General features: G+C 43.1%; 1 pseudogene across 1 annotated transcript; it reads right to left on the bottom strand.

Moving 5' to 3' along the window:
* Positions 1–15735: 15735 nt before the first annotated feature.
* Positions 15736–28733, bottom strand: LOC309548043 (small ribosomal subunit protein eS4-like; annotated as a pseudogene). Its single transcript has 2 exons — positions 28649–28733; positions 15736–16557 (listed from the first exon to the last, which is right to left on the bottom strand). The product of its transcript is annotated as a small ribosomal subunit protein eS4-like (transcript).
* Positions 28734–72089: the final 43356 nt, after the last annotated feature.

Below are 72089 nucleotides of genomic sequence, written 5' to 3'. Positions count from 1 at the left end.
TTGCAACACAAATGTTACATTGGCAATTTAGTTCATTCTATTATATATTGTAATAGATTTTTTGTACGCTACAGTTGGTAGACACCCACATGTGTTATTAAAACATTTATTTTATTACCCAAGTTTTCTTTTTGGTGTACACATCGAATGTCTTTTGTGTTGTATTTGTTTAGTCGAGTGGTGTGGTCTGTAATTGTTAGTATGTTGGCTTTGGTTTATGTTAGCCTTGAGACTTGTTTTGAAGCTACATTTGAAGGGAGACCTTTTCTTGGGTCGTTATGTGAACATTGAGTTATCTAAATTTACATGAAATCATATGTTTGGAGATCGAGAAGCACGTGTGTATAAATGCCTACATTAACCAGGGCCATTACTTGGCCACCAACACTCCTAAAAAACCAAAGAGCAAACACAAACTAATCATTTTGCATAAAATTTTATTTCATCCCCAAAAAAGCACTATAATAAATCATATTGTGCCACCCTCAAATTAAACAAAAAAATGGCCCAACAAATTGGCCAATGTAACAATCATTAACAAAACTAAACCAAATTAAACAAAAAAACAAAAAATTAAGTTGGTGGTGGTGCCTGAAGCAGTGTGGTGAGCACTGTTAAGGTTCCTGCCATCAAATGGTGGGCCAATAGTTCCATCTGGTCTGGGGTTAGCTGTAGAGTTGTGGTCAAGTGGCCCATTAGGATCATATCTTGTGTCTGAGGCTGCTGATGATGCAGGGTGTTGAACCTTGGAAATGTCCCAGACAGAAGATGTTGTGCCAATAGTCTCATCTGCTCTGGGGTCAGCCTAAGAATTTGGGCAACGTGTGCCATTAACATGAGATGGGATAGTTGCTGCTCCGAGGCTATTTGATGCTGCTGGTGGTGCAAGGGTTGTGAAGATGTGTGGGGAGTGGTGGTTGATTGGTTGTTGTGGTCCACGGTGCGGGGGCAAACGACATGTCGCATTGGTGACAAAAAAGAAGAACGGCCTGGGGAGGAGTGAAGTGATAAAGGTGTGGAGGGAATGTAGTCAGGTGGAAGGGGTACTGTGGAACCAGTGCGCATTGAGGTTGTGCAGGAGGATTGCTCATTGAGGGGTGTGGGAGTACGAACGGAGTGTGAAGTGCTAGGAGTGGCTACAGGAGGAATTGTCCCATCCCCAGCTGCCTGACAAGTGGCCAACACTGGCATTACCCTCCCACTACCACAACCTGCAGTGGCAGGTGAGTGAGATGTTTGGGAGGGCTCTGCCAATGGGGCATCTTCAGATCCAAACAGGCATTGGCGTGTGGCCAGCACCTGAGTGTCAACACTTTGCCGATCCCATTGATGCTGGTCTGCTAAACTTACCAAGCTGTTACGCATATCCTGTTGAACCTGTAACATATCCTGGTGAACCTGTACCATTGTTGCTACAGATTCCTGTATGAGCCCGAGCAGACGTACTGCCTCAGTAGATTGCTGAGTACGCCTCCTTAACTCATTTTGGACCTGATACTCATCAAGCAGCCTCTCGGCTACATCCAGCATAGATGGACGAAGTTGGGTAGGTGACAATCCCTCTGCATCTAAGGCTACCTGAAAGCAGAATAAATAGACCAAATCATTATCAAACATCATGACTAAATATTTCAGATTAGTTTGACAACTTAACACCCCAAGCAGAACGTTGAAAAGTTTGATGTGCTTCTAATGAGTACTTGTTCATTGTAAGATTATCCAAGCTAGCAACACTTCTGATAATGGGTACATATTATATTGGTAGGACTAATATGACAAAGGCAAAAAAGATTCAACATGAAGGTGTTCCCAATTAACCCTGGTGTGGTAGGTTGTTTATGCTTTTGGTAAATCTGTTACTACACCAATGACTTTATACATCTACGTATGTTGTCTAAAATCTTGCCATCAATCGGCTAGAGGACAACCCAACCAAACGATACCCATGAATTTGGACCTGGAAAATCAAAGACGGGCCGGACTTTAAAGATCCTGGATGTTTTTGGAACATTAGTGGCACACCAAATTATAACATAATTCCCTGATGTTCAAGATAGAACTCTTGTTGTGCTGGTGCATCGTCAGAATGTCATAGCACTAATTTAACACACACAATGTAAGCCACATCTAGTCCAAAATCAATGCTACCATTGAAATGTTACATGTGCACCTTGTTCCCTTATATCACATACCACAGCACTGGATGCAGAATTGTCGCCAGCTCCTGATCCAACTCCAGCTGCAACGTCAAGAGGGGCCTGATGTTCTTTTAAAAACAAAAAAAAAAAACATGTTTAGTACATAACCTTAGTCAGTAATGATTATGGCCAGATTGCCCTCCTAGCTTCATGAATGAAGCATTGAGGCCAAACATTCAAAAGTGCTTTCCTGGGCTCATAGGACACTTGCTAAACCCTCACAAAGGTTAAGAAGGCTTGGTCTGCCTACTAATGACGGCACCCATTAATGCTGTCAACTGTGTTTTGCAGGGTAAACATCTAAAAGGCAACACTCTTTCATAAGAAAAAACATGTGTGTTAATGGGGTTAATAAGATTCCAAAAAACATTATTTGGCTAGACATACCAACACCTTCCTCCAGGCCTAGCTGCACTGGGTGTGTTCCCTGCTGCGGATCTTCTGTAAAGGACATAGCAATATGAGCTATCTTGGAAAAAAAAAACATCTACATTGTTTGGCACAGTATGATATTGGACCTACCAGGAGGAGGGTCAGCACTGATGTCAACACCTGTGAGTCCGTCTGGTTCGCCAAGCTGCATGGGCTGTGGAGGGGCTGAGATCCGTGCTACAGATGAACAAATTGCAGGTTGGGGAAAACAAAAAAAGGACAATTGGAAGGGCAAGTATCACATTCTATTAATGTCACACATAGGATAGTAGTTAATCTTTTCCAAACAACTCACACAATTGACATCCAAGATAATATCCTACCTCGGTGCAAAGCATCCGAATCTAAGTCCTCTCTGGTAAAGATGGTATCAGGTCCTATGATGTTCAAGAAAGGTAATTGATAATCCCAGAGAGAATTTCGTGCACGTTCATCCAGCCGACCTTGTCGGTCATAAAGACCCTCCGCAGCCCATGCAATTAGCTTCTTCCGAACGGACCCACAGATGTCGTTGACCTTCTTCCGCACACTGTCACGGTGGCGAGGTGCTTCACCCAGTGCATTTACAGCATCCCGGATTTCATCCCACAATCTGTTCTTCTCTGTTACTGAGTAAGACGCGGCCCTGGTCCCATGTATCGCCTGATATCTGGCCATATAGGCGTGGACCAGGGCACAGCACTGATTGTGGGTGAAACGGGGAAGCCGGGGTAATGTGGACAAGCTGACTCTGGTGGACGGACCCGCTCCAGGACTACTGTCAGAAGAGCCAGCTTGTCCACTTGGTGTGTTAACACCTCCCCCGGCTTCCTCCTCCGGGATGGGGATGGTGGACTCCCTCATGGATACAGCTGGAGCCTCCCTCACACCAGAGCCAGACGATCTGCCCACCCTGCCCCCCCTGCCCCCCCTGCCCCCCCTGCCCCCCCTGGCCCCCCTGGCCACCCTGCCCCTTCTCATCCTTCCAGTGGGTGGGGCCATGGGAGCACGAGGTGGGCAGAGAATCTGGCTGTCCAGCAGCAGCAAAGAGCCCCAAACTCCTAAATCTGAAATGACAAAAGAGAAAACAGAAAAAACAGGATTTGCAGATTGCTCTTCATATACAGTATAATTAGTGAACAGTTACAGAACACACTTACCTAATGGCACAAACAGACTTGGTGGTGGTGGTGGTGGTGGTGGTAGTAGTGGGCAAAGAGCAGAAGAGGCTGCAAAGAAATGGAAAAAAAAAAACACATAAGAAAACGCATATGGGTACAAATCACACGAGGCCCTCCAAACACTTACCTAATGGCACAAACACGGTGGTGGTGGTGGTGGTGGTGGCAAAAAAAGCAGAAGAGGCTGCAAAGAAATGGAAAAAAAAACACATAAGAAAACGCATATGGGTACAAATCACACGAGGCCCTCCAAACACTTACCTAATGGCACAAACACGGTGGTGGTGGTGGTGGCAAAAAAAGCAGAAGAGGTTGCAAAGAAATGGAAAAAAAAAAACACATAAGAAAACGCATATGGGTACAAATCACACGAGGCCCTCCAAACACTTACCTAATGGCACAAACACGGTGGTGGTGGTGGTGGTGGCAAAAAAAGCAGAAGAGGCTGCAAAGAAATGGAAAAAAAAAACACATAAGAAAACGCATATGGGTACAAATCACACGAGGCCCTCCAAACACTTACCTAATGGCACAAACACGGTGGTGGTGGTGGTGGTGGCAAAGAGCAGAAGAGGCTGCAAAGAAATGGAAAAAATACACATAAGAAAACGCATATGGGTACAAATCACACAAGGCCCTCCAAACACTTACCTAATGGCACAAACAGACTTGGTGGAGGGGGGGTGGTGTAATCCTTTATAGGCAAAAGGAGGCTGCAAACATTAAACATACATGAGAAATCGCATGACCTACATACGTGCACATAATAAATTACAGTTATCAGGAAAGCAAAAATGGTGTCTTTGGAAGCTGGGAAGGTAAGGGGGCAGGTTTAGATGCCAAATCTAGACTGCACACCTTTAACAAACATGAGAAAACACATGTCCAAACCACATGTACATGGGGCCAACTGCCAATGATTAAAAGACACTTGAGGGGTTCCCAAGCTATTGTGGGTTGGAGGGGATTCACCATAGACAACTTAAGCACACCCAAGATAAGTACAAATTCTCTCCTTCCTTTTTTTTGGGAGAGAGAGATACAATTGTCTTACCTCCAGATAATGTAGGTTGTGGGTCACAGGGTCTTGCTAGCACATAAGAAACATCGATCTATAACATCCAGCAGCCATATTGGCCATGTGCTCCTTTTATAGCTGGCTCACAGGTGTGATAATTAGCGGCCGTTTCTATATATATCTGCGCATTCGCGAATTTGCGCGTTCAAAATGGAGGACGATATCCCAGACGCATTAGATGGTGCAATGCTGGCATTTATCGGTGCCTTGTTTGAGGAGGCCCTAGCACAGGAGGCAGCAGAAGGTGGGGAAGCTGCAGCAGAAGGTGGGGAAGCTGCAGCAGCAGCAGCAGCACCTCCAGCAGCAGCACCTCCAGTCCGTGTGCCCTTACCTCGCCAGCCACGCATTTTTGCTCCAAGGATCTATTTGGACAAGCTGCGGGATTCTGATGTCAGGAGGAAGTTCCGGCTCGAGCGAGGAACTATTCTACACCTCTACCAGCTCATAGCAGACAAAATTGACCCGGACACACAGCGCGGCCATGCGGTGCCCGGCATGGCCAGATTGCTGGCCACTTTGTATATTTTAGGGCGTGGCAGCTTCCAAGCCACTTCGGGAAGTATCATGGGCATTAGCCAGCCCACAGTTTCAAGGGTGTTCATGTTGGTCATTAATGCCATAGTGGATATAGTGCCCAATTTTATCCACTGGCCACAGAATGAAAATGAGTGGAATGAAGTCAAGTTGGGTTTCTACCTGCGGGCACACATGCCGCAAATCCTAGGGGCAATCGATGGCACCCTCCTATCTAAGTGGATGCCCTATCGGGAGAAACGCGTCAGAGAGGAGGCGCCGCGTCATCACATCTAGACCAGGCAGCGGTCCGCACTGCAGGCGGACCCCGCCATACAGCTCCTCCGTGAGGGAACTCGCTATTATTGTCTTCACAACTGTAAGTGCAACCATTTGTTTTAATAAAAATCTACTGTTGGTAATGCACCATTGCGGTCCCCTCTGTTGTGTCCCCTATTATTGAGGTCGACCAGACTAAGGAGTTACAGCAGCCAATCAGAGTCTAGCCACCTTTGGCAGGATCTTCTTTCGTCAGGCTTTCTGACTGGGTCTGTTCCTCTTGGACACAAGCAACTACATCAGCCATCCTAGAGTCCAGTAACCCCCGGCAGGACCACTCATCACCATAGAACCAGGCTTCTTGTTTGGCTTTTGTCCGGTAAGAGTCTAGGGAGCACGAGTGCGTCAGAGTGCCTTCTGTATTTCTGGGAACTTTTCTACCTGGCTGCATGACCTTTGGAGCGGTCATATTCATATATGCCCTTAACGTTTAACTTCTGGTAAGAGGCCAAGCTGGTGGTGGGACTTTGCACCTTCCAATCACAGTTCACCTTTCCCCAAGCTGGAAGTTTTTGTCACCATTTTTTGCACTTTATTTATGGACTTACAATATGGACGTTTATTGCACATTGGTGTATCACTAGTCACCTTCTGGACATTTTTTGTTTTACACGATTTGCATACGTTTTCATTTTTTGAATTATTAATGCATTTTTGGTTTATTTGTTTACATCATTTTGTATGTTGCACATATGCACTAGGGCAGCGCACCTGATTTCTTTACCTAATCGATGGCACCCACATAGCCATTAGGCCACCAAGGAGCCACGAAAGTGAGTACCGGAACCGCAAGCAGTACCACTCTGTGAACGTCCAATTAGTGTGTGACGCCAAACAGCGCATCATGAGTGTCAACACTGGTCACCCAGGGTCGTGCCATGATTCCAGTATGTTAAGAACCAGTACTCTGTACGAGGTGTTTGAAAGTGGACAAATGCCCGAAGGGTGGCTTATTGGTAAAGTATTTTGTCTTAACAACATAAACTGTAAGATTACATAGACATAGGAATAAGCTACATCGGTGTACACCCTAATTTAAGCAAAGCCTACCTAAAATGGATGTGTTAGGAGTTGTCAGGCTGTTCACACACAACCAGATCAGCAGCTTAGCAGCTCACAAAAGAAAGATTTGCAAAGTTGTCTTTGAGTCCAATGAAGGTGGTTAACCAATGTGTAAATGGTGTCCTCTAGCCACCCAAAGAAAACCTACAAATGATTCCAATGGTATTGCCATATCCCCAAAGTACTTTGCATAAGTGAGTCAATATTGGTTTCCTCACTCTAGTTGCAGATATATTCCAGAAGTAAGACCTAGGCTAATGTAATAGGAACAAAATAGGGGCCAAGTTGGAACTTGCAAGAGAAACCCACCACTTTGTGTGTCCTTTTTCCCATTTGTATTAGTGATTTAGGCAGTTAGACAGAGTTGAGATGTTTCATATGATTTTTTGCAAACAGACGAGCAGGTTGTTTAGTAAAATGCCTAATTGTCTCCCATTTTGAGGAGTCATCTAAAGTCACATGATAGGAAGAACTAATGTATATTTTTCTTATTTTTCAGGGGATGCTGGTTACCCGCAGCTGACGTGGCTGATGGCTCCAATCAGGTACCCCCAGGGCCCAGCAGAGAGGAATTACAACAGGGCCTTGCGGAGAAGCCGGAGTATCATTGAGTTGACCATAGGTCTTCTCAAATCCCAGTTTCTCTGCTTGGCCCGGCCTGGGGGTGAACTCCTGTACTCTCCTACAAAGGCTTCCAAGATCATCCTGGCGTGCTGCGTGTTGCACAACATGTGCGTTGCCCGGGATGAATCTTGGGAGCTGACGGAGGAGAGGGAGCCAGAGGTCCGTCAGCCGGCGGCCCCCAGGCGGCGGAGCACCGCTGCCGGTATGGCCACCCGGAATACCCTGGTTGCTAGCCACTTTACATGTAAGTACTGTAACCGGTCAAGATAGGGCATGTGTATTAATTAGCTAGTTAGCAGAGGTGCCACTCACAGGGAGACAGAGGGTCATTATCATCTGCCAATGACACTTGCCATTGTAGATAAAGTGTAGTCAACATTGGTAAAATTGTGTTACTTGAGCAAAAACATGCACCTCTAACCATAAACATGTTGGTATTGTGAATAGTGTAAAGGGCTGAGAAGAGCTGGCAGGTGTTTATTTGTGTCTATGCCACCTGTGTAGTTATTGATAACATGAACGGCTGCTTGGTATCTTATGGTGTTGTAATTTTCCAGAACATCAACATCTTGGAATCATGGCACGTACCATGGGAAGCCTGTGGTGATGGGCTGTCTGGCGTCACAGGTGTGTATTCAAATGTTTACATTAATGATTTCTGGTTTGTGTAAGTTGGCATAAAATGTGTTATTTCACTCGTGATGTCGAAATTAAATGAAGTTCAGAATGAAGCAAACAGGCATTAAGATGTGATTTTCATAATGAAATGTCTTATCCTTTGTTTTATTTTTCCAGGAGTGGTACTGCTTGCGGGTGTAGGTGGTAGAAACCCACCTTGATGGACTCCACTCATCTTCTTTTGTGGTCAGTGGATATTTGGTAAGGCACATGGCCAATGACCAACATGAACACCCTGGAACTTCGAAAGTGGCTTGGAAGCTGACCAGCAACCTTGCCATGCCTGTCCCCTATGAGCTGGTAGAGGTGCAGAATGGATTCTGAACTCTGCCTGAAGTTGTGGAAGACATCAGAATCCCGTAGCCATGGAGCAAAGATCGTGGTCTGGCGCTGTAAAGGCACACGGACTGGAGAGTGACAATATTATTTTGCTGCATCCCTCCTTCTGCTGTCATTCTCAAATAAATAAAGACTTTAGAATTGAACATGTGTTTTTTTGTTTTGTGTGGGTGCCTACAGACAAAAGGGCCATCCACACTGTAAGATTTAGAGAAGACTTTATCCTTCAGATTGACATTTTCTATGTAGTGCAAGGGCCTGCCTGATTGCATCCAAATTGAAAGTGTTGAGGTTTGAGCTTATATTATATGGTTTGGTTAAGTCTACAGGAAAAAGTCTAGACAAATTGTTAGTGTATGGCCCATTAAGCTGCCAAGGCCGGAGTTTTGCACTTTGCATGCTGCTTGTACTGGTGATGTGAGGGGTTGTAATGTAGAGTAGGGATGTGACAGTGTTGTGTTGAGGTGTGAGGCAAATGTAGTGTTGGACTATGAGGGTCTGTGTTGTTGAAATATGGAGAGAGTCCAATATCAGACACCTATGTTTATTGGTCAAGAAATTGTAAGAACCATGGTAAATATGTAAAGAATTGCATCTCGATAAAACTAGGACCACACTCATAAAATCAAAATTGTGTTGTTTCCATTGATGTGCTTGAAATTTGGGTAGGACACCCCCCCCCCCCCCAAATTCAAGATAGTTAAAAAAAACTGTTAAAAAAAATGAGAGTGAAAAGAGATCCCAAGTGTAGTGATGTGATTTGAACCCATGACGTTGTTAACTGCAGTGAAGTTGCAAAGCACTTAGCTATTGTGCAGAATAAAGCTGTATGGTGGAAAAAAAGGAGTGTGTTAAGGCTAAAAAGCACATATAGCTAAAGAACTAAACATTGTATGGAATGTGGGAAGAAGACCTTGGTAAAATTGTGAGGTTTCATCTTGCCCTGAAGTAGGGTAGGGGTTTGGTCACTTGCCTTTGGTACTTTCAATCATAAGATCGATTTGACACACAGACAAGATCAAAAAAACACTTAAAATGGTGTAAGCTTGCAAGCGCTTCTGAGTGTAACATTATTTAGCAATATATATGATGTAATCCGTTACATTTTAGCAATATAAACAAAAAAAGAAAATAAAAAAAGTAGGTGGAGATGGTAAGCCTCGAACCTACAGCAGAGGGAGATGAATTACAGACGTGTGATGTGTGCACTAATCCACTACCCCACATCGCTATGTGAAACTGCTATAAGCACGAAGACATAAGTTTGCGAATTGGCGAAGCCGCGATCGTAAGTGAATCCCGCTGACGGCGGAATTCATTATTGCTGTTTCACTAGCCAATTCGCCGCAGCGCCAGTTAATTGATTTGAACGCGGCGAAACTGAAACACGTCATAGATGTTTGAAGCTGCAGTTTCTTTAAATCCGGCCCCCCATGACACTTTTTGGGAACCAGTGACAATAATACAGTGATCAGTGCTAAATAATATGCACTGTTAATGTATAAATGACACTGGCAGGGAAGGGCTTAACACTGGGGGTGATCAAGGGGTTAAATTTGTTCCCTAGATGTGCTTACCAACTGGGGGGGGGGGTGTATTGAACAGAGGCAGAGAGAGAGATCAGTGATTCAGCTTAGCTTAGCTGAATCACACAATCTTTCCCTGCCTCTCTGACAGGAGAGCCATCTTGCTTTCTTTACATTCCAGACGGCTCTCCTGTCAGTTTTGCGGAAGATCGCGGGACGCCGGCTGCGATTGAGCCCGCTACTCCCACAGTGTGCCTCCTGGTGTGTCTAATCACAGCAGGAGCGTGACTCTGGCACGTGCCAGTTAAACTGCGTGCATTTAATCCCATATATCTATGTGATTATGCGCAGCTGAGCCACCCTGCCACAGGTAAATCTTCATGGGGCGGTCGGCAAGTGGTTAAAGAACTTGAACTTGAACTAGAATGTTTCTGATCCCACCAATTGCTTTCTAAAGAATCACCTTCAGAAAAAAAGGTAATGATTTAAACTAACACAGGAGTAAGAGCAAAATGCATCCATATTCCCCTTTTCAATTAATATCTAGCCAAAGTTAGATTATTTGTGTTTCTTTTTCTCCCAGTGCACATCTCCATGGATTATTGTAATAAATAAATGAGCAAACCTCTCCCATCTTATCAAAGAATACGAACCAGAAATTACAAACATGTCCCTAAAGGACTATTAATCATTTTTTTGAAATAGTAAAGGGTACATATCACACAATGTCAGGCCTAGCATTGCTTTATGTTCAAATTAATCTGTTAAACTTTTCTGCTTTTTATGATTTAATAGACTTCAGCACTGGACAGCTCCATCTATTGTCAGTCACTTTAAGTATAATTTTCTTCCAGCTTGAAACCATTTTATTTGTTTGCTTAAACCAGATGATTTATGCAGATCATGCAACCCTTTTGTGTCACTCAATTCTTTGGAAAAACATCAGTATTCCAAATTAAAAAGTTTTTATTTTTTGTTTTATATAAATTGCTTATTTTGGACACTAAGAAAGTGAAGTAAATTTTCTGGTGTTTTTTGCAGTAGAAGTTAACTCATTCTGATATGATAATCCAGTTCTATACTGTATACCCCAAGCATGCATTATTTATAACAGATATAAACATATAGTAGGTGTTATAAATATAACTTCTAGTCATTTAATTGGCTTATCTAATGCTGCTATGTAATTCCTGAAATGGTTTCGCCTTATGCTGTGAAGTAATTTGTTTCCTCTCTCTGGGGCTACATTCAGAGTCACAATTTGAACATCATGTCAATTTCAAATTAACTTTTTTTTACTTTTACTTTCAGAGCATTGCAATATTTCTATATTTATTATCCTTGTGTCTAGACAAATATCTTTGAAAATCTTATCTAATATCAGATATTGTAAAATTGCAGGCAATCAAACTTCAAAGGAGAAAAAAAAAAAAGAGAAGGAAAGATGATGTATGCATTATATACTTCCTCTTTGAGTAGAATAGAAATATATGACAGATGTTTATATACATTCTATACCATATTGTTACCATTGTTTTGATTATACATCATTTTAGCGTGTTAAAGATTCTCAAAAACTGTTCAGTACCTATGTATATGTTTAATGCAATACAAAGGTGATGAACAACAAATCTCAGGTACCCCAACCTTGAGTAAAAGTACACTTGAGTCAAAATTCAGATCTACACTTAAAGATACACATCATACCTGCTAAGTCCTTCAATTTTTGATCTAGGCATTGTTAATTGCACCATTTTTTACCATTCCATTTTTGTCAATAATGTCGGTACCTGAGAACTCTTGCTTGCCATGGAGGACAGCTATTGTTAAACACGCCTACCCAACAACATTGTACAAAAAAGTTGTCATTAGAAGTCTTTCTCAGTGACTATTCAGATTCAAAATTGCTCTTTGAAATTATCATAAGATTGATGATACATGAATTGGTAATTTCAAATTATTAATCAAACTAGTTGACATAGCTGCCAACTCTCAGTGTTTTCCAAGAACAATCCCAGAATTTTGGTCCTTGAAATTGCCAAATTGCCACTGGTTTTTAATTATATATACTGTATTTACTATAAACAATATAGAGTTGTGCTCATAAGTTTACATACCCTTGCAGAATTTATGATTTCTTGGCCATTTTTCCGAGAATATGAATGATAACACAAAATCTTTTCTTTCACTCATGGTTAGTGATTAGCTGAAACCATGTATTATCAATCAACTCTGTTTACTTTTTTTAAATCATAATGACAACAGAAACTACCCAAATGACCCTGATCAAAAATGTACATACCCTGGTGATTTTGGCCTGATAACATGCACACAATTTCACACAAAGGGGTTTGAATGGCTATTAAAGGTAACCATCCTCACCTGTGATCTGTTTGCTTGTAATTAGTGTGTGTGTGTGTGTGTATAAAAGGTCAATGAGTTTCTGGACTCCTGACAGACTCTTGCATCTTTCATCCAGTGCTGTACTGAAGTTTCTGGATTCTGAGTCATAGGGAAAGCAAAAGAATTGTCAAAGGATCTGCGGGAAAAGGTAGAAGTTGAACTGTATAAAACAGGAAAGGGATATAAAAAGATATCCAATACATTGAGAATGACAATCAGCAGTGTTCAAACTCTAATCAAGAAGTGGAAAATGAGAGGTTCTGTTGAAACCAAACCACAGTCAGGTAGACCAACTAAAATTTCAGCCACAGTCGCCAGGAAAATTGTTCAGGATGCAAAGAAAAACCCACAAATAACTTAACTTAATTAGGTAAAATACAGGACTCTCTGAAAACATGTGGTGTGGTTGTTTCAAGATGCACAATAAGGAGGCACTTGAAGAAAGATGGACTGCATGGTCGAGTTGCCAGAAGAAAGCCATTACTACGCAAATGGCACAAAGTATCCCGCTTACAATACGCCAAACAGCACAGAGACAAGCCTCAAACCTTCTGGTACAAAGTCATTTGGAGTCATGAGACCGAAATTTAGTTGTTTGGACTCAATCTTAAACGCTACATTTGGAGATGAGTCAACAAGGCCTATGATGAAACCATTCCTACTGTGAAACACGGAGGTGGATCGCTGATGTTTTAGAGATGTGTGAGCTACAAAGGCCCAGGAAATGTGGTCAGAATTGATGGCAAGATGAATGCAGTGTGTTATCAAAAAATACTGAAGGAAAATTTGAATTCTTCAGCCCGGAAATTGCGCATGGGACGAACTTGGACATTCCAACATGACAATGATCTTAAACACAAGGCCAAGTTGACCTTTCATTGGCTACAGCAGAATAAAGTTCTAGAGTGGCAATCTCAATCTCTTGACCTCAATATCATTGAGCCACTCTGGGGAGATCTCAAATGTGCAGTTCATGCAAGACAGCCCAAGAATTTACAGGAATTGGAGGTATTTTGCCAGGAAGAATGGGCAGCTTTTGCACTGTAGCACTTTGCAGTGTCTCTTTAATTTGTCATACACCTCAGGACACATTGTCTCACTTGCACTTTTTATTATCAGAGACGAGGTCTCTGCACCATTGTTGCACTTTAATGGTTAAATTGCACTTTATATTAGTATATTTTTTCTTATGATATGTCATTATTTGTTTACTAGTTCTAATATCACTTTTTTAAGCAGTGCTATCCCATTTTTGTTTTTAATATTAAATGGGCAGCTTTACCATCGGAGAAAATAATGAGCCTCATCCACAAATAAAACAAAAGACTTCAAGCTGTCATTGATGTTAAAGGGGGCAATACATGGTATTAAGAACTGGGGTATGTAAACTTTTGCTCAGGGTCATTTGGGTAGTTTCTATTGTCACTAACCATGAGTGAAAGAAAAGTTTTTGTGTTATCATACATATTCTCTGAAAAAAGGCTAAGAAATCATAAACTCTGCCAGGGTATGTAAATATATGAGCACAACTTTATGTACATATATATATATATATATATATATATATATATATATATCAGTTAGTATATCACATATACATGGTTGATATGAAGGATAAATTGGTCAGGAATTCTCTAATTCAGTTATGTGAAAGGCTGGCTAAGTCTGACCTCCTAGGGCATCATCATATACCTTGCAATTATTTGAATTGTTGGCAAATATTGTTTATATGCTGCCTAAGACATGTGAAAAACTGTCATAAAATACAGTACATACAGATGGAATTCATTAAAGTAAAGGGCTGTGGTGGAAAACGTTGTCACATGGTGTGAAGATAAGTATCTGTATTTAAATGTGAGTAAGACAAAGGAGCCGGTTGAAGAAGGAAGGGACCAGTGACACTCATCTCCATCTGTGGAGTGTATGTGGGTGTAGTAGAGAATAACAAGTATCTGGGGGTGCCAATAGATAAAAAAGGTGGACTGGAGAAAGAACACTGAAGTGCTCTACAGGAAGGGCCAAAGCCGCCTCTATTTTTTGAGGAGGCTGATGTCCTTTATTATCTGCCAGACAATGCTGAAGATGTTTTTTGAGTCTGTGGTGACCAGTGCTCTCCTGTATGCAGATGCATATTGGGGAAGCAGATTTATGGTAGCCAAAACCAACAGACTCAATAAATTGATTTGAAAAGGCCAGTGATGTTGTTGGATTGGAGTTTTTAACAACAAGAGGCAAATCTTGTCCAAGGTACATTCAATTTTGGACAATTTCTCCCACCCACTCTACAATACGCTGATCAGTCTGAGGAGTACCTTCAATGATAGATTGTTACAACCACAATGCACTACAGAGTGACACAGGAAATCATTTTTGCCTGGGGCCATCACTTTATATAATTCTTCTCTGTGAGTGCTGGATATAAGGATTTTATCTGGTTTATGATCCAGATATGTATGTACTGTAGTTTTTATATTATAAATAGTATTAGGTTAACTATGTGTAGTGATTTTTGAGTAATGTTAGAGAAAGTGGTTTTAATTGGTTGCTTTAATTTTCTGTTACTTTTTCAAGCGGTGTTATTTATTCTACTGTATGTAGTATTTTAATAGGATTGTATAGTTGATTACAGTACAGTATTAATTTAATTTTACCTGTGCTACTAAGTACAGTATCTTTGTGCTGCCTCCCAGGGGAGTTCTTTCTCATCCCATAGCAGTCCCTTTAGGGCTATGTTAGCTAAAACCAAATGGCCATCTATCACTGTGCCTTTTCCCAGATGTGAGCGGGGAAGTTTTGGTGCGCCTAATTCTGGGAGAGAGTGGTACCCTGCACTTCTAATGTTGGTCTTACACTTAACTATCCAGAGAACCAACACATTTGCTTTATATCGGATATTGTCTGTAAGTAATCAGATTGAATAGAATGACATAGATTAACAAATTAAGACATGGGGTACACCCCACATTTCATACCAAACCCTTCAAATATTGTATAGATTTTAAAGGGAAACTCTATGGAAAAAAAAACAAGAAAAAGTGTGTGGGCACTAGATGCAGGACAATCATAGAATATAAACATTTTATACGCAATAGGGTGGTGATTATTCATGATGGCTGTGGCAATTACTCAGCCAATTTTTTTGATAACCCTTAATCAATTTTGCCATTGAAAAGCTTGTGGAAAGTGGCTGAAACAGATTATGGCTGTGTGAATGCTAAACTATTAGCACAACAAAATATATTTTAAGAGTGATTTACTTTCTCTTGAGTTCCTGAAAGTCCCTTCTTTTTTTTGGTTTGTTCTGTCGACCTACAGTATATGCTTTGGCATGTTGATATCTTTTGATGGTGTTTTGTTTTTTTTTCTCCAGGACAGATTTTTATTTAATAAAGATAGAGAATGTTGGCAGAGTTTCACAGCTGGTCGGCTTGGCTGTGAGTTTCTTGTCTATCTCCTCAGCGATGGTGAGACGGATACCTTTTCCACATTACAAGGAAATCCATGGCTTGTTACCCTTGGCAATGATGAAAATATTGGAGAGCCTGGTGGGAAAGCTGTTGCCATTGGCATCCGTCATGTGGACCACATTGAATGAGCCTGGGGATCTCTCCCTGTTGGTGATGACAACAATTCAACCCAAGTTGGCACTGTTGTCACCATGCAAACATTACCAGTATCAAACTTGATAAAGTCTCTAATCTCGCCAGTTTCTAAGTCAATCTGAACTGTGTCATTGACCTTGATCAATGGATCTAGATAGCGGATGGTATGGGCGGCATGGGTCACCAGATGGGGGATTCCTTTTGTTCGTACTCAAGTTTTCCTCACTTTGTACAGTTTGTACTTGAACTCCTCAGCTGTGATCCTGTGCACTGCGAATCAACCCTTTGTGTTGAAAACCAGACAGAAGTATTCTTTGATTTTGTCAATGCTGATGACATCCATGAACCTGGCTGGGTATGTAATGTCAGTGCGGACCCTGCCATCAATCACAATGAAATGCTGCATGTTTTTCACCTATTCCCTGGTCAGAGTGTACTTTAGCCTGTTCCTCAGAAAGATAATCAGAGGCAGACACTCTCTAAGCTTGTGGGGACCAGTGGATGGACATGGAGCAAAGACACTCATCAGCTTATCCAGCATCCAGTGCTTGGGAGCAGCAATGCACTTCAAGTGCTTCTTGGGTCCACAACTCACAGCTGCGTCTGAATAGAAAGCCTTTGATGGTGTTTTAAAATAATTTATCTATACAATATATATTTCGGGTTATTTATTTTTTTGCTATACAGATTTTTTTTCTGTGGCCCTTAAGAAAGTAAGCCTATTATTTTATATTATTCTTTGGTTTATTTGTGGCTTTACTTTAAACGAATGCTATTTTAATAAACAGCAGCCTAATTTTGATTGTGTTATCTAATAATATAGTATTTTTAATTTATACTATTTTGTACATGTTCTACAGATTTATAAACTGTGTCTTGCAAGTGTACTATAAGAAACTGAATTCATAGATTTTCATTATATTTATTGTGTCCAAGCCACACCTAATAAACCACTGTTTTGCAATGCCTAACTCTGTTAAGCCACACCAAAATGTTGCCATGACGTGTTATGTAAAGTGGGTTTCTGAGCAGTCTGGGTGAATATACTGTATTTATAGCCCTACTCCCATAGGAGCAGCTGAGTGTGGGTCCCCCTGGGTTACCGCTAGCAACAACAGTACTTTCAGACATGTTTTTAAGTGTGAGCACCTCAGACAAGAACCAGTCCAGTTTCTTTGGTTTTTAGGGTTTATTTGAGAACTTGGATGGGAGAAGGGAGACGTGGGATACTCCAACAACTGAACTATGCACAATTAGGCAGGGACGCTGAATGGAATGATACTACTAGGCGCTATTTAGCGCTTTTCTGACACTTGTTAACACTCTACTGATGCTGGTTAACGCTGACTGCCTGGACCACCTTCACTTTACAGGAGGAGAGACAGCCATCACCTCCTCTTGGGACTGATGCTCCCGCCAAAAGACCCTCTGTCACATGCTCCCCACAGAATTATTTCCGATTGCAGGGTGCACTGCAGCAAACCCCGCCCACTGTGACAGTCATAAACCCTGGTGATCTATTGGCTAGGTTTCCTCCACTGCCCAACAAGATCCCTCATTGGATACAGTGGGGAGACTCCCCAGACTCAACAGGTCACACCTGGAGGCATGTGACAGATAAGCTAACAGATCAGGCCCCCCTGATAAGCAGACAGGGCCACAATTATGCTTTTCCTAGTACCTACCTAGGAGGGTGCTACATATTTATTACATGTTACATAATATACCTTAAAGCTGTGTGAACTTATAGGTCGAATTCAGGAAGTAAGAAGCAGTATTTGTCTATGGTGGATGGGTTGAGTTTCATGCTTAACACCTGCATGTTATATGGAAGCACTATCTACGCCACAGTGGCTTTCATATTTAATCTCCAGCTGTGTATGGACTGATTTAACTGAGTTTGTTTTTTATGCTGCATCATTCAATAAGGTGTCCCATTTTACTATTACGCTGCATTTATTCTCATTGCGCTGCACTTTATTTCATTAAATGATACATAATATATTAGTGGTATATTTGAAACCCATTCCTTGAGCTCCAATCAATTGACTTTGCCTAGGCTGAAATGCTGTCATCAGTCAGCTATAAGCATGAGGAAGTATTTCTCTTCATTGATCACTCAAACTGCAACATTGTAACTTTGTAATAAAGATGGGGAAGCTGAAGTAGGGGGATGAAATTGGTGAATATAACTAAGAGCTACATAGACACCAGGATTTAAATGACGTGTCATCTTTGAGTCTACACCAAAAAGAGTACTTAAAGTAGCATTAAAGGTTTGCTTTTTTTTTCTTTAAAACAATTAATATGTCATACCTACCTGCTCTGTGGTTTTTCCTCTTCTTCTGGGTCCCAGCGCTCCTTAATTTGCCTCTTCAGCGAGTGCTCCCATTGGAAGCTGCTTCCTAGGGGGCACTCATACAGGCTCACTCCTGAGCTGCCTCAATAGACGCAGACAGGGCAGCTTGGCCCTACCCCCACTCCCTTGTCACAGAATTTGATTGACATTAGCGGGAGCCAAGGGCTCTGTGCAGTGAGGAGGGACAGAGCAAGAAGAGTTGTTGCTCTAATGCACCTTGCTGGATCAGGCTCAGGTAAGTATAAGGGGGGTGAGGGGGAACACATGCAACCCTGGCTTTTTACCCTAACGCATACAATGCATTATAGAAGAAGTAAATCTTCCTCTGTAACTTGTACCTAAAGGTAAGCATATGATAAAGCTTACCTATAGGTACTGTAAATATCTCTAAAACATGCACTGTTTAGAAGATATTTACCTTGCATGCAGCCAGTGACATCACTGAAGGAACAGCCGACCGTGCCATTCTTTCAGAGCCCTGTGCCGTAAATTGCGGTTCCTGTGCGCATGAGTGGGAGTGACAGTCATTGCGGCTCTGGCCAATCAGATGGCCGGATGATGCAAACCCGGAAGGAAGATGGATGAACATGTCATCCATGTCAGCGGTGAGCGGGCGCCACTGCAGGGGCTTCGTTCTAAGATAAGTATTTCATTATGATGCATACTAGCTCATTATGCCTTTGTCTTTCAGGTTTTTATTTTTTAACTTTTTTTTCCCAAAAAAAAATCCTAAGGCTTTACAGCCACGTTAAAGAAAAAATATAAGGATAAATACTGTGATCTCTGATCATTATTTGTTTCCCGTAAGTGGTACACTTACCATTACCAGTATTTGCTTACCAATATTTGCTAGGTCCGCTTTAAGTTTTCTTATTCGGAACAATTACCTGCTTCTTTAAGATCAGTAAAAGTTGTGAAGCCATAAGACAAAAATGAAAACCAAAAAGCAATACCTCCCAGCATTTTGAGAAGACAAAACGTTTGCAATAAATGCCAGACGAAGGTTTCAGCAACTAATATATAAGCCAATATGTTAAGCCCTCAGAGAAAATGACAGAACTTACTTGTTGCTCAGAAAGGGGGGAGGCTGTGTTCTTTATCTGTATTGTCTGTGGATCCAGGTGGAAAGCATCCCAGATCACGGTCCCAGACAAGTAGCGAGACCTGTGCCACAAGTCCAGTCTCTTTTTATTGCCTTCTATATTAGTTGCTGAAACCCGCACCTGGCATGTACATTCCTCCCTGTTAAATTTTATATTTCTGTGCCCAGATCCATGTCATTTTTTTGGCTTATGTTCTCAACTCAAATTTGGTGCTATAATTTTGCCATACCCAAGTTAGTATTAGTTTTGAACCAGTGCCAGATTACATTTTTTATGAGATGACAAAAAGGGACAGTTATGAGCTATGGGTAACTAAGTTGCAGCACCCTGAGAAGGCTCCTTTAAATGAACAATTTATCAGTTAATAGAAAGAATAAATGTACATGCAGTATAGCAGCAAACGTGTTCTTTTTACATTTCTTCCCCAATTCTTTGCAGCACGTCTTCATGTTTTGTTTTAAGGAGGAAAGAAAGTTGTACCTTATAATTGAAAACTTTTCTTCCTATACCTTGCGCAAGAAAGCCATGCGAGAATTTACCAGCTACAAAGACAAATAACTTTACCCTTTATAAACAGTACTAGTGGTCTTACCAGGTGAAGATATGCAACTCATTTATTTTTATACATTCTCCATTATACCACTGAGGCCTAGCTGTGATTAGCTCAGCAAGGAGTTGTGATTGGGCCTGGTCAGTGATTGCCAAAAGTGCTGAATCATGGTAGAAATAAATATGTTTTCAATCAAAATGTGTTATTTTTTTGTTCCGCAGTGCAACATGTGTCTACGTCTAGCTAATTCATACTGAAAAACTGCAATTCACAATTGTCATTTTGTTCTCATTTTTCCACATATTTTACAGCTTTTAAACTCCCTAAAGGAATGGCTGAAAGAAGCGTGATAGTATTGTTTTTGATCATTGCGCTGTTTCTGTACTTGAAAAAGTACAAAGCCTTTGATTTTTTGGAGAATTACTTGAATATATTTAAAATTAATTTACTGTATAAAGGTCGTTTTTTGGGGCTTTTTTGACATCTGAGGGGGTCACTATGTTTTAATTAACAACTCACTTAATATATTATATATATATATATATATATATATATATATATATATATATATATATATATATATATATAATATATTTGATTGCTTGAATGTTTCAAGTGCCTATTATAATTGATTTTATTTTAGTTACCAATAATACATAGCTTATTTTTCTGTGCCGATAATTTTATGAGAATATTTTTGTTTAGTTTTCATAGTCGTTTGCTAAAAATGACTAACAGCATTATGATTGATCCAAAGATCCATTATGACTGATCTTATATTTACTGCATATGTATTGGAATATTTCTATTTACATGACTTATTGGCTAAAAGGGTACAGCAGTGATGCTTATTGGCTGTGTGAAGCCATTCATATACAAACCAAATAATATGTACCAGATATTTTCTTTAATATTTCAGAAGAAGCCTGTACTAAGAGAAAAAGGAAGGTAATTAAACGTTAAGGAAGGCAACTAAAAGTAACTGATTGCTGACTTCTTCTGGAAATGCTACTTGCCTAGCTGCCTCAGGCTTTAATATTTGAAATGCTGGCTAAGTATATAGCAGATTAAGTCAAAGTGTGGTTAAGACTCCTGGTCTGCATTTTTTGTTGAAGTTTTAAAACTATTGAACTAGCATGACAAGCAGACAAGGAGTATTTTCTGAAGAAAAAAAATTAGCAATAGGGGTCTAAAATTCCCCAAATTCACTCATTACTTGTTCCCCCTAAGTGGATTAAAAAATGGCAGCCACAATATACTGTAGTTGCTATAGTCACTATAGCCTAAGGCCCCTTTACACGGGCGGTGCGCCCAACGGATTCTGTTTTGCTCAGCGGGGATCGATCCGCCGATCCCCGCTGAGCAGGCGGATGACAGCTCCATCTCTGCTTACTTTGCAGAGACAGAGCTGTCAGAGCCCCACACTCCTCTATGGGAGATCAGATGAAAACAGACTGCCTGTCCGTTTTCATCCGGTCTTATCCGATCCTCCAGACTGACATCCGCTGCTCCATAGGGCTGTATGGAGCATCCGATCAGGTCTGCCTGAAAAACTGACAGGCGGACCGGATCAGAAAGCCCATGTGAAAGGGGCCTAAAGCTCAGGTCCAGATTGGTTTAAAAAAAAAGTATTCTACCCATGCATATGTAGGATATAATGTTTATTTTGTTTTGTCATTTATAGGGCTATAGATTACATCATATCAGTGAGAGTATTGTTAATCGGTCACTTGAGTACATCCTATGAGCAGCACAGCTCATCTATAGGACTATTGATTACATAATTTCAGTGAGAGTATTGTTAATCGGTCACTTGCGTACATCCTATAAGCAGTACATCTCATGTATTGGGCTATTGATTATATCATATCAGGTCATTGTGTATCTTTTGGTCAGTTGCGTATACCCTATTTTGATCTGTATCAACATCATGTCTGAAAGACCGACAAGGAGAGGCAGATGCTCACAGGCAATGAAAAGAGGGCAAGCAGCCTCTGTGTCCATTGTGAAAAGTGGTGGTCACAGTCGACAGTTGCATTTTCTGCAAGCGGGGCACGCCCATCCTTTATTTCCGGTGCTGCCCATGTTATTCAACCACAACATGTGAAAGAGTTGGTGGAGTGGATCAATAAGCCGTCCTCATTCTCTTTGTCCTCTGACACCCACACTCCCAGTAGTTTGCCTTCCACCACAGCTGCCAAAGTAGCCTGTTCCACAGGCTCCTTCTCCACAGCTACTCCTTCTTTCGCCCCACCATTCTGCACAGAGGAGTCACCTGAACTATTCGATCATAGTGTCAGTGACATGCTGCTGGAGGATGAGCAGCAATTTGAAAGCTGTGATTTTGGTTCCCAAGTTGATGAAGGAAATAATGTGAGCCTAGAGAGAGGGGGTGGCAATGACGGATAAGAAACCAGCAGTCATGTTGCCACAGCTGAAGCATATTGCCAAGTTTGCTCCAGTGACGAAGAGAGAGGGGAGGATGAGGTCACTGACTGTAGTTGGGTGCCTGACAGGATAGAGGAGGAGGAGGAGGAAGAGGGGGGAGGATGAGGAGGATGCAAAACTCCAACGAGGCAGGATGTGCTCCAGGGGCCGTGATAGCAGTAGCCAACCTATTGCGTCACAGCACAGAGCTCCACAGGTGCAGGGTGCTGCAAACTCCCTGCGGACTCACAAAAGTTCATTAGTCTGGGCTTTTTTCAGCACATGTGCAGTAGACCGCAGCATTGCTGTTTGCAACATCTGTCTAAAGCGGGTCAAGCGTGGCCAGAACACTAGCCGCTTGGGCACCACATGCATGACAAGGCATATGACGACCTGGCATGCCACCACCTACAGCAAAGGCCCAATTTGGCACCTTTATAGCACATGCAATTTCAAACTTGTATAGAATTCTTACCAGCAGGTCTCATTCCAGTGTTCAGGCACCACCAACAGCAAAGGCCCAATTTTTGGCACCTGTATAGTACATGCAATTTCTAATTTGTATTGAATTTTTAACAGCAGGGCCTGTCCCTGTGCCCAGTAAGAGTAACTGTGAGGGGTTGGGGTTTTCAGGCACCACCAACCACCAAGGCTCAATATTTCTGCACCTGTATGACAAGTACATGCAATTTCAAAATTTGTATGGAATTTTTAGCAGCAGGGCCTGTTCCTGTGCCCAACAAGAGTAACTGCGAGGGATTACGGTGTTTAGGCACCACCAACAACCAAGGCCCAATTTTTCTTCACCTGTATGACAAGTACATTGTATTGTGTATGTATATTTGTATATGACATTTTTTTCTTTAGAAATGTCAGTATTGCTGCAGCAGGCTACATACATCGTAGAGATGCACTACTTTACAGGCTCATTCAGGGGACCCCACAGGCACGATATTTGAAGGAATTTTTCATTTTTATAGTTTCACTTTAAGCCTCATTAAAATCAGTAAATCACTGCTCCTTTAAAAACGATTGTTTTTAAAAACTTTTTTTTCATTGTTACACATTTCCCAGGTCAGTACCCGGACCCCTATACACATTTTTGGGGCAATAACTTGCATTTAAGCCTTCAAAATGAGGCTGTTTGATTTTTGAGGTTTCACTCCCATAGACTTCAATGGGGTTTGTTTATCCAAACAAACTTTTCCTCTGTTCGCGGTGTTCTGGTGCGAACCGAACCGAGAGGTGTTCGGCTCATCACTACTGCAGAGGTTGAAGGGGTGGGGGATCAGCTTATCAGTGCTCAGACCATACCCCAAACACTGCATCAAATTGGTCTGCATGGCTGTCATCCCAGAAGGAAGCCTCTTCTAAAGATGATGCAGAAGAAAGCCTGCAACGAAGTTAGGAGTTCAAAGGCAAGTGTGTCTTGCCTACAGTAAAGCACGGTGTTGGAAGTGTTATGGTCTGGGGCTGCATGAGTGCTGCTGGCACTGGGGAGCCACAGTTCATTGAGGCACCATGAATGCCAACATGTATTGTGACATACTGAAGCAGAGCATGATCCTCTCCCTTTGGACACTGGGCTGCAGGGCAGTATTCCAACATGATAATGACCCCAAAGACACCTCCAAGACGATCACTTTCTTGCTAAAGAAGCTGAGGGTAAAGATGATGGACTGGCCAAGCATGTCTCCAGACCTAAACCCTACTGAGCATCTGTGGGGCATCCTTAAATGGAAGGTGAAGAAGCGCAAGGTCTCTAACATCCACCAGCTCATCATGGAGCAGTGGCAACCTGTGAAGCTCTGGTGAACTCCATGCCTAAGAGGGTTAAGGCAGTGCTGGAAAATAATAGGTGGCCACACAAAATATTGAAACTTTGGGCCCAGTTTGGACATTTTGATTTAGGGGTGTATTCACTTTTGTTGCCAGTGATTTAGACATTATTTGTCATAAAATAAATAATAAAATCAATGCATCCTAAATATTTTGAAAAAGTGTATTCCCCCAAGGACAGGGGAGGACTGGGCCAGGGGGCAGGGGGGCAATTGCCCCCTGGGCCACTTTGATGCCCTGTAAAAAGGCTGCACCGCTTCTGCCACAGACATGCCTAAAGGTTTCCCGGTGAAGAGAAGTAAAACATCCCCAACGCTGATCTACTGAGAGCGGGATGAAGACAAGGAAAGAGCGCAGGCCTCCCCCCCAGCATGGATGGTGTAAACTGTGTCTGATCAGAGGTCATTTCCATGCCCCACTGGAGACTCTCCCCCCCTGGCCAGCCCCAACCGAGCTGTCCTAGCTCCCCCCAACCTTCCCCTGCTGGCCAGGTCAGGAACCTGGATTAAGCCAGTAAGTAGAGAGTATCTGGAGCAGGGCTTCAGCTTGGAATGGGGATCAGGAGGGGGGCCGAGTCTCTGCACCATGGGCCTCTTGTTTTTACTTGCCCCCTGGGCCGAAAGTTGCCAGTCTGCCCCTGCCCAAGGAAGAACCAATCTAATGATATAGGCAGAGAGAGCTCTCTCTGCATTTGTATTGGTTATAAGTAAGTATGATTGAGGTATTTAAATATCAGCATAGTTATACAAGTTGCCATCCCAGTGGGTGCTGCCTCTCTGTGTTGCCATCTGCTTGCTACTAATGCACCCCTGCATCTGCTCTGGGATCATTGCCCCTGCCAGCACCAGTGCTTCTGCTCAACTTTGACTACATTTGCACAATTATATATATATATATATATATATATATATATATATGTGTGTATATATATATATATATATATATATATATATATATATATATATATATATATATTGTTTCGTTGTGAGAAATGTTACTATTGCTTAACAATACAAATGTATTAAATATGTACTGTATATATCTCTCTTATTAATATTAAGAGATACACTATAAGCTCTTGAAGAAGCAACTTTGTTGCAAACATGTATAGCTGCAATTTTTGGAATTTGTAACCCCCATTTCTTGAAGAATTTAAGAGTATTACTCTATTGTGATAAGTGATTGTATAATCAGATTAATCCCCCTTGGGGGGAATACACACATTCCAAATATGTAGATTGCACTGCTTTTATCACTTATTTTATGACTAAATGGTTGATGGATAATTTTATAACCATAATAAAGATTATTTAATTTCATGATTTGTTGGGGTTTCTGTGCCTGAAAAGTCCAAAAGTGTCTGCACAATAATAGTTTGTTCTCATTTCTGGGATGTGGCGCTTGCTATTTTCTTTGCACCCACAGTACCACCCTGTGGACACAACTCATTTCTACTTGTTCAAGCTTGTCAGCTGCATCAAAGTGTTTTAAAAAAATAAATGTGTATATACAGTATCTCCCAGAAGTGAGTACGCTCCTTACATTTTTGTAAATATTTTATTATATCTTATAATGTGACAACACTGAGGAAATGACACTTTGCTACAATGTAAAGTAGTGAGTGTAAAGCTTGTATAACAGTGTAAATTTGCTGTCCCCTAAAAATAACTCAACACACAGCCATTAATGTCTAAAACGCTGGCAACAAAAGTGAGTACACCCCTAAGTGAACATGTCCAAATTGGGCCCAACGTGTCAATATTTTGTGTGGCCACCATTATTTTTCAGCACTGCCTTAACCCTCTTGGGCATGGAGTTCACCAGAGCTTCACAGGTTGCCACTGGAGTCCTCTTCCACTCCTCCATGATGAGCTGGTGGAGGTTAGAGACATTGCGCTCCTTCACCTTCCGTTTGAGGATCCCCAACAGATGCTCAATAGGTTTTAGGTCTGGAGACATGCTTGTCCAGTCCATTACTTTTACCCTCAGCTTCTTCTTTTTTTTTTTGTTCTTTTTATTTCAATATGTGCATGAAAACGAACATTCCAAACGTTCCTTTCAACAAAAGGACAAAACAATATTAAATAATAAAAATTATACAATATCCAAATAATTATCTGATTACTTTATATTCATAATCTCTTTATGCTAATGTATATCCATTTAAGTTAATTGATCGCTGTTGTCCTGGTGTGCCCCGACCCCTTGCTCCATTGCATTCATAGATTTATTTCCTCATCATACTATGTGCATCCCTCTATATCCTCTTGGTTATCTCCTTATATTCAACCATTGGTTAATGTTGATTGACACCAATTATCCCAAATTTTAAAATATTTTATTGAGCATCCTCTTTGCATATACAATACTTTTTCAAATGGTAAAATCTGATTTACCGCTCTTATCCAGTTCTTAACAGCAGGGGGCTTCACTTGAATCCACTTAACTGTGATTGTTTTCCTTGCCATAAACAGCGTTTCTCTAAGCATTATCTTATGATATCTAGACCATGTTATTTAGTCTAGTATACCCAGCAAACAGGTTTCTGGGGTCAAAGGTACAGGCATATTCAGGACAGAGGATAATATTTGAATTATTTCCTGCCAGAATCTTGATATCACTGGACAAAACCACATAATATGTATAAAGTCTGCCCGCTTAGCACTGCATCTCAAGCATTTAGGAGATGCAATGCTATGCATTGCATAAAGTCTATTTGGAGAGAGAAATGATTGATGTAGCATATATAATTGTATTAACCTATTGTTTGCTGCTGGCGATGCATATAAATGGGAAGAGCAAGCTTCTTCCCAATCTTCGTCAGTTAAATTGGGAATCATTTCCTGCCATTTTGTTCTTATTGCCAAGGGATTCATTCCTGAATTGACCCTGGTTAAATGTGCATATATTGTAGAGATTAATCATTTTGGGCCCTGGGACCTAAGAATAGCAATCATTGGATATCTAGAGATCCCAGGTCCTAAGACTCCAAATTGCGCTTGTAACGCATGTCGCAACTGTAAGTATCTATATAATGAGTTATGTGGTATATCATATTTCATTTGTATATCTGAAAAAGAGTACATATGTGTTGTGTCATATACGTCTGTAAGGACTGATATCCCTTTTTGTTCCCAAAACTGATACTCTACCAATTGTTTCAGTTGATTAAACATTGGGTTTTGCCATAATGGGAGATCCATGTTTATTTGTGAGTTTCCCTCTATACATTTTGCCTCTCTCCATATTGTACGAGCTAACATTGGTTAACTGTTAACATTGGTATTTGCTTACATTTTAATTTATTCAAAGGTGCTTCTAGGGCTATAAGTAAATTATCGATTTGTAAAACATGAGCCAGGTGTGATTCTACCATCTGTGATGTTACTGGTACTATCCATCCTATAAGATGTTTAAGTTGTCCAGCAAGATAGTATCTGTATATATTAGGAAGTGCCATACCTGCTTCTGTTTTGGCTCTCTGAAGGGTGGTTAACTTTATTCTATTTCTACCCTTTCACCAAATAAATGTGGTAAATAGGGCATCTATTTTTTTAAAAATAGTTTTAGGGACTATAACTGACATATGTGAAAAAATGTATAAAGATTTTCCTCTAATAATTTAACCTGCTCGGTCATTAAGGTTGGAAAGTGTATTTTACTCCTTTCAAGCAAAGCCATTCTTGTACACTCTCCGGAGTATTGAAGAAATATATTTTCCCATCTTCCTCCACCCTCATCCTCGCAGGGTATGCCATGGAGTAGATAATGTGTCGTTCTCTTATTTTTTTTTTAACTTCAAAGAAGGTAGCTTTCAATTTTTGTAGATCTATTGAAAAATCCGTAGTATAGGATCCTGATCTTTACAATTCAAAAATGGTGCAAGTAAAGGTCTTGCAGGGGCTCCAGGGGCTGGTGGTTTTGCAGGAATTCTATGGGCTCTTTCTACTGCAAAGGTTGTGGAGAAAGTAGTATCAGGAAATAGGGTTTTAATCCATGTCTCCACAAATTCTCCAGGATTCTTCCCCTCAGCCCTCTCCGGTAAGCCCACAAATCTGATATGATTGCGTCTTTATCTGTTTTCTAGGTCATCAACTTTTTGATTAAGGTATGTTACTTGCTTTTCAGCTGCTAATATACGATTTGGCAATGGAGTGTAATTATCCTCTATTGAGGATATCCTTTTTTCAGCCTCTGCCATCCGCTCTCTCACAGCCTGCAGATCATGGTGTATTAAACCAATATCCATTCTAATTTCCTCCATTTTACCAGTCAACATAGTATTACTTGCAGTTATAGCAGCCATAAGTTGAGAATGTACCTGTTCAAGTGAGAGTTTTGCTGGTTTCTCCACTGGCATGTTGCTCTGTCTATTGCTGCTGCTTCCTCCACTCCGTGTGTTTGGTGGGCTCTGACCTACTTCCTGCTTCTCGGTCTGCACAAACTCGTTCAAACATTCTGTTGCCGTAGCGGGACGTTCCCTACTTGTCTCCTTACTCATATTGCCCAGGCTGTATCGCAAGCTGCCGCAATACTCGCATGGAGGTCCGGATCAAGGTGGGTATCAAGATGCTCCGCATGGAGCTCGAGCGAAAACATGCAGAGTTCCGATCACATGCAGCCAGCCATCTTGCTGGCTAGCCACGCCCTGTGTCCACCAAGGTTACCCTCAGCTTCTTTAGCAAGAAAGTGGTCGTCTTGGAGGTGTGTTTGGGGTCATTATCATGTTGGAATACTGCCCTGCAGCCCAGTGTCAAAAGGGAGAGGATCACACTCTGCTTCAGTATGTCACAGTACATGATGGCATTCATGGTTGCCTCAATGAACTGTAGCTCCCCAGTGCCGACAGCACTCATGCAGCCCCAGACCATGACACTTCCAACCCCACTGTAGGCAAGACACACTTGTCTTTGAACTACAATGGGACGTAACAAGCAATGACAGGGAGGGGAAAAAAAAACCTAAATGAACAAGTCAGGAAAACCCCAATCCAATGCTACAAAATAATTTAATGGCTGGCAGCCGCTGCTATAACAGTGGATCCGAAGGTTTCTGCAGACGGTAGGGAAACATTCACTCTGTAGTGTCGAATGAAGGTGTTATGTGCACTCCAGCTTGCTGCTCTGCACACAACCTCCGCCGACACTTTAGCATATTCCACACAGGAAGCCGCCATGCCCCTCGTAGAATGCGGCCTGACCTCCAAGGGTGGTGGAAGATCCAAAGTCCTGTACCCTATCTGAATTGTCTTGATGATCCAGGAGGACACAACTCTAGGAGGGACTGTCATGTCTTTTTTGGACCACTAGGAAAGACAAAAAGTTGATCTTGCTGCTGAACTTTTCTGGATCAGTCAAGGTAGGTTGACAGATAATGGACCAGGTCCAATCTTCTCCATTCAACTTCCCACTCATCTTTAGGGAATGATGGAAGAACTGATTCCCAATTTATGCTAAAAGAAGTCGCCACCTCGGGGAGGAAACTCAGAACGGGCCTGAGCACCACTCTCTCTTGATAAACCAAACAAAATGGTTCCTTGGAAGAAAATGCACATAACTCAGACAATCTTCTTAACAAGGCAATAGCAGTCAAACATATAGCTGTTAATGTCAAATGAAACAGAGAACACAAGGAGGCAGGATCAAATGGAGAAGCCAATAAGGCCTTCAAAACCAGCGTCAAATTCCACTTTGGAAAAAGGATTTTACAGGAGGTCTAATCTTTATTGCCTTCAAAAAACAAAGCACCAGAGGAGAGGAAGCCCATCTAACTCCTGAAATAGCTGAGAGGGCAGAGACGTGACCTTTTTAGGAATTAAAGGGAAATCCTTTTTCCAGCCCCTCTTGCAGAAACTCCAGTATGTTACAGACCGAAGGAGACTCGAAATTCTAATATTTTTCTGTAGACAGGCGTGCAAAGGCTTTTCAAACCCGGTGATAGGTACTATTGTCTTTGTTCAAGCCAGCAGCAAGGTATCCAGATCCAGAACTCGATCTTGAAGATCCAGGTGTCTTAAAGATCTTCTCTTAATCTCCATAATGCTAACATCAGTCTCCTGGGGTTGGGATGATGCATGCCATTCTGTAGTAGAAGATCTGGACAGGGTGGAAGAAGGACTAGCTGACACATCTTCATCCTCCATGCCAACGGAAACCACAGCCTTGTGGGCCAGAAGGTTAATACCACTATGGCCGCTGCTTTTTCCCATCAGATCTACAAGAGAACCTTGAGGATTAACGGGAGAGGAAGAAACACATAAACCAGAGGAAAATTCCAAGGTTTGGAGAAAACATCCTGACCCCGGGCTTGCAGATGCCAGTTCCGGAAGAAGTAGCGCAGAAGTTGGAAATTCCTCTCCGATGCCATTAGGCCTACTTTCAGAGTTCCCCAAGCTTTGAAGATCCTGTGTAAATATTTGGGATTGAGGCCCCATTCGTTGTGATCTAGGAATTTTTCGACTCAGACGATCCACTAAAAGATTCTTGGACCCCGGGAATTCTCCGCCCACAGGAAGATCTGACAAGCCCCTCTGAGAAGCTGCAAACCTATGATGCCCCCCTGACGAGCCACGTAAGCTACTGTTGTTTTTTTGTCTGAAAGAACTTTGACTGCTTGTTTCTTTAAAACAGGTTAGAAAAAAAAAAGAGAGCGCGCCAAACGGCTTCCAATTCTAGGAGATTTGAACCTTGTGCTGGAGAAACTCTATTTTTCTTGAACATGTTGGCCCAAACAGTGAGCTCCCCAGCCCAACAGACTGGCATGCGTCGCCACGATTACCGGTTCCAGGGGTTCAAGTTGCATTCCCTGGACAGATTGCGAGGTACCATCCACCATGCTAGGGAATGTAATATCGGCCGTGGTATAAAGATCTTCTGCGTCAGAGAGCAACAATCCCATGGGGGGGGGGGGAAACTGTAATGAAATGTCCTTCTCCGCCATCTGGCCCAGGGCACTACCAAAATTGTTGAAGACAGAAGGCCCAAGTACTGCATGCACTGCCTCACAAGCAGAAACGATTTGGACATCACCACTCTCGTTTTGTTCTGAATATCCTGAATCTTCCTTTGAGGAAGAAAAACCCAGCCTTTCAGTATTATGAAAAAGGTAAAAAGGGGGGAGAAGCTGCGCTAAGTGACACAAACGAAAATCAAGAATCTAAAGAGTCCCAATGTTTGATAAAGTGATAAATTGAATTAAAAAGTCCAAAATGATATTTTCATCCAAATATCCATGCAGGAAAATAGGTGAATTCACTGCTTACCAGAAGTAGCAGTAAAATATGCCTTGAATAAGGGTTAGCCGAGCCAGATGAGAATCTGCGACGGGTTCCTCCTCAACAATGGCCGTCCCAAGATTATGATATTTTGGGTGTGGGAATAAAAAAACAAATAGAACATAGCGTGATACTGTATAATCAAGTGAATCACTCCCAAGTGTGTGAAAGAAAAAAGGGGAAGGTGATAATGCAGCCCACCACCAACACAAGCAGCTTAACAAATGCTGATGTGTGTAGGCAAATATGTGCAATCAAAAAGACGATGAAGGCTATAGATGAACCACCACCTTAACGTATTGCAATTACCAGATATATGATGAGTAAAAGCGAAACACTGTGTACCACATAGAGACCGTAGGATAAGCCACCGCCTTAATATTAATGCAATTACCAGATATTGGAGGTAAATAAGCATAGAGGGTAACTTCAAATGAGCTGAGAACCCGCTGAAAAGCTTCACCAAAACAATCTGCTTACCAGAAATACACCAAGTAAATGACAAATCTCAGATCCAGATGTCCTCGGGGGATACAAATCTCCTATGAGTGAGCGGTCCCTGGTGGTGTAGAGGCGTACCCACAGATATGGCTCCTTTCCCTCCTGTTGGCAGCCATCCGCTCACTCATAGGAGATTTGTATCCCCAGAGGACATCTGACATCAAAGCCATACCAATCACCTTTTTTTTTTACTACAGAAATTACTCCATCTTGAAAGTCAGGACTTTTATAAAGGAATTCAGGAATTTTAGGAAGACTTTGTGACTAGGAATAAGGGGGAAATACACCCCCTGACCCCATTCCTCTCTGGTAACTGGCAGTATGGATTGCGCCATTAGCAATTCCTTTACATATGCTTGCAAACAAAGCCTCCTCTTTTGACCGAGTGGAACACGAGTTTGCACAAAACGGGCTTGGGGTGGTCTTCTTTTGAACTCCAGGAAATACCCCCTTGAGATGATAACTAGGGATGATCGAATGGTTCGGGTCGACCATCGGTTCGACCCGAACATTGACTGTTCGAGGTTCGGCCGAATTCCGAACTTTTTGCTGAAAAAGTTTGGAATTCGGCAACCAGAACCGACCAAAATGCAATAAGACAGGAACTGGGCTTTAAAAGCCTGTGATTGGACCAGAACCATCAGTAAAAGCCAATTGAGGGGGCAGGAGAATGCTAGGAATGTGATTGGAGTGACTAGGGGGTCCAGAGGCCAATCATTAGTGAATACGCACCCAGTATATAAGATAGCCCCCGCCAAATCTCTACCATTTTAATACAGGGCTGTGGAAGAGAGTGGAAGCAGTTCTGTTACTTCTGCTTCAAAGTGTCATTTAGCAATTATTAGTGTGAGGAAAGGGATATCTAGTGTAGTTAGGGTACTATTTTCCACTATAGTTAGATTTAATAATCTAGTTTCTGTAGGGAAAGTGTTAAGTGTAAGGGGACCGTAGTGTAGTGTAGGGTTTATTGACTCTGACTGCTATGGCAGGGTGACAAAACCCTTCCATGTCAGGGTGACCGCTGTAGAGAAAAGATCGTTTCTCTTAGAACACTTATAGAACCGGATAGTGGCTTCACCCCTGTTACCCGGCTTTTTGCTGCAGGCATTTATAGGGCTTTTTTGAGGACATGTTTGGAGTCAGGCATGACATCTGAACTTCTGTGTAGGGGTATATATACACACACACACACATGTATGTATATATACACATACACATATATAGGTGTGAAAGTAGCAGAAACCTATGCTTGCGCTAATGAAATAATTAACACCCATATGGCTTCTCTGCTATAACACCTATATGTGTGTATGTGTATAAATACATATAAGTGTGTGTGTATATATACCCCTATACAGAATTTCAGATGTTTTGCCTGCCTCCAAAGACCCCCAAAAAATGCCCAAAAAAAACGCCTGCAACAACACACCTGGGCGTTTTTTTGTTGGCGCAGGCGTTTTTTTGGGCATTTTTTGGGGGTCTTTGGAGGCAGGCAAAACATCTGAAATTCTGTATAGGGGTACATATACACACACACTTATATGTATTTATACACATACACACATATAGGTGTTATAGCAGAGAAGCCATATGGGTGTTAATTATTTCATTAGTGCAAGCATAGGTTTCTGCTACTTTCACACCTATATATGTGTATGTATATATATACATACATGTGTGTGTGTATATATACCCCTACACAGAAGTTCTGATGTTATGCCTGCCTCCAAAGACCCCCAAAAAAACGCCTGCTACAAAACCGGCAAGGTGTGAAAATAGAAGAGCCACTATCCTGTTCTATAGTAATTCTAATACAAACAAACTTTTTTTCTGGTTCTGGACATGCTACAGAGCTGAAACTTCACAGGTACACTCTTTAGACCCCCCAGACACTAAATCCAAAGAAATCTCTTTTTTTTTTTTTTCCAATAATTTTTTCAATAATTGGCTCTCTATCAAAAATGACAATTTTTAAGAACTTTTTTTGTGTGATTAATAGTCCCTGGGGCATGACCCAGAACCCTAGGCACTTTTTAGGGGCATTTATTGGGTTTTAGGGCTTCAAAATGGTGTTTTTTTGTTTACCGAAGTTCGGGGTCCCATTGATTTCAATGGGATTCTGAAATCCGGGCCGAACTTTCGGGAAGTTCGGGTGTTCTGGTCGAACCGAACTTTTGAAAAGTTCGATCATCCCTAATGATAACCAGAATCCAGGAATCCTCTACCTCTTTCACCCAGACCTCCCTGAAACAAGCTAATCTTGCGCCTGCCTGCGAAGACTGGGCAGGGACACCTTTAGAAGGACTTGTCCACCATTTTTGTAGACTGATTGGCCTTAGCTTTGGCACCCTTTGGGAAGGAAGGATCATTCCCCTTCCATTGTCTAAAAAATGGCCTGCCAGGTCTGTATTCAGCAGCATCTTTGAAACCGTCTTTGGGTCTTTTGGAAGAACGAAAGGGCTAGCATGGACTCTTTTCCTGGGGGATTAACCTAATTTGCCACCCGAAACGCGTTGAATAGCTGACTCCAGAGTTTTGCCAAACAAATGTTTCCCATTGAATGGGACCGAGCAAAGACTGTGCTTGGTGGAATTGTCAGCTGCCCAGTGTTTCAACCATAAGGCCCTGCGGGCCGTCACTGAATGAGCCATGAGTTTTGCCGTCATTATGACTTGGTCTACAGCTGCCTCCGCTAAAAAAACTACTGCTTTAAGGTCCGTGACGCAAACTCTGAGATCCACTGCTACAAATATCAGACCTATAGTCGGCCTGCAGGCTACTGTGCAAAATCCTCTTCAAATCCGTATCGATCCTCCGATCCATGGGGTCTTTAAAGGAAAGCGCATCCTCCAAAGGCAGAGTAATATAACAAGCCAGTCTTTGCAAGGAAGTGTCAACTTTGAGACTAGAATCTCATAGATCCGCATCTTTGGACAGAAAAGGATATAACTTTTTGACTCTATTGTGAACATTCAGCCTTTTATCTGGCTTCACCCACTCATCTTCCACAATTTCTTGGATCTCGAAAATTAGAGGGAAAGAAGAAATACATTTCTTCAGAGCTGGATAGTATTTGCCCTGTTTTCTAGGTGGAAAATTTTTCTCCCGCCATCTCATGGCCTCCTTCACAGCCTCAACAAAGGAAGGGATAAAAGAGAAGTGGAAGGCATGCGACTATGGCTAATTCTCCAAGTCCGAAGAAATCAACTCTAGCTCCTCAACTGAATTGTGACGGAATCTTCTGAAGATGAGGACATCATGGGTCGTGCCGACTTCTTGGAGGTGCTTTTCAATCCCTTGGACTTCACTTGTCGCACATTCACCGCATTATCTCGTGCCGAGGGCATCAGCTGAGCATGCCCAGCAGGCTTTTTCTTTTGCTTGCACAGGCAAAGGAGCTCTGGAAGATGACGAGATCCTTTGCTTGTGCCTGTGACCTGACTTGCGCTTTGAGGCTTTGCGATGCTGCAACATCTCTTGGCTTGGGAGCGACCGACTGCAGTGAGGTACAGATGAGGGCGATCTGTAGTGCCGATCTGACGGAAGTTTATTCTGCTGAGGGATACTTTGACGCTGAGAATTTCTCTCTTTTTTTGGCAGGAGAGTTGCCGGATCTGACCCTCTTCACGGGCATTTATCCCCCCTGGGGTCTTCTCTCTGCAAATTGAGAGAAGGATGCACTCTTTTAAAAAAATTACAAAAAAGAAAAGTTATAAATGCACCTTTCCATGAGTGGTTTCAGTGCTACAGACAGGACAGGAGGACTAGCAGGACCTAAAAGAGAAGTGTAGTCAGCCAAATAGCAGTTTCACCAGGGCTACTGCATAGAGGAATGAGTTAAACAGGCTTACCAAAGGGGAGCAGCAAGGAACACAGGTTGGAGCAATCACACAGTGTAGAGCTGCTCTCTATACAGAGGCCAGCTGCCAATCCCAGAACAGCATTGCTCGGTTGCTAGGATACCCTCCCCTGCTCTGGCCATGGAGAGTTCCCAGCACATGTCAGCAGTGCAAATCCCCACCCAGCAGACAGTCTGCAGAGAAGCCAGACAGTGCTGTGGGACTACAAGGACCAGCCTGGAAAAGAAAGTAAGCCATCCACCTCTTGCACACCCCAGGCAGGCAGTATATTTATACTACCACATAAAACAAGCCTGGGGAGGAAAAGCAGTATATAATAATGCTGTAATGAGAACTTTTTAGCACTACAAACACACAGTAACATATACTGTTATACTGCAATGATATCTGACTGCCAGACAAGTACAGTAATTTATACTGCAATGATAAATGTCAGAAAGTATAGTACAATAATTTATACTGCCATAACAAATTCCAGCAACAGTGATGCAGTAATTTATACTGCAAAGATCCATCCCTGCACCAAGGGAACCCACCTCCAAAGGAGATTTACAACTTATTAGGGGGGTCTTTTGACTCAAGAGAGGCTGAACCGGAGCAGGCCAAAAACAGACACTCTTCTTCTTTCTTTCTTTTTTTTTTTTTTTAAAATGGGCTAAGAAAGAGGTTGTCCTGGAGGGGTCAGAGGGGCGGAGCTGACCCATTGTAGGCTGACATGAGGAGGTCCAGGAAATATATATATATATATATATATATATATATATATATATATATATATATATTTATTAGGTGCATCTATTAGAAATTAAATTTGACTATCATTAACAAGTTAATTTATTTCAGTAATTCAATTAACCACTTAAGCTCCGGAAGATTTTACCCCCTTCCTGACCAGGATTCGATTCGGCACTGTGTGATTTTAACGGACAATTGCGCGCTCATGCGACGCTGTACCTAAACGAATTTGTCGTCCTTTTTTTCCCACAAACAGAGCTTTCTTTTGGTGGTATTTGATCAGCTGTGCGATTTTTTGATCATGCACTATAAACAAAAAAAGAGCGTCAATTTTGCAAAAATAACAATATTTTTCACATTGTTTTTACTTGCAATAATTTTTATTGTGTTTACATAAGAACAAACAATGAAATAAGGAGAAGAACAATAACATAGTCCATGTAACTGAATGACAAGCAGCATAAGGTTTGAGGTACGCATACATCAGCTAACAGTCACACAGTAGAATTGAAGCATCCGTAATGAAATACAATTTGATCGTAGTAGCGATGCCCATCCTATCCAGGCACCCCATCTGGGAGCAAACTGTGCCACGGGGAGGATGACAGCATAGCCAGCATCTAATTAGCATGCATCAAAATGTTATTAAAGCATAGAGGTACATCAATGGGGGTTTAGAAAGTAGAACAAGATAAATAGGACAGAAGGGGTGAAAGGTGGGTAAAAGGTAAAAGGAACCTCCATAATAGTAGGAGGCAATGGGGGAAAAGAGAAAGAGAAGAACGACAAGAAGGTCACGTCAGAGGTTCCCATCAGCAGGTGTCAAGTGGCCCGGGTAAAGGGGAATGCTAGAATATATCGCCCACGGCTCCCAAACTGCTGCAAAAATGTGTTCCCTGTCAAGCAAAATGCCCGCTAATTTCTCCTGAGACATAATCCAGGAGATTTTTCGTTTTGCCGCAGTGAGGGAAATAGTGTCTCGCTTCCAGGATCTAGCAAGTGTCATCTTGGCACCAAGAAGGATAAAGATGCGCAATCTGGACATGTGTTTGGGGGCGTGAGCAATAGGATAATTAAGTAAAGCTATCTTGGGGTCCTGTGGAATAGCCAGACCAGAAATCTTCCTCAAAAGGTGGAAGATCTTATTCCAGAAGGACCTGATATGTGGACAGGACCACCAGGTATGATACATAGAGCCCGTCATCCCACAATTACGGAAGCACAATGGGGAGGTATTAGGAAACATCGCAGCCAATCTGGCCGGGACTCTATACCATCTGGTAAGAACTTTTACATTGGCTTCTATCAGGGAGATATTCAAGACGCCTTTAAATGAGCGGCAAAAACATTGTGTCCAAGTATCCAATGGGAGCGACTCGCCTAGGTCAGATTCCCAGGAAATTGCATATGAGTGTTTGGCCCTAGTCGATGCCAGGGAGGCGTAGATGATGGAAATGCCACCTCTCTGATCCAGTATATTAGAGCACCAATTCTCATACGGGGTGAGTGTGGGGGATTCCGGTTTGGTCAGCCAAATGGAGTGTAGAAAGTGAAGAATCTGTGAGTGTCGGAATAATTCTGAAGGGGGCATCTTCAATATCTTCTTACAGTGCCCTAAATTGAGGGGACCTAATCTGTTGAAGAAATGTCCGATTCTGAATAAACCCTTGTTGAGCCACCATTTAAAGGCCTTTATATCCATCCCAGGAGGGAAGTCGGGGTTGTTAAAACAAATGAGTTAGAGGTTTCAAATCTGATGTGATCATGGGGAGCTTATATAACGCGTCGCAAAGAGATACAGAGTGAGATAACGTCGGGCAAGAATAGGAGGCCTGTTTTTAGGTTTACACCATAGAAGATAGTCGATTGTGTGGCGAGGGACTGCCTGCCGCTCAATATGGACCCAATCAGGTTTAGGACCCCTAGAATAAACCATAGATATTTGTGAAAGCTGTGAGGCCTGGTAGTACCACCACAGACAGGGAAGGCCCAACCCGCTGTCCTCTTTCCTGCGAAACAAGATGGATTTAGGGCAACAATGCCCTTTGTTGCCCCAAACATAGCGAACAATTTTAGACTGTAATTTAGATAGTTGCGATTTAGTAAGAGGGATGGGAAGTGATCTAAAGAGATATAAGATGCGTGGTAACAGGGTCATTTTGACCGTATTAATTCTCCCTATCCATGAGTGCTCTAGTTTAGACCAGTTGTTAAGGTTCTCCAGGTTTTTGAAGGTGCCCGGATAATTGACCGAGTAAAGTTTATCAATGGAATTCGGAAGTTTAACGCCAAGGTAAGGAATGAAATGAGGGTTCCATTGGAAGGGGAAGTAAGACCGAAGGTTATCTAGGAGAAGGGGGGGGGCAGAGATGTTCAGTGCGGTAGATTTGGGAATATTGACCTGGAGGCCCGAAATCTGACCAAATTCCTGAAGAAGTTTCAGAATGTTAGGAGTGGAGATAAGTGGAGAGGTAACAAACAATAAAAAGTCATCGGCAAATAAGGCACATTTATGTTCAAGGGACCCACAAGAAACCCCTTTAATGTCTGGATGATTCCGTATGGAAATAGCCAGAGTCTCAATAGCGATAGCAAAGATTATTGGGGAAAGCGGACAGCCTTGTCTAGTACCTTTGCAAATAGGGAACTGCGACGAGTATTGGCCTGCTATCCTTATCTGGGCTGAGGGAGTGGAGTATAGGGAGCGGAGCAATCCCTGAAAATTGGGGCCGAAACCCCATCTCTTCAGAACTTCAAATATATAGGGCCACAAGACTGAGTCGAAGGCTTTACAAAGGTCAATTGAAAGGAGATAACCTTCCTGTTTGGTATTTCCAGACCATTGAGAATTCAGTAAGGAGATAATATCTATCACCCGTCGTATCTGATCCGTGCCTTGGCGACCAGGTATAAAGCCCGCCTGATCCATATGGATATAGTTGGCAATAAAGGAGGACATTCTGTTGGCCAATACTTTGGTAAGGATCTTGAGGTCGTTGTTAATTAAGGAGATGGGGCGATAGTTAGCAACATCGCTCAAGTCTTTGCCTGGTTTTGGGATAAGCAAAATGGTGGCTGAGTTCAGATCGGGGCCTAAGTTGTAGCCATCACGGAGTGAATTGAAAAAACGCGCCATGTATGGGGCGAGGATGGTGCCACATTTTTTATAATATAGGTTGGGGAAGCCGTCAGGTCCAGGGGCTGAGGTAAGTTTCAGGGATTTAAAGACTGTCTGTATTTCGTCCACAGAGATAGGTTTCTCCATGAAGTTGGAATGTTCCACGGTTAAGGAAGGAAGATCAACATTGTTCAAAAAGCCATCTAGGTTTGTGGGAGTCGTCTCAGGGGCCGAGTAGAGTCTGGAATAGAAGTCTTGGAAAGTTGCCATCACTTTCTGAGGATGTTGGGATAGGTTGCCTTGTGTGGTCCGAATTTTAGGTATGGATGTGGCGTGGAATCTTGGGGTCAGTTTGGAGGCTAATCTAGGGCCTATCTTGTCTTTGTGTAAGTATAAGCGGGTACCCGTCCACCGAAGATACTTTTCAGCTTCAGTCGTGAGCGCTAAGTTTAGAGCTAGGCTGGACGAGTCCAATCTAGTAAGAGAGTCTGTGTAACGCTCCTGCGTTTTTGTAGTAGGCTGGATTTGCAGCTGCAGAATCTCCACTCAGTAGTCATGTAGAGATGTGTTGAATAACCAGATCCAACTCTCCAGACTCATCACTGTGGGCCTGTCAGCTTCAGCATACAGATATACACACTCAATAAGATGTTCCTGGAGTGATAGGATGTATATGATAGTATGAAGATGATGTGCTGAAGGGACAGGTGTGAACAGTGGCAGAGATGGTAAGCACTTGATAGAAATGTTCAGGAGAGTATTAGATGGTATTAGGTAGAATGCAGATAGGTTAGTAATCGAGTATGGTAACAGGTGGTAAGGACAGCAGATGACAAATACAGGATAGACTAACCCAGTGCAAGGATAGATGGTAGTAGACTCAAGAGCTAGCAATCTATGTAACAGTGCAGATGATAGAATTAGTATGCATAGATAGTAACAGTCCTTAATGCGCAGAGGTAGATAGTGTAAGTAAGGTTATGGAGGATTCCCCTGTGGGGTACTTATCACTAGTAAGGTTAGTAGTAGAAGGGTCCAGTAGTGAGGGAGTGATCCAGTAGTGAGATACAGGGATCAGTAGTGAGGTTCCGGTCTGTTCCAAGTAAAAGAGAATAGCTGGAGGTTCCGGCAGCAAGACAAGCTTGTAAGCATGTGGACACACAGGCAGGTTGAACGAACAACGTGAGAGAGAACGCCGGCGGTTGAAATAGCCGCTCCTCGGCGCTCGGTGATGACGTCATCCGTCTTAAAGGTGTATGCGTACCACCTAATTAGAAAGGTGGGACGCATATTGAAAGAAAATGGAAAATAAGGGTACCAGAGGTACCAGAATCTTACAGTACCCCCCCCTTAAGACCGGCTCCGGAAGGCCTATAGCACTGGTTTCTCCGGGTATTTTGAGTGAAACCTTCGTATAAGCCTAGGTGCGTGAACATCAGAGGTATCCAACCAGGTGTCGTCTTGGGGTCCATAGTTCTTCCATCTTATGAGATACTGGAGTCTTCCTCTGTGGATACGAGAATCCAAAATTTCCTTAATCTCATATTCTTCTCCGCCTTCAACTTGTACTGGAGGTGGAGGCAAGATGGTAGGCCTTATTCCTTGATTAGGAACATGGGGTTTCAGCAGCGACACATGGAAGATGGGATGGATCTTGAGATCTGCTGGTAAGGTGAGCTGTACTGCAGCTTTTCCAATAAGTTTCTTAATTGGGAAGGGTCCCAGAAATAAAGGTCCAAGCTTTTTGCTAGGGATCTTTAATCTTAAATTTCTTGTCGATAGCCAAACGAGGTCCCCAATAGCATACTGAGGAGAAGGTCTTCTACGTAGATCGTAGTATCTTTTTTGTTGGCTATGGGCGTGTGAGATAGTGGTATTAAGTAAACCCAGAGAGTCCTTTATTTGGGTAAGATAGTCTGAGGCTACTGGGTTACTTGATGGTAGGATGCGTGGTGGAAGAAGTGTGGGATGAAACCCATAGTTCAAGTAGAACGGACTTTGCTTAGTAGTACTGTGGGTTGCGTTGTTATAAGCAAATTCCGCCAGAGGGAGAAGGTCCACCCAATCATCCTGTAGGTATGATGTGTAGCAACGCAGATATTGTTCTATACACTGGTTGACTCTTTCAGTCTGTCCGTTGGTCTGAGGGTGGTAGGGAGAAGTGAGCTTTCGCTCAATCCGTAATATTTGACAAAGAGCTTGCCAAAATTTGGAGATGAACTGTGAACCACGGTCGGATAAAAGAGTCTTTGGAATTCCGTGTAACTTGAACACATGTTTCATCAGTAGTTCCGCTGTTTGTTTAGATGAAGGTAGTCTACGGATAGCGATGAAATGTGCCATCTTTGTCAGGTGGTCCACTGACACTAGAATGGTATTAAATCCTTTAGAAGGTGGTAGTTCTACTATAAAGTCTAAGGACACAACTTCCCATGGAACCTGGGGTATTGGTAGACTGCAGAGTAGACCAGATGGTTTTGTAGTGTCAATTTTGGACCTTGCACAGATGTCACATGAAGATACAAATTTTTGTACAGACGTCTTCATATCAGGCCACCAAAACTGCCTAGTAAGCAAATTAAGGGTTTTCGTCATACCCATATGTCCTGCCATGGGCACATCATGTGATAACTCCAAGATCTTGGTGCGCATAGTAGGGGGTATGTAGAGTTTGTCGTTGTAATAGAGGAAGCCTTCTGCATCAGTACTTAGTTGTGGTGGAGGTGAATCCAATCCTATACTATGCAAAATCTCTTCCTTCAGGGAATGAACAACCCCAATAATATGTTCATAGGGTATTATAGGAATAGAAGGGATTTCAGCGCAGTTATCTTCGGTTAATCGTGATAGCGCATCCGCTTTTTTATTTTTGTCTGCAGGCGTGTAGGTCACTAAGAAGTTGAATCTTAGGAAGAATAATGACCATCGTACCTGCCGGTGGGAGAGAGTTTTGTTAGTCTGGAGGTATTGAAGGTTTTTATGATCTGTATGAGTATTGGTAACCGGGTACCCTCAAGTAGATGTCGCCAATTCTCCAGTGCCAGTTTTATGGCAAGCAACTCCTTTTCACCCACTGGGTAATTCACCTCTGGGCTGCTTAATGATTTTGAAAAGAAAGCAACTGGGTGGAGTGGTGAAGTATTTGTTGGTCGTTGGGAGAGAACTGCTCCTACTGCCATATTTGACGCATCTACCTCCAGAATATATTGGAGGGATGGGTCTGGATGGCGTAGTATGGGAGCAGAAGTAAAGCTTGATTTTAACAAGCAGAAAGCTCGATTTGCTTCTTCTGACCATTTGAATGGTTTCTTTATACTTGTCAGTTGTGTGAGAGGTCTCACAATGGCAGAAAAGTTCTTGATGAACTTCCTATAGAAGTTTGAAAATCCAAGGAATCGCTGTAATGCCTTACGAGTTGTTGGTATAGGCCAGTCCAGAATACAGGATATCTTGCTCATATCCATCTTAATTCCGGTTTTGGATATGATGTATCCTAGGAATAATATTTCTTCTTTATGAAATAGGCATTTTTTTAATTTCGCGTATAGATTGTGTGCGAGTAATCTGGATAACACAAGTCTTACATGTTTTATATGTTCAGAGAGAGATCGAGAATAGATAAGTATATCGTCCAGATATACTACAACACAGACATCAAGTAGGTCTCTAAAGATGTCGTTTATGAACCTTTGGAAAGCTGCGGGAGCATTACGCAACCCGAATGGCATCACAAGATATTAGAATAATCCGTATCTGGTTCTGAATGCTGTTTTCCACTCATCTCCGTCACGGATTCGGATTAGGTTGTATGCCCCTTTCAGGTCTAATTTAGAGAAGTAAGTAGCCCCACGCACTTGTTCAATGAGTTCAGGGATGAGCGGTAAAGGATAGCGATCCTTTATTGTGATCGTATTTAATTGCCTATAATCGATAATAGGCCTAAGACTTGAATCCTTATTGCGGACAAAGAAAAGTCCTGCAGCTGTGGAAGAAGTAGAGGGTCTGATGAACCCTTATGTCAAATTCTCATCCAAGTATTCCTTGAGATGAGAAAGTTCATCCTGTGAAAGAGGATAAACATGACCGAAAGGCAATTTGCTGTTAGGGAGTAGATCGATAGTGCAATCATAATCCCTATGGGGAGGCAACACTTGAGCATTTTTTTCAAGGAATACTTCGGACAGATCCTGATAGCATAGTGGTGCAATCTCATCTGACACCACAGACAGGATCTTTCCATAAGATGGGAGGTTACACATAATCTCACAATAGTGAGAAGGGAAAGACAAAGTCCGTCTTTTCCAATCTATGATTGGTTGATGTGTGTGTAACCAGGGGAGTCCCAAAATAATAGAAAAATGGGCTGAAGATAGTATATCAAAAGTGGTGGTCTCCATATGAGACTCGTTAGCAGTGACAAGGAGTGCTTGTGTCTGGTTGGTGATTGGACCGGAAGATAGTGGAATACCGTTAATGAAACTAACAGAAACAGGTTTAGGTTTTGAAATAATAGGTATTTTATTTAAGGTAACAAAACATGTATCAATATAGTTTCCACAAGATCCGGTGTCGATCATAGCCTTGGTGGTAATCCTAGTCTGGTCCCACTGCAATGTCAAATGAACAAAGAGATAGGGGTTAGAAAAGGAAGTCGTTAATCCTCCTAGCAAGACATGTGAACACTCACCCTCTTTTTTGCGGACAAGGGGACAGACGCTTATCAAATGATCCGGGGATGCGCAGTACATGCAGAGGTTTCTGGATCTTCTTCTGGCTCGTTCAGTAGTTGATAAAGGTGGGCATATGGTTCCTACCTCCATGGGAGTAGGGTCAACGGCCGAAATCCGAGAAGGACTAGACATTGGCATTCCCATTTTCTCAGCCTTTCTTTCACGCAGTCGCCTGTCGATGTTGATACTGAGTTGTATTAAGGCATCCAAGGTGCCAGGTAAATCCGCTCGGGCGAGCTCGTCTTTAACAGCTTCTGACAACCCGAGTCTGAATTGAGTTCGCAGAGATGTATCATTCCACCCTGAATCAAGGGTCCATCTTTTGAACTCAGCTACAAAGTCTTCTACAGGTCTCCTTCCTTGTTTTAAAGCCCTCAATTGAATATCAGCAGTACTCTGCCTGTTGGGGTCATCATATAAACTAGCGAGTTCCGCTAGGAATAAAGAATAGGAGTTGAGAAGCTGATCATTTTTCTCAAAGAGAGAGTCTGCCTAGGCCCGTGGATCACCCGTTAAGTATGAGATAATGGTACAGACTTTAATTTGATCAGTAGGGTATGTACGAGGTTTTAACAAAAAAAGCAATTGACATGCGTTTTTGAATTCACGAAATTTTTTCCGATCACCTGTAAACACTAGAGGAGGGTTTATTTTAGGTTCAGGGGGTTGAGCAGCAGTAAGCCGTGAAAGACGGGTTACCTGCTGTGTCAGAGTCTGATTTTCTTCTTTTACTTCAGTAAGAGCAAGCATTAATGCATTTACTTGTTGTGTTAATTGTGTCACTTGAGTGGGTAATTCTGCTGAATCCATTTTTTAGGTTCGTTCAATCTGTAAGGCTCCTGCGTTTTTGTAGTAGGCTGGATTTGCAGCTGCAGAATCTCCACTCAGTAGTCATGTAGAGATGTGTTGAATAACCAGATCCAACTCTCCAGACTCATCACTGTGGGCCTGTCAGCTTCAGCATACAGATATACACACACAATAAGATGTTCCTGGAGTGATAGGATGTATATGATAGTATGAAGATGATGTGGTGAAGGGACAGGTGTGAACAGTGACAGAGATGGTAAGCACTTGATAGAAATGTTCAGGAGAGTATTAGATGGTATTAGGTAGAATGCAGATAGGTTAGTAATCGAGTATGGTAACAGGTGGTAAGGACAGCAGATGACAAATACAGGATAGACTAACCCAGTGCAAGGATAGATGGTAGTAGACTCAAGAGCTAGCAATCTATGTAACAGTGCAGATGATAGAATCAGTATGCATAGATAGTAACAGTCCTTAATGTGCAGAGGTAGATAGTGTAAGTAAGGTTATGGAGGATTCCCCTGTGGGGTACTTATCACTAGTAAGGTTAGTAGTAGAAGGGTCCAGTAGTGAGGGAGTGATCCAGTAGCAAGATACAGGGATCAGTAGTGAGGTTCCGGTCTGTTCCAAGTAAAAGAGAATAGCTGGAGGTTCCGGCAGCAAGACAAGCTTGTAAGCATGTGGACACACAGGCAGGTTGAACGAACAACGTGAGAGAGAACGCCGGCGGTTGAAATAGCCGCTCTGCGGCGCTCGGCGATGACGTCATCCGTCTTAAAGGTGTATGCGTACCACCTAATTAGAAAGGTGGGACGCATATTGAAAGAAAATGGAAAATAAGGGTACCAGAGGTACCAGAATCTTACAGTCTGCTGAGGGGTTAGCTTTATGTTGTTTAGAGGCAGCGAGAAAAACACTAGTCAAGGCAGCTACGTGCTGCTTGCGTTCAGCTTGAGCTGAGAAGATATTTGGATGAGTTTCCCCCGGATCGTCGGCTTATGAGCAGCCCACAGGGATTCGGGTGAGATATCTTCCGTATCATTGTTACTAAAGTACTCTAGTAGAGAGTTAGTGATGAGTGTACATCGAGCGGGATCGTTAAGGATGGTATCATTAAGGCGCCATCGGAACATTCGGTCAGAAAGTGGTGTTCTAGTGAGAATAAGTTGAACCATCGCGTGGTCTGAGACCGCAGTCTCCCTAATTTTAGATTTCAATGCAAGAGGAATCATGGATGTCTTGATGAAAATGTGGTCAATTCTGGAGTAGATGCAATGCGGGGCCGGAAAATGTGTATAGTCTTTCTTTTTCGGATTAAGTTCCCTCCAAATATCCACTAGATCAGAGGAGTATAGGGAGCGAGCTATTGTGGTGCTTTGTTTGGGCAGGCGTTTAGTTCGGGAGGTACCCGGCTGGGAATGATCTACAGAGGGATCGAGGGCGATATTGGAATCTCCGCCCACCACCACAAAACCATCAAAAAGGGGCGTGAGCTTGTGAAGCATAGCGGCAAAAAATTTTGCCTGTCCCTTATTCGGAGCATAATAGGATATAAAAGTATAGGTAGCATTGTCTATGGTACCAGTTACAAGAATATAGCGACCGTCAGGATCAACAACTGTTTTGGTCAATGAAAAAGCTATGTGTCTGGCAATGCATACAGCCACTCCTTTCGTTTTGTTATCAGCGTTGGCTAAAAAGAATTTATCATATTTGTGGTGTAGGAAAGAGGGACGATAGCTTTTGGGGAAATGTGTTTCCTGCAGTAGCGCCACATCTATGCGCTGGGAGTGGTATAGCTGAAAGAGTTTCCGTCGTTTGACGGGTGAATTAAGACCCTGAGTGTTGTGAGATGTTATTGATAGATGGGGAGGTGTAAGCGTGGCAGCCATACTGGATCAGAGAGGGGAATCGCCACCCAAAGCGCTCGAAGACTTACCAAGGACAAGGAGTGTTGGGTTCCAAGTGTAGAGATCAGCAGGTCTGTGCTTCAGCAAGATGGGACTACCCGGACATCGTGCAAAATGGGAACGTCGTCGGTGACAAGTAGAACTGATTGGGAAGCAAAGGAAGAGAGAGAAAGAACATGAGAGGGGATAAAGAAATGACACGCAGAAGAGGCTGAGTAACAATTCCCATAGACAGTAGCCGTCATAATTAAAATGAAGGCATAAAACATGAAAGACATGAACACAAATACATACAAAGACAACAAGAAAAAGGAAGAACGAGTTCCACAAGCCCATCTGAGCTTGAGAAGTCGCTTCCGATCCCCTCCGGGGGCACCCCTCCGGGGCTCCCGACGAGGAAAACATTAAGCTGTCCAAGAGTAGAAAGCAATATCCACTCAGAGACAGGGTGAGGCGCAATATAACCACATCAGCCACACTGTAAGAGCTAGTGTGAGAGGGAGGGTAAAAAAATGACCCCCCCCCCCCACATCAAACAATCGGTAGGAACTTAAAAAGCAATTCAATAAACAGAGTAACCATAACAAGTCGGTGCTAGAAAAAAGAGTAAAATGAAGATCAGGAAACAGTATATGAGAACATCCAGCTGGCATCGGAGTATGGACCCCCCCCATCCGGAGCCAAAGTAGGGTGGACCGGTAAGGAGGAGAGGGTGGGGGGAGAACAGGGAGAGGGCTAGGAGAGGGGTAGGAAGAGGAGGGGAGCCGGGGGGGGGGGAGGGAGAGGGAAAACCATGTGGGGGAGGGGTGAGGGGACCTCTCCAGGAGAAGAATGGCCCCAAATATCTGGGAATAATTAATGTCCACATCCAGTGTCACTCAGCAGAAAAAAAAAACCAAAAGGATAAAATCAGGATCCCAAAAAACAGGCTGGAAGGCCCGCGGGAAAAGGCCATGATGGCCAAGGAAGAAAAAGGAGGCAGAGCGGAGGACCGCCCATAGAGTTCCGTTTAAGGTGGTCTGGATTCTCTAGAACGCTTGGACTGTTGCTTGGTCCACAATGGAGTTAGAGGGCTGGGAGGAGAAGGGCGTTTGGAGCCAGATGGGCCTCTGTGTTGACTTGGTGGTAGCTGATCATGGGAGATAAGGCCCAATTGGAGTAGAATCCTTTCACCATCCGGGAAGGAGGAAAAACCATAGGAGTTGTTGCGGTAAGAAAAGTTCAGTCTGAAAGGAAACGACCAGCGATAGGTAATATTCTTTTGAGTAAGAGCTAAAAGCAGCAGTTTAAGAGATCTCCGCTTCTGAATGGTGTAGGGGGATTAATCCGGGATAAAAACCTGGATCTGGGCACCTTGTGTGGAGAGCTGGTCCGCATTGCGTGTAAGTCTCATGACCTCCTCCTTGACCGAATAGAAGTGAGGCTTAACAACAATGTCCCGAGGAAGGCCATCAGCGAGTGGTGACTGGCGGGCTCTATGGGCCCTGTCTAATTCCAGGCGGTTGTCAGTGATATCTGGAATGAGCTCCTTTAAGAATGTGCGAACAGCGGATTGAACATCCTTAATGGATTCAGGGAGCCCCCTGATGCGAAAATTATAGCGTCTAGATCTATTTTCTAAATCATCAAGTTTAGCTGTGGCAATATCAAGCTGGTCTTGTAATTCCTGGATGCGGGATGAGTTCTGATTCATCCTGGCTATGGTCTGGTCAGTCTTTTGTTCCACTAAGTCAATCCTGGATCCCAGGTGGAGGATATCCTGGTGGATAGAGGTGGTGATCTGTGTGGCAGTATGTGCTAGTCCCCTCTCCAGCATCTTAGAGAAGGAAGCCATCAGGGAGGCAAAATCAGTGGGGCAGGGGAAAAGATCCTGTGCAGCAGCTCCGTGGGTGTCAGGGCTGTGGTAACAGTCTCCCATAGGGGATAGTGCAAATTCTCCCAGGGTTCTCTCCAGAAGGGACTCAGTGGATGCAGGGGAGGGATAGGGCTGATCCCCAGTACTCACTGTGGTGAGGAGAGGCGTGCAGTGGAGGGGGTCTGCTTGGTCCTGATCTGCGATGGATTCGGCCGCTTCTGCTGCATTACCCACGCTGCGGGGATGTGGCGCCGCCATGTTGAGGCCTCCAGGGGTCCGCAGGCCAGGCTCTATTTGGGACATTATGTCCCTCTGCGTCGGAATGCCAGTCATCCGGGCCGGTGCAGCGGGGTTCCGGTAACCGCTGACAGTGCGGGGGCGGCGATCCGAGCTGTGAAGGGAGCCTACCAGGGCTGATATGGCTGAGGTGGCGCGGAGTCCCGAGATCAAGCGGCCATCTCGGAACAGACGCGCATTGCGCACTCTTTTCACATTTTTTTTATATGAAATTCCCCAAAAAAAATGTAAAAATCGAAATTTTTTAACATTTTCGGCCAATTTGTTTTATGCTACATATGTTTGGTTAAAAAAATTGCAAAAAGCGTATTTTGATTGGTTTGCGCAAAAGTTATTGTGTTTACTAACTAAGGGAAAGATTTTTGTCATTTTTGTTGTTTTCTTTTTAACGAGTAATGGCGGCGATCTGCGATTTTTTTTCTTGCGGGACTGCGACATTGCGGCGAACAGATCGGACCCTTGACTGAAATTTTGGACACTTTTGGGGTTACCAGTGACATTACTACAGTAATCAGTGCTATACATATGCACTGTTACTGTAAAAATGACACTGGCAGTGAAGGGGTTAACTTTATTTGAGAGGGAGGGGTTAAGTGTGTCCCTAGGGGCGTGTTTCTTACTTTGATTGGATGTGGCTTGTTGTGTAAGAACAGAGATCAACGATCCTACATAGCAGAACCGTGTGATCTCCATTCTTACACAGGGAAGAATGACAGGCGGCTTTGTTTACATTAGCCGCCTGCCTTTCTTCCGGTGTAACGGACGATCGCGAGTGCCCGGCGGACATCGGGTCCGCCGGGCACACGCGGGGGGGGGGTCCGTGATCGAGCGTGAGCGTGCCTCCGGCGGCGCTCGCTCGCTCCCTAGAGCCTCACAGGCTAGCGACGTAGCCCTACGTCGCTTTGCCTGTGAGGGGCTGACCGCCGCAGTAAATAGTCCTGCAGCGGTCGGCAAGTGGTTAAAAAAATGAAACTCCTATATTTTATATAGATGTGTTACACACAGAGTTATATATTTCAATAATTTCTTTCTTTTAGTTTTGATGATTATGGCTTACAACTAGTGAAAATCCAAAATTCAGTATCCCAGAAAATTTGAATCTTACATAAGACCAATAAAAAAAAAAGGATTTTTAGCTTACTGAAACGTATGTCCATGTACAGCATAGTATGCACTTAATACTTGGTCAGGGCTCCTTTTGCATGAATTGCTGCATCAATGCGGCGTGGCATGGAGGCGATCAGCCTGTGACACTGCTAAGGTGTTATGGAAGCTCAGGTTGCTTTGGTAGCGGCCTTCAGCTCGTCTGCATTGTTGGGTCTGGTGTCTCTAATCTTTCTCTTGACAATACCCTATAGATTCTCTATGGGGTTTATGTCAGGCAAGTTTGCTGGCCAATCATGCACAGTGATACCATGATCATTAAACCAGGTACTGGTACTTTTGGCAGTGTGGACAGGTGCCAAGTCCTGCTGAAAAATAAAAAAAAAGCATCTCCATAAAGCTAGTCAGCAGAGGAAAGCATGACGTGCTCTAGAATTTCCTGGTAGAGGGCTGTGCTGACTATGGACTTGATAAAACACAGTGGAACAACACCAGCAGATGATATGGCTCCCCAAATCATCACTGATTGTGGAAACTTCACACTGGACCTCATGCCTTTTGGATTCTGTGCCTCTCCACTCTTCCACTCTTCCTCCAGACTCTCAGACCTTGATTCCCAAATGAAATGCAACATTTTCCACAGTCCATGATGGAGGAGTCCACTGTGTTTTATCTAGTGCAAAGTCAGTGTAGCCCTCTACAAGGAAATTCTAGGGCACTTTATGCTTATATTTGCTGACAAGCTTAATGGAGAAGCTGGTTTCATTTTCCAGCAGAACTTGGCACCTGCCCACACTTCCAAAAGTACCAATGCCTGGTTTAAGGATCATGGTTTCACTGTGCTTGAATGGCCAGCAAACTCGCCTGACTTAAACCCCAAAGAGAATCTGTAAGGTATTGTCAAGATGAAGATGAGAGACACCAGACCCAACAATGCAGCTGAGCTGAAGGCTGCTATTAAAGCAACCTGGGCTTCCATAACATCTCAGCAGTGCTACAGACTAATTGCCTCGATGCCACACGGCATTGATGCAGTAATTCATGCAAAAGGAGCCCTGACCAAGTATTGAGTATATACTGTACTGTACAGTGGACACACTTTTCAGTAAGCCAACAATTCTGTAATAAAAATCCTATTTTTACTGGTCTTATGTAATATTCTAATTTTCTAAAATACTGAATTTTGGGTTTTTACTGGCTGTAAGCCATAATCATCAAAATTAAAAGAAAGAAATGCTTGAAATATATCACTCACAGTGTTTAATACATCTATATAAAAAATATAAATTTCACTATTTGAATTGAATATCGGAATAAAATATTTTTTTGATGACATTCTAATTTTATGAGATGCACCTGCGTGTATATATATATATATATATATATATATATATATATATATATATATATATTCACAAGGTTCACAAAGCTATTCTTGAATAAACAGGTCAATAGCAGAAATGTCAAAATTCCTCTGGTTCATAAGAGGTACACAAGTGAGAGAGCAGAACTAGGTATAAATAAATTATTATTGTTTTTAATAGCATTATTGCGGATTGTATACCAAATAATTGCTTCTTGATGAATTTGCTTCCTTGAGCTATGCAGCAACTGTTGTTAAAAATAAGTAATACAAGAATATAAGTCATAAACAGACTGATTTTTACAAAAGCTTGATTTTGGCAGTATTTGAACTAGTACATTTTAGGGAGCACATAGGACACAAAAGGTGCTATAGATCATAGTAAAGGTTGTTTATTAGTCAATTCTTTGAACCCCTGGGAGGACAATTCAATATACTAGTACTAGTATTATATCAGTATATCAGCATCATACAGCAGAAACGGAATAATGCAGCATTGCGCTAACCATGCTAAAATCAGTATGCTTTATAAGGTAAATTGGATCATAAATCAGATTGTGTATTCTATCAGACATGACTAGAAATCCATTATTCTGTCTTTAGACATGCAAAAAGCTTTTTTCATTGTTCCCAGGAATTTTTTTATAATTTTTCAGTAGGAAAGTCTGTAAAATAATGTAAAAATCTGTAAAAGTCTTGTGTAATGTCCATTATAAATCATGTGGGTAACATTCATGATGATAGTATAAAATTACCTTATAGATGATCTACTTTTATATGTGATCAAAATCCATATTTCCTCGTGCAATTTCTCTTGGTATTACTGAAACCTCAATGTATGTTTGAGCTTTAATTTAACACTCAGAAAATGTATTGATAATCTATTGTAACTATTAAAGTCCAACTATTTTTTTTTTTTTAAAGTACAACTAAAGGCTCTTGTATGATAGTTCTAACACGTCCCAAATTCAGTTACTATGTGATGCACAGGCCTCAGAAAGTAAACAAGGAAATTAATTTATCTTTTCTAACTGAGCCAAGTACCCTATGTGTACCTCATACACAGCCTACACTGTAAAGTTTTCAGCAGCAGAGGTAATGCTCTCAATCCAGAAAGCAATGGGCAGCACTAGGTGTGGCCATAGACTATGATAGGCTAGACCACCATGATAGGCTAGATACTATGCACCTCTTTCACATGGGGTAAAATATCTGGGGGATCTCATTATTAAAGGGGGCCTCCAGATTTTAATACACTCCCCACCTAAAGACCCCCACAGCCACTAGTTCAGGGGTGTCATCATTAGGATAAGGACAAGGTTCTTTGTCAGGGGGAACCTCTGGCAAGTTACTCTCACCATGTTGAGAACATGTTGCCTAATATGGTTCATTGCCCCTTTCCTGGCATGACATGCCCAATTATAGGGTCTCCATACATAAACAAAACAAGGAAGCCCTAAAAAAAACCCTAATAAAACAAAATCCACTTGTGTAAAATTAATTTATATATACATGGTTTACACATAGAAATGTGGGAGGTTTATATGGTAGAAAGAGCTAACCCAGCCCTAAACTGATAGTTCATCAACCCAATCTAGTATGTAACATCTAGTAAAAAAGGAAAGTGAAGGTTATTCAAGAAAGGCCTATCAGTATCAAAATTACACTGAATTCATAAAAATATGTATATGTTATTACAAAAAGTAATCTAAAACATAAAAAGTCAATAAAGGCAAAGGCATATGAGCCCTTCACCAGAAAGAGATTCCGCTAGTGGTTCAGTTCCATACATTGTGCTGACATCATGGGGGATGGAACATCACACAGGTGAGGGGGAAGCATGGCTGGAGTGAGCTCTGAGAATGTAAAACAGTCTGTAGGGTCCATCCAGGCTCTCAGGAGAGAAAGAGGATGGCCCCAGGGGTGCAGATTGTGGATTCAGTTAAGACAGGAAACAAACACAGGGCTACTGTGTCTGCTATCTCAGGCAGCAAACAGATTAGGTCTATGAAAGATACAATGTGTAGGAGGAACCCAGAGTTGCTGTGAGGGAGAGAGGCTTTGTTAACCCTCGAAGAGTTCGTTCTAAAGGGCTGCAAGCCTGGAGATGTCTGTTGACATTTCTATGGATTGGGCAGGGCAGAGCAATGTTGGGGATCCTTGCAAATACTTGGTTAGACAGGGTAATAGGCTGCAGCCTGGTGTTTGAGATTAGTGTGGCTACCCAGGTTGAAGGGTGGGTAGAGGGTGTCCCCTGTATTTTGATTTCTTTGCAGAATACTGATCAAGGTACTGATCAAGCAAGACAAAAGTCCCAAGGTTCCAGCAATGCCTCGTGAGCCCCATTGTGGCTGGAAGCATCCAGGCCATTAGGTCACGCATCCTCCAGTTCCTTCAAAGGTGGCGCTGGTCAGGAGGCATCCGGAGAAGTGTTACCATCAGGATCATCAGTGAAGTTAGGAAAAGCAGCGTTTTAATTTTATCTACAAATTTTTTTCCTTTCTTCTTTTTCAGGATTTTTGCTAGGTTTTTCCCAACCTTATTACTTTCAATGTATTTTTCTTTTATACATCTTTTCATTTCCTGCTTTATTTCCTGTTCTAGCAGATCTTTCAATTCTTCTCTTTTTACCTCAAGTCAATTATTTATTAATATATCTTGTGTATTTTTATGTTTTTGCTCTAATTGATGTACTTCTGTCATTAGCCTAATCTTATCTTTTATTCTTTCTTTTTTCCTTTGGGCCCCCTTTGAGATAAATATGCCCCTCATATAAGCTTTATGAGCTTCCCATAATATGTCTTTTGGTACATCTTTTGTATCATTTATTTGAAAATAGAATTCCAACTCTTTCACTATTTCTTTTTCCCACTTTTTATCTCCAAGAATCTCTTCATTTATTTTCCAAGCATCCATCCTAGGCCGCTCTTTCGCCATTTTTATTTTTACCGTAATGGGGGTATGGTCCGACCAAGTCTTGACCCCAATCTCTGCCTCGCTTAGCCCTTTCGATCCACCTATGTTCGATTAGTATATAATCCAATCTTGAGTATGTTCCATGTACACTTGAGTAGCATGTAAAATCTCTATCTTTCGGATGGAGGATTCTCCAAATATCTGCCAATTGATTAGTAAATAATTTTTCCTTTATTTTCTTTGCCTGTACTTTATTTATCCGTAGGGTTTTTGATGTGGTATCTACTTTAGGGTCGAGGCAGAGATTGAGGTCCAATGCCAGTATGACTCCTCCCTTTTTAAACTCCATTAATTTTCTCAGTACTTTACCCAGGAAGTCTACTTGTCTCTCATTAGGACTATATATATTTACTAGGGTCAAATCTTCATCTCCTATTTTTCCTCTTAAAAAGAGGTATCTTCCCTCTGGGTCTACCATTCTCGACTCTAGAGCAAATCCAAGGCCCCTAGAAATGCCAATGGCTACTCCCTTGGACTTCCTCCCGGGTGAGTCCTCGTAATACCAGGTAGGGTGGCTCTTAGAGTATAATCTAATATTAGATGCGTGAGATAAATGAGTCTCCTGTAAGAATGTCAAATCTGCTTTCAAATAACTAATTTCTTTTAGAATTTTTTTCCTTTTTTCTGGAGAGTTTAAACCTCGGACATTATAAGATAATATATTGACTATAACCATTGTTTCTTTTCTTGCCTTATGGGTTCTCTTAATTCTTGTATTTTCTTATAGGAGACAATTGAATCTATTAACTTCTTTTTCCCTCTTTCTTTCCCTTTCCTCCTCCCGCCCCTACCCCCCCCCCCATTCGTTACCCCCACCCCTCTTTTCCTCCCCTCCCTCTCCCTTCCTTGTGGGGGCATATCTATTCCCGGTCCCTCCATCAGGGTTGTCGATTCCCCTTCCTCCCTTTCCAATTGACTTGTGGCCGAGGTCGAGCTCTGCCAGTGGTCACCGTTCCCTCCCATCTTCCCTAGTGTTGGGTCTGATGGTGACGGCCCGCTGATCTCCGTAGGGCCACCCGTTTTATATTCTTACTTGCTCCTCCCCTTCTTCCCTACTCCCGCCAGCCCTCCTCCCTCTCCCCCAATCCCCCCGGTCCCCCCAGTCCTTTTTCATCCTCTTGTTTTCAGCTTTTTCTTCTGTTTCCACTGGTTCGACTCTCCTTCATCAACTTCTTCTTCCAGAAACTCCTGGTCTGTCCAGCCTGGAATGTCTATGAGTGGGATATTTACTGCTTCACAAAAAACTTTAGTTTCCTCTGGGTATCTAAGGAGTACTGTTCTTCCATCTCTTCTCACTCCTAAACCTGCTGGGAAGTTCCAGAAGTACTGTATATCATTTTTCTTTAGTACATCTACCATTGGTCTAAGGATGCGTTTTCTATTAATTGTTTCTTTTGCCAGGTCTGGGAAAATCTGAATGTCCTCCCCATCATATTTTAATTCACGTCCATCTCTCATTTTCTCCCAGATCTGGGCCCTTGTCTCGTACTTATGGAATCTTGCAATCACGTCTCTTGTTTTTTCTTTTGGTAAATTAGTTGGTTTACGCAACCTATGTATTCTTTCAAATTTAATTTTATCTGTGATCGCCTTTCCCAGCAAAGGGTTAAATAACTTCTCCAGAGTTTCTTCTAGGTTTTCTGTTGATCCTTTCTCTGGTAATCCTCTTATTCTCAGATTTTTTCTTCGATTTCTGTTCTCCTGATCTTCGATCTTGTATAACATATTTCTCTGCTCCATTTTCATTTTCCTCATTTGATCTTTTAGGTTTTTTAACCCTTTTCCATGGGACTCCACCTTCTCTTCTGTTTCTTCTACTCTACCCAAGATATGCCCAAAGTCGACGTGTAAAGTAGCCATCTCAGCTTTGATGGATCTTTCAAGGCTTGCAAACATTTCCCTCATTTCAGATTTTGATGGTGGATAATCTTTTTCACTGAGTTCATCTTCTCTATTCATATCTAGTGTTGAGCGAACACGGACTGTATTATTCGTGTTCATACCGAATAATTGGATTTTTGTTACCCGAACACGAACACGGACACTTTACTGTATATTCGGGTAAAAATCCGTGTTCGGTCGTTTTATTTCCGGGTTTTGCATGCTTTGGCGCTCTTTTCATGGCGGGCTTTCAACAGCCAATCAACAATCGTTTAACTGGTGTGCCTTAAGCCATCCCAGCCATGCCTGCAAATGTCTCAGTAGCTGTGATTGGCCGTCTGAAGCATGTGACCAAGTCTTTATAAGTTCGAGGCAGCCGCAGCGGCGTCATTATGCTGCTTAGATCAGGGACAGAGCACACATCAACGTGCTGGCTGCTGATTAGGGAAAGATAGGCAGGAAAAAAACATTTGTGTCCGGATAGGCAGGGCGAGTTGTAGGCATTTTAGGGATAGAGTCTGCTGAATTATAGGGTCAGTGTGTTCTACAAACTACAATCGATATTGCTGTGTGGGGTGGGGTCTGCACTTAGTTCTCCTGATCTACGATCTCTTCTCAATCCTGTTAGGGACAGAGTCTGCTGAATTTTAGGGAAAGTGTGTTCTACAAACTACAATCGATATTGCTGTGTGGTGTGGGATAGGAGATAGGCAGGTGTCAGTGATCCACATCCATTTTTCTGTGTGTGGGCTGCAGTGAACACAATCTTTTTGGGGTGCAATGAACACAATCCTTTTGGAGTGCAGTGAACAAAATCTTTGTGGGGTGCAGTGAACAAAACCTTTGTGGGGGTACAGTGAACACAATCTTTGTGGGGTGCAGTGAAGACAATCCTTGTGGGGTGCAGTGAAGACAATCCTTGTGGGGTGCAGTGAAGACAAACAATCCTTGTGGGGTGCAGTGAACAAAATCTTTGGGGGGTACAGTGAACACAATCTTTGTGGGGTGCAGTGAACAAAACCTTTGTGGGGTACAGTGAACACAATCTTTGTGGGGTGCAGTGAACAAAACCTTTGTGGGGTACAGTGAACACAATCTTTGTGGGGTGCAGTGAAGACAATCCTTTTGGAGTGCAGTGAACACAATCTTTGTGGGGTACAGTGAACAAAACCTTTGTGGGGTACAGTGAACACAATCTTTGTGGGGTGCAGAGAAGACAATCCTTTTGGGGTGCAGTGAACACAATCTTTGTGGGGTACAGTGAACACAATCTTTGTGGGGTGCAGTGAACAAAACCTTTGTGGGGTACAGTGAACACAATCTTTGTGGGGTGCAGTGAACAAAACCTTTGTGGGGTACAGTGAACACAATCTTTGTGGGGTACAGTGAACACAATCTTTGTGGGGTACAGTGAACACAATCTCATACTTCTGAAGCTTTGAGGGTGCTGCCTGTTCTATACTCCTCCTCCTCCTCTTCCTCATCCATCCTTTTAGGTGTACAAACAATAGTAATTGGGGCCTAGTGTGCTTCTGTACGTGTGAAAAACATACACTTTTTTTTGATCATATTTCCTATTCCGCTATTCAATAAAAACCTTTGGGGCTCAATTAAATTGCGGAATAGTCTGTGTCGGTACGTGTGAGATCCACCTTTCCAAGTTTTTGGGGTTCATCTCATACTTCTGAAGCTTTGAGGGTGCTGCCTGTTCTATACTCCTCCTCCTCATCCATCCTTTTAGGTGTACAAACAATAGTAATTGGGGCCTAGTGTGCTTCTGTACGTGTGAAAAACATACACTTTTTTTTGATCATATTTCCTATTCCGCTATTCAATAAAAACCTTTGGGGCTCAATTAAATTGCGGAATAGTCTGTGTCGGTACGTGTGAGATCCACCTTTCCAAGTTTTTGGGGTTCATCTCATACTTCTGAAGCTTTGAGGGTGCTGCCTGTTCTATACTCCTCCTCCTCCTCCTCCTCCTCCTCATCCATCCTTTTAGGTGTACAAACAATAGTAATTGGGGCCTAGTGTGCTTCTGTACGTGTGAAAAACATACACTTTTTTTTGATCATATTTCCTATTCCGCTATTCAATAAAAACCTTTGGGGCTCAATTAAATTGCGGAATAGTCTGTGTCGGTACGTGTGAGATCCACCTTTCCAAGTTTTTGGGGTTCATCTCATACTTCTGAAGCTTTGAGGGTGCTGCCTGTTCTATACTCCTCCTCCTCCTCTTCCTCATCCATCCTTTTAGGTGTACAAACAATAGTAATTGGGGCCTAGTGTGCTTCTGTACGTGTGAAAAACATACACTTTTTTTTGATCATATTTCCTATTCCGCTATTCAATAAAAACCTTTGGGGCTCAATTAAATTGCGGAATAGTCTGTGTCGGTACGTGTGAGATCCACCTTTCCAAGTTTTTGGGGTTCATCTCATACTTCTGAAGCTTTGAGGGTGCTGCCTGTTCTATACTCCTCCTCCTCCTCCTCCTCATCCATCCTTTTAGGTGTACAAACAATAGTAATTGGGGCCTAGTGTGCTTCTGTACGTGTGAAAAACATACACTTTTTTTTGATCATATTTCCTATTCCGCTATTCAATAAAAACCTTTGGGGCTCAATTAAATTGCGGAATAGTCTGTGTCGGTACGTGTGAGATCCACCTTTCCAAGTTTTTGGGGTTCATCTCATACTTCTGAAGCTTTGAGGGTGCTGCCTGTTCTATACTCCTCCTCCTCCTCCTCCTCATCCATCCTTTTAGGTGTACAAACAATAGTATTTGGGGCCTAGTGTGCTTCTGTACGTGTGAAAAACATACACTTTTTTTTGATCATATTTCCTATTCCGCTATTCGATAAAAACCTTTGGGGCTCAATTAAATTGCGGAATAGTCTGTGTCGGTACGTGTGAGATCCATCGACAAGTTTTTGGGGTTCATCTCATACTTCTGAAGATTTGAGGGTGCTGCCTGTTCCATACTCCTCTTCCTCATCCTCCCTTTAGGGTAGGAAAAAATTTAATCGGGCCTAGTCTGTGTTTGTACGTGTGAGATACACAGTTTTTTATCCTATTCCGCTATTCAATACACACCCTTTTGGTGTAAAAAACATTAAATTGCGGCATAGTTTGCATATTTGACTGTGAGATACACCCGTGCGATACTGTTGTTCTTTTGTTCCGCTATTCAATAAAGACCTTTCTAGGGCAAGATCTTAAATTTCAGAAATATGAGGAGAGCGTCAAATAGGGGCCGTGGCCTGGGTCGTGGTGGTGCTGCTGCTAGAGCTCCTGTTGCAAGGAGAGGACGTGGTCGATCTGTGCCAGCTACACGCACAAGTGAAACACCTTCCTCAAGTGTGAGTAGGCGACAGAACCTGCATCAGTATTTGGTAGGGCATCATACGCCTCTAGAAGTGATGAGGCCAGAACACAGAGAGGCGATAGTAGATTGGTTTGCTGCTGACAGTGCCTCCAGTTCCTTCACATTGTCTCCCACCCAGTCTACTGCAGAAAGGTCAGAGTTGGCACCTGCAGCCAATGTCCAACCGTCTTTCACCTCACGCCCTTGCAAATCAGGCAAGCAGTCTGAGCCCCAAGCCATAGAGCAGTCTCTTATTCTTTTTGAGGACTCTGTCAGCAGGGTTTCCCAGGGCCATCCACCTAGCCCTGCCCCAGAAGTGGAAGAGATTGAGTGCAGCGATGCCCAACCACTTATTTCTCAAGATGAGTACATGGAAGGACCATCACAGCACGTCTCCGATGATGACGAAACGCAGGTGCCAACTGCTGCGGCGTTCAACATTGTGGAGACCGACAGGGAGGGCAGGGGTGAAGACTGGGTGAAAGATGATGTGGAGGACGAGGAGGTCCTCGACCCCACATGGAATGAAGGTCATGCAGGTGACCTGAGTAGTTTGGAGGAAGAGGCGGTGGTCGCACAGAGCCACCAGCACAGCAGAAGAGGGAGCAGGGTGCAGAAGCGGAGCGGCCGTGCCCTAGACACTACGCCTGCTACTGCCCAACGCAGCAAGGGAACGAGCGCACCAAAGTCAGCTCAAAAGAGTTCTCTAGCGTGGAAGTTCTTTAGAAAATGTGCTGATGACAGGACACGAGTGGTTTGCACCCTGTGCAATCAGAGCCTGAAGCGAGGCATAAACCTTCTCAACCTGAGCACAACCTGCATGATCAGGCATCTAAGTGCAAAGCACGAGCTGCAGTGGAGTACACACCTTCAAAACCAAGAAACGTCTCTGGCTCATCCTGCTTCCTCTTCTGCTGCAGTCTCGGCCGCTCCAGCCACCTCTGTAGTCATACCGGCACCTGCCACCCCGCAAACAGACGATCTGTCAGCAACACCACCACCTGGGTCACCAACAACCATCTCCACAATGTCCCGTGGAAGCGTTCAGCTTTCCATCTCCCAAACACTTGAGAGGAAGAGGAAGTACCCCCCTACCCACCTGCGATACCTGGCCCTGAATGCCAGCATTTCACAATTATTGGCCTTTGAAATGCTGTCATTCCGTCTGGTGGAGACGCCCAGTTTTAAAAAGCTTATGTCGGTGGCTGTCCCACAGTACGTCGTGCCCAGCCGCCACTACTTTTCCAGGCAAGCCATCCCTTCCCTGCACAACCAAGTGGGGGAAAAAATCAGGTGTGCACTGCGCAACGCCATCTGTGCCAAGGTCCACCTAACTACCGATATGTGGACCAGTAAGCACGGTCAGGGGTGTTATATCTCCCTAACGGCACACTGGGTAAATGCAGTGGCGGATGGGCCTGAGGCGGATAGCAATTTGGCACATGTCCTTCCACCACCGAGGATTGCAGGGCGCTTCAGTTTGCCTCCTGTTCCTAACTCATCCTACTCCGCTACCTCATCCTCTACCGCCTCCTCATCCGGACAGCGTAATACCTTCACCACCAACTTCAGCACGGCCAGGGCTAAACGACAGCAGGCAGTTTTACAACTTGCCTGTTTGGGGGACAAACCACACACCACGCAGGAGTTGTGGAGGAGCATGGAACAGCAGACAAATGAGTGGTTGCTGCCAGCGAGCCTCAAGCCCGGCCTGGTGGTGTGCGATAACGGGCGAAATCTCATAGCAGCTCTGGGCCTAGCCGGTTTGACGCACATCCCTTGCCTGGCGCATGTGCTGAATTTGGTGGTGCAGAGGTTCCTTAAAAACTACCCCGATATGTCAGAGCTGCTGCAGAAAGTGCAGGCCGCACTTTCGGCGTTCTCACCCTGCTGCTGCTCGCCTGGCAGGGCTGCAGCGTAACTTCGGCCTTCCCGCTCACCGCCTCATATGTGACGTGCCCACAAGGTGGAACTCCACCTTGCACATGCTGCAAAGACTGTGCGAGCAGCAGCAGGCCATAGTGGAGTTTCAGCTGCAGCACGCACGCGTGAGTCGCTCTGCGGAACAGCACCACTTCACCACCAAACACTGGGCCTCCATGCGAGACCTGTGTGCCTTTTTGCGCTGTTTTGAGTACTCCACCAACATGGCCAGTGGCAATGACGCCGTTCTCAGCTTAATTATCCCACTTCTATGCCTCCTTGAAAAAACAATTCGGGCGATGATGGAAGAGGATGTGGCACAGGATGAGGAGGAGGAGGAGGAGGATGAAGAGGTAACATTTCAAAGGCTTTCAGGGCAGTCATTCGCAAGGGGCTCCGAGGGTGGGTTCCTGCACACACAAACGCCAGGGACACAATTGTCCAGCAGGGGCACAGTTCTGGAGGATGAGGAGGATGAGGAGGAGGAGGAGCTGGAGGAGGAGATGGAACCATGTTCACAGCAGGGTGGCACCCAGGCCAGCTCATGGCCATCACTGGTGCGTGGCTGGGGGGATACAGAGGACACGGACGATACACCTCCCACAGAGGACAGCCTTTCGTCGCCTCTGGGCAGCCTGGCACACATGAGCGATTACATGCTGCAGTGTCTCCACAATGACCGCCGAGTTGCCCACATTCTAACTTGTGCTGATTACTGGGTGGCCACGCTGCTGGATCCCCGTTACAAGGACAACGTACCGTCCTTAATTCACTCACTGGAGCGCGATCGCAAGATGCGCGAGTACAAGCGCACGCTGGTAGACGCGATGCTGCTGGCATTCCCATCTGACAGCGGGGCCACAGTGGAAGCACAAGGCAGAGGAGGAGGAGGTCGCCAACTCAACCAGGGCACCGCCAGCACCTCAGAAGGCAGGGTTAGCATGGCCGAAATGTGGAAAAGCTTTGTCAGCACGCCACAACAAACAGCAGCACCAGCAGCTCAGATGGAACGTCTTAGCAGGAGGCAGCATTTTACCAACATGGTGGAGCAGTATGTGTGCACACGCCTACATGTAGTGAATGAGGGGTCTGCCCCCTTCAACTTCTGGGTCTCCAAATTGGGCACATGGCCTGCGCTTGCCCTTTACGCCTTGGAGGTGCTGGCGTGCCCTGCAGCCAGTGTATTATCTGAACGGGTATTTAGCACGGCTGGGGGTGTTATAACAGACAAGCGCAGCCGCCTGTCCAGAGACAATGTGGACAAGCTCACGTTCATTAAAATGAACCAGGCATGGATCCCACGGTACTTTTCCGTACCTTGTGCAGAATAGCAACGGATACCGACCTTACCCAGCCATTGTTCCATTTTTGCTCTTTCTCACTCTTTTGGGGTGTACCCTCATTTAAAATTTGTGAAAAGAAGCAGTGTTGGCTACCTCGTCCTCCTCCTCAGGGCCAGATTAACGTAGGGGCTATTGGAGCTGCAGCTCCATGCAGGCCCCTACCTTTTATATAGGCCCCGGGTTGGCCATATTCACTGTGACCGCTCTTCTGTCACTTGTAAACACAGAAGTCTGGCTTCTATGCTCGCTTCCCCAGGCAGCACCCTCAGAACCTCCCCACACAGCGCGAAGGCCGGACAAGGAGGGACAGTTGCCGATGCATGGATGTGTTTATGGGCTTCAGAGACAGCATCCCATGTTGAATTAGGCATGCATGGCTGCACCCTTCCTCCTCTGGGTGCATGCCAAGGCACGGCCCTTAAGGCCCTTCAAAATCCTCAGCATCAAAATCTGCGCAGCCTATTGCATTAGGGTGTGCACCCCAAAGTTGAAATACACATGCATGTGTTTGCCTACATGTACATGGCCCCGATACATTACTCTCCCTGCTGGCAAAGAGAAATAGAGCAGAGCAGGTGCGAGGGAGATCTTTCCCATCTCCTCACTGGCAAACAGAGCGATAATGCTATGTGCCCTAGGTGATTAGGGTGTGCCCAGGTACACCAGGCACACCCTGTGCGCACGCCTATGACACCGCCACATCCACCACCACCTCAACCTCCCTCCTACTCCATATGGGCCTCGTCCTTCAGAGATGAAGAACATTGTTTTATTTTTCTGTTTTTTTTTGTTGTTTTAAGTTATTTCCCTATCCACATTTGTTTGCAGAGCACTTGCCATGCTCTTAACTACATGTTGCTGCCATTTGCAGCACTCTAGCCCTTTCCATTGGTGTTTTAGAGCCATTTTAGTGCCTTAAAGTTCGGGTCCCCATTGACTTCAATGGGGTTCGGTGTCCGGGAAAAGTTCGGTAAAAGTCCGGGACACGGACCCGGACTTTTTTTTAAAGTTCGGCCGAACCCGTCGAACACGGACATCTAGGTGTCCGCTCAACCCTATTCATATCTCCATCTTCTATTGTTAAACTACTTTCTCTTGACACTTGTAGGCTTTCTTCTCCACTTGCTCCTATATGCTTTTGATTCTTAATTTTCTTAGTTCCCTTTGTATTTTGTTTGGGTCTTACGACCGGTTGATTCTCTGGCTGTGTATTTTGCCCTTTTCCCTCAGGTGTCATGTACTTTTTGATTGTTCCTGGGCTTGCTGTAATTTTTGCAGGTTTCCCTGCTACTTCTTTTGCCGGTTTATTTCTCATTTTGGATTCGGCTCTGGGGGATAAACCCACAGTATAACTTCCTCTTATATCTCTATTGTCAGTATAAACTAGGTATCATATGTATTATTCAGTGACTTAAGTAAGCAGAGTCCCACATTTTTTACACAACAGTCCCGCTAGTTCTTAAGCTGTACACTCATGAATGATAATATAACAGTGCTTTCAGGGCAGGCTGATATTGAGATCCAACGCAAGAAAATTCTGGGGGGTTTCCCCTCTCACTTAAGTAAGCAGAGTCCCACACATTTTTCAGTACGGTCCCGCTGTCTCGTTAACCACTTTACCACCGGAGGATTTTGCTGTCTTCCGTCCAGGCCACTTTTTGCGATTCGGCGCAGTGCGACTTCAACTGACAATTGCGCGGTCGTGCGACGCCATACCCAAACGAAATTTACGTCCTTTTTTTCCCACAAACAGAGCTTTCTTTTGGTGGTATTTGATCACCTGTGCGATTTTTACTTTTTGCGCTATAAACAAAAAAAGAGCGTTTATTTTGAAAAAATAACAATATTTTTAACATTTTTTTATATGAAATTCCCCCCAAAAAAGATGTAAAAACCAATTTTTTAAAAAATTTTTGGCCAATTTGTTTTCTGCTACCTATGTTTGGTAAAAAAAAATTGCAATAAGCGTATTTTGATTGGTTTGGCAAAAGTTATTGCGTTTACTAACAAAGGGAAAGATTTCTGTCATTTTTGGTGTTTTTTTTTTAACGCGTAATGGCGGCGATCTGCGATTTTTTTTGTGGGACTGCGACATTGCGGCGGACAGATCGGACCCTTGACTGACATTTTTGACACTTTTGGGGGTACCAGTGACATTACTGCAGTAATCAGTGCTATATATATGCACTGTTACTGTAAAAATGACACTGGCAGGGAAGGGGTTAATTTTATTGGAGAGGGAGGGGTTAATGTATGCCTGGTGCTTACTGACGTGTAGGGGGGGAGGTGACTGAGTGAGTCATGGACAGATCGGATGTCCAGCTATGCTGAACAGTCCGATCTGTCACTCCCTGTCACTATGGAGATCCGCCCGCTTGTGTTTACACAGGCGGGCGGATCTCCACACTAGATCCCCGGCGATCGGGGCAGAGCAGCGGCGATCGCCGCTGCTCCTCCGCTGGCCCGACTCCCGCTGTGAATGAAAACAGCGGGAGCGAGCCTCCGGCGGCGCGCAAGCGCCGCCCAGAAGGGGGAGTGTCTGACGACGTTAATACTACGTCGTCAGACGATAACGAACCACTTTGCCGCAGTAGTACTACCGTACTCAGACGGCAAGTGGTTAAGCTGTACACTCATAGATGATAATATGACAATGCTTTCAGGGAGGGCTGGTATTTAGATCAAACGTAAGAGAAACCTGGGGGGTTTCCCCACTCACTTAAGTAAGCAGAGTCCCGCACATTTTTCAAAACAGTCCCACTAGCTCTTAAGCTGTTCACTCGTGAATGATACTATAGAAATGCTTTCAGGGATGGCTGGTATTGAAATCGAACGTAAGAAAATTCTGGGGGGTTTCCCCTCTCATTCAAGCAGGCAAAGTCCCGTACACTTTTCAAAACAGTCCCGCCATCTCTTAAGCCGAATACTCATAGATGACAATATGACTATGCTTCCAGGGAAGGCCGGTATTTAAATCAAACGAAGGAGAATTCTGGGGGGTTTCCCCTCCCCCTAAGTGAGCAGAGTCCCACACATTTTTTCAAACCAGTCCCGCTAACTCTTAAGCTATATACTCATGAATGATAATATAGCAGTGCTTTCAGGGTAGGCTGATATTAAGATCAAACGCTAAAAAAAAAAAAAAAAAAAAAAAAAAATTCTGGGGGGTTCAAACAACGACAGGAATAGCCAAAGAATTCCAAAACTACTATGCAAACCTCTATGCAGTAAAGAAAGGTGAGATACTGGGGAATGAAACAGAAAGGAGGGAGAAAATCAAAAAATACCTTGTAGACGCAGGATTGACAAAGATAGATGAGGAAAAATTAGCATTCTTAGAAAGACCAATTTCAGAACAAGAAATAGAGAGAGCCATTAAAGAAACGAGTCTAGGTAAAAGCCCAGGACCAGATGGGTTTACCATAAGTTATTATAAAAAATTTAAGGACATTCTAATCCCAAGATTTAAAGAATATATAAACGGAATAGGGACTCAGTACGAGATGAGTAGAGAGGCCCTGTCAGCATCAATCACAGTTATACGGAAAGAGGGAAAAGACCCGTTACTATGTTCTAGTTTTAGACCCATCTCCCTACTTAATGTTGATACTAAATTATTCACAAAAATATTGGCCACTAGAATGAAGAACCTAATGGGGGAGTGGATACACAATGATCAAGTAGGATTCATCCCAGGGAGACAGGGACGGGACAATGGGATAAAAACCATACTGTTGATTGACCAAATGGCAAAAAGTAGAGCTCCCAGTCTACTCCTGTCAATAGATGCGGAAAAAGCATTTGACAGGGTAGACTGGGAGTTCATGATAAACACCCTAGTGGAGTTGGGAATAAAACCTAGAATGTTGGCTTGGATTAAAACCTTGTATAATCAACCAACTGTAAAGGTAAAGGTCAATGGAGCTTTGTCAGACCCGTTTAAAATGCTCAATGGAACAATACAAGGATGTCCCTTGTCTCCGATGTTATTTGTCCTATCCCTGGAACCATTATTGGCAACCATTAGGAATAGTGTGGACATCGGGGGCATAAGGATGGGACAAGTGGAGCATAAGGTGTCTGCCTTTGCAGATGATCAGGCAAAAAATTTGGGGGAGCATACCCATGTATTTCCAAAGCTGCTGCAGCTATGAACCAAAAGACATGTATATTAAAAAAGAATAGCGCGCAAATGCAAAAGAAATAACTACCAAATCTGAAGAGAGTCCATAAATAAAAATGGGGGTTTGGTCCCACCATATGGCCATATCGTGCTCAAGCCCACTACTGCGTCAAAGTACCCCATTATCAGTGGGTCCTACACTATCCATGAAAAAGAGATGGATCCAGCCCTTCTAACCCTTGGAGACAACACTCCTTGCTGGGAAAAATGTGCAAATTGGCCATATGGTGGGACCAAACCCCCATTTTTATTTATGGACTCTCTTCAGATTTGGTAGTTATTTCTTTTGCATTTGCGCGCTATTCTTTTTTAATATACATGTCTTTTGGTTCATAGCTGCAGCAGCTTTGGAAATACATGGGTATGCTCCCCCAAATTTTTTGCCTGTTTATTATGTATTCGGTCTGACCAGACTATCGAGGTTGAGCAGCCCTCCCCACCCCCCACATACACCTGTACTCAATCAGTGTCCACCATCAAATGGATATAGGAGGAGTCCCCTGTAGTGCATTTGCACATTTTTCCCAGCAAGGAGTGTTGTCTCCAAGGGTTAGAAGGGCTGGATTCATCTCTTTTTCATGGATAGTGTAGGACCCACTGATAATGGGGTACTTTGACGCAGTAGTGGGCTTGAGCACGATATGGCCATATGGTGGGACCAAACCCCCATTTTTATTTATGGACTCTCTTCAGATTTGGTAGTTATTTCTTTTGCATTTGCGCGCTATTCTTTTTTAATATACATGTCTTTTGGTTCATAGCTGCAGCAGCTTTGGAAATACATGGGTATGCTCCCCCAAATTTTTTGCCTGTTTATTATGTATTCGGTCTGACCAGACTATCGAGGTTGAGCAGCCCTCCCCACCCCCCACATACACCTGTACTCAATCAGTGTCCACCATCAAATGGATATAGGAGGAGTCCCCTGTAGTGCATTTGCACATTTTTCCCAGCAAGGAGTGTTGTCTCCAAGGGTTAGAAGGGCTGGATTCATCTCTTTTTCATGGATAGTGTAGGACCCACTGATAATGGGGTACTTTGACGCAGTAGTGGGCTTGAGCACGATATGGCCATATGGTGGGACCAAACCCCCATTTTTATTTATGGACTCTCTTCAGATTTGGTAGTTATTTCTTTTGCATTTGCGCGCTATTCTTTGCAGATGATATCCTGCTTTATATAAGTAATCCGAGGATCACTTTGCCTAACATAATTAAAACAATGAAACAATATGGAGAGCTATCCAACTTAAAAATTAATCAAAAAAAATCAGAAATATTAAATATCAATATCCCCAAACAAGAAGAGGAGATGTTAAAAAAAGAATTTCAGTTCAACTGGAGAAAAGATGAGATTAAATATTTAGGGATTAAATTAACCCCAACTCCAGAAAAACTCTACAAAACTAATTTTCTACAACTCCTGAATGAAATAAGAACAGAATTAAATAGATTATCTCCAAGAATTTTTTCCTGGATAGGGAGAATAAATACGATAAAAATGATAATCCTGCCTAAAATTATATACAAATTCCAGATGATTCCAATCCCATTACCCCAAGTATTTTTTAAAACACTTAAAAGTTTAATATCCCGTTTTATTTGGAAATATAAAAAGCCAAAGGTAAAGTTTACTACACTTTGTAAAGGAAAGGGACAAGGGGGATTAGCCCTACCCGATTTTAAAAATTATTATTTTGCATCAATAATCACAAGGGTGATAGAATGGACAAAAAAAAATAGTGATAGAAATTGGGTGGCAATAGAAAGCACGATGAGTGATACAGACTTAGCAAAAGCTATATGGATACCTTCGAGGTTTAGAAATTTGGACACTAATACTCATATAATCACACGACATGCTATTAAAGTTTGGGATAATATACACAAAAAAGAAAATTGGAAGCACAATTCACCACTGATCCCTTTACAGGGCACAAAATTTTTCGCACCAGGGGAAGAGAAGGGATTAGGCAAATGGATAGAAGAAGGAGAAGCACGATTGGGGGATATAGTAGAGAAGGGGAAAATCATAACCCTGGCAGAGTTAAAACAAAGGAAAGAAAACTGGAAGATAAATGAGTGGAGGTATATTCAGTTAAGGCACTTCACACTGACATTACCTCAGCCACTGAGAGATATGAATGACCTCCGCCCTTTTGAGCAACTATGTCTTAAGGATAAGATAATAAATAATATTTCGAATGTGTATAAAATACTGTTAACAATAACAAAAGAGAGAGGACTATCATTAAAAGAAAAATGGGAAAGGGACCTCGGCCCCTGTAGTAACAACAAACAGTGGGATAAGAGCCTTCAATTAGTACATAGATCAGCGATAGACACCAACACTGAGGAGATGAACTATAAATTGCTTACAAGGTGGTATAACACTCCCGATAAGGTAGGTAGAATCCAGGTAGAGAGCTCAAGACTTTGCTGGAGGGGATGCCAGATGGTAGGGACTATAGCCCATATATGGTGGGAGTGCCCAAAAATTAAAATGTTCTGGAGAGAAGTTATAGAATTTATAAGTAAAATTACTAAAATAGATATTCCTTTGGATCCTTGGAAATGCCTATTTCATGGAACTCATATGTCAGTGAAACAATATAAAAAAACATTACTCCCTCACTTATTAAATTCAGCTAAGAGCCTAATCCCCTTAAACTGGCAAAAAGAAGAACCTCCCTCAAGTAAAGACTGGTTGATTAAAGTAGAAAAAACTAGAAAGTTAGAACAATTGAGAACCTGGGAAGAGGAGGAACAGGGGAATAGAGAGGAAATTTGGGATGAATGGCAAGAATTTAAGGATACAAGGGAATACAGAGAAATAATAGGAGTCGAATGATAAGAAGAGATAGGGGGGGGGAGGGATAAGGGAGGGAAGAGGGAAAAAGGGGGTAAAAGGTAATATGTGAAACATGTGTATGGAAAAATTCTCCAGTGATTGGAGTGTTGTAAATATTTTTTTTACCTGAAAAATTTAATAAAGAAATATATATTAAAAAAAAAGGAAAAGCAGTGTTACAGTTGGTCACCTGCAGTGTACCTTCAGGTGAGCCCCAACATTTTCTACCTCCTGTGTTGCAGGGTGGGGTTACTCCTGGACTTGGGTCCAGGGAGCAAGTCCATTTACCTATTTTGAAGGTAATTACTGATGTAGAGCCACCTGGGTCTAGGTCAGCTCAGCAGTCCCTATCACCACTCACTGGAAGAATAATTGTAAGGTTAAAGAAGGTGATAAGCCAGTGCCCATATCAGATGCCCCAAAGAGTAGCACATATGTGTGTTTTGGGGGTCCTTTGAGGGCAGGTGAAAAGAAAGAGGGAGAAAGTCTGAAACAGAGAGTACATCGATATTTTTACCCTTTCGCCACTAGAGTATTTTTCGATTTAAACATGGGATGAGGGTAAAGAGCAGAAAAAGAAGGACTGATGTAAATATCTTGTAATATCTCTTCTAAAAAATGGAAAAGGAGACAGTTCCTCCTAACAGTCTCCAAAACAAGGGGAATTGGACTTTCTCTGAAGCTCTACTCAATGCACAAAAGATAAAATTAAGAACATATTTTATTTATACAAAAGAAGTAAAAAAAAACAGATCAGAAAGACACAGACAGCTTTAAAATACAGAAATAAGTATCGCAGGTTGGTCTAGCTGTACAGTAATTCCACTAATACTTAACCACTTGCCTACCGGGCACTTTCACCCCCTTCCTATCCAGGCCAATTTTCAACTTTCAGTGCTCTCACGCTTTGAATGACAATTGCGCGGTCATGCTACACTGTACCCATATGAAATTTTTATCATTTTTTTTCACACAAATAGAGCTTTCTTTTGGTGGTATTTAATCATCTCTGGGTTTTTTATTTTTTACAAAAAAAAAAGAAAAAAGACAGAAAATTTTGAAAAAAAAATAAGTTTTTTTTATTTTCTGCGAGTAAATTTTGAAAATAAATACATTTTTCTCCTTCACTGATGTGCTCTGATGAGGCGGCACTGATGGGCACTGATAGGCTGCACTGATGGGCACTGATGAGGTGGCACTTAGGGGCACTGATGAGGTGGCACTGATGAGGAGGTACTAATATGCCGCACTGATGAGCACTGATAGGCGGCACTGATAGGTGGCACTGATGAGCACTGATAGGCAGCACTGATGAGCACTGAGAGGTGGCACTGCTGGGCACTGAGAGGTGGCACTGCTGGGCACTGAGAGGCAGCACTGATGGACAGCACTGATGGGCACTGGCGGGTGGCACTGATGGGCACTGGCGGGTGGCACTGATGGACACTGATGGGTGGCACTGATGGACACTGATGGGTGGCACTGATGAGCACTGATGGGCAGCACCATCAGTGCCCACACTCAGTGCCCATAGTGCTGCCAGTCAGTGCTCATCAGTGCCTAGATGAGCAGGCACTGATTGGCACTGACTGGCAGCACTATGGGCACTGATTGTGGGCACTGATGGGGGGCACTGATGGTGGGCAAATGATGGGGGGCACTGATGGTGGGCACTGTGGGCACTGATGGTGGGCACTTAGTGTGTTTTATTTACCTTGTGTAATCAGGGCACTGGTGATCAGTGCCCGGATTACATTCCTCGGTGTCCCCAACGGCTGATCG

Source organism: Pelophylax lessonae, assembly GCF_965119305.1.
Source record: "Pelophylax lessonae genome assembly, chromosome: 2".
NCBI lineage: Eukaryota > Metazoa > Chordata > Amphibia > Anura > Ranidae > Pelophylax > Pelophylax lessonae.
Note: the sequence above shows the minus strand (reverse complement) of the source record. Positions and strands in the feature narration are given on the sequence as shown.